The 72,089-nt window shown below is 41.9% G+C and overlaps 2 protein-coding genes across 14 annotated transcripts in view; both read left to right on the forward strand.

Annotated features, from left to right (window-relative positions):
* The first annotated feature begins 5,296 nt into the window (after positions 1–5,296).
* LOC129857767 (pleckstrin homology domain-containing family A member 1-like) lies at positions 5,297–36,482 on the forward strand. Of its 13 annotated transcripts, none has more exons than XM_055926361.1 (14): positions 5,297–5,403; positions 11,197–11,408; positions 20,191–20,247; positions 20,617–20,662; positions 26,658–26,755; positions 27,165–27,296; positions 27,560–27,700; positions 27,806–27,874; positions 28,296–28,360; positions 28,468–28,531; positions 30,059–30,148; positions 31,840–31,910; positions 32,588–32,662; positions 33,562–33,884. In XM_055926361.1, exons 2-14 carry the CDS (start codon positions 11,268–11,270, stop codon positions 33,785–33,787), a joined length of 1,275 nt encoding a protein of 424 aa, XP_055782336.1. In that variant the 5' UTR covers positions 5,297–5,403; positions 11,197–11,267; the 3' UTR covers positions 33,788–33,884. The 13 variants fall into 13 exon arrangements, 12 of the variants coding, with proteins under 12 accessions (XP_055782336.1, XP_055782292.1, XP_055782301.1 ...); XR_008759942.1 differs by lacking the exon at positions 5,297–5,403 and adding an exon at positions 9,566–9,650 and having other exon boundaries at positions 32,588–33,176; positions 33,292–33,655; XM_055926317.1 differs by lacking the exon at positions 5,297–5,403 and adding an exon at positions 9,566–9,650.
* A 9,346-nt stretch (positions 36,483–45,828) lies between these two features.
* LOC129857818 (serine protease HTRA1A-like) overlaps positions 45,829–72,089 on the forward strand; it is a 29,288-nt gene continuing 3,027 nt past the window's right edge. The window contains exons 1-6 of the mRNA XM_055926429.1: positions 45,829–46,450; positions 58,656–58,755; positions 59,058–59,262; positions 67,795–67,989; positions 68,070–68,102; positions 68,338–68,452. Coding sequence (XP_055782404.1) covers positions 45,991–46,450; positions 58,656–58,755; positions 59,058–59,262; positions 67,795–67,989; positions 68,070–68,102; positions 68,338–68,452 — 1,108 coding nt within the window. The 5' untranslated portion in view covers positions 45,829–45,990. The remainder of the gene's footprint in view (positions 46,451–58,655; positions 58,756–59,057; positions 59,263–67,794; positions 67,990–68,069; positions 68,103–68,337; positions 68,453–72,089) is intronic.

Genomic DNA, 72,089 nt, shown 5'->3' on the forward strand with positions numbered 1-72,089 from the left:
CCATGGACAAGCAGATTCTTCCTCAGCGTTGGGTTGTTGGTTTGTTTCACTATTACCCTTCCACCTGTTCACTGAACTACTACAGGCATGCAGTCATGAGCAGCATAGTAGTCTGAAAGATACAGTATAAGAAATGGTTCTAAACAAGACCCGAGCAAAGCAGGTATTGATCATAAATGCTTTACTGTGTTTTCCTTAGTGGTGTGCAACTGTTGATATTAAAATACCAGATAAATAAGCATGTGTGATTTGGTAGGCTCATAACATTCAAGAACTATTGGTGAGGGTTTAGCTGGGTCCATACATTTGTCAGGGCTCCCTCACCTTGTGTGTGCATCGAGGGTCTCCAGTATGCTGGTTTTAATCCCTAATATGCTAAAATGTCAGAAGTAGAGCATCTCTTTATTGGGCAGACCTCTCCCCATATTTACAACCATTGAATCAATATGTCTGACCATGACAGTTTAAATTCTAAGGTAATACCAAGTAATTTAGTCTCCTCAACTTGCTCAACAGTCGCGCCATTCATTACCAGATTCTAGAATTAGGGGAATGATTTGTACCAAATACAATGCTCTTACTTTTAGAGATGTTCAGAACCAGTTTATTACTGGCCACCCATTCTAAAACTGACACATATAGGGTTGATTCATCAGCATATATACAGTGTAGACAGACAGGCCTTGTTAAATGCCAGTGGCAGGTCATTGGTAAAAATAGAAAAGAGTAGAGGGCTAAGAGAGCTTCCCTGCGTACCGTACAATCACACTTTACATTTTTAACATTAGAGAAGCTTCCAATAAAGTAAACCCTCTGTGTTCTATTAGATAGATAGCTCTGAATCCATGATATGGCAGAGGTTGAAAAGCCATAACACACACGTTTTTTAAACAACAGGTTATGGTCAATAATATCAACGGCTGCACTCACAATCTTCTTATTATCAATTTCTTTCAACCAATCATCAGTCATTGTCACGCCCTGACCTTAGTTTTCTATGTTTTCTTTATTATTTTGGTTAGGTCAGGGTGTGACTAGGGTGGGTATGCTAGTTTTGTATGGTATGCTAGTTTTGTATTGTCTAGGGTTTTTGTATTGTCTAGGGGTTTTAGTAGGTATAGGTATTTGTAAGTCTATGGTGGCCTGATTATGGTTCCCAATCAGAGGCAGCTGTTTATCATTGTCTCTGATTGGGGACCATATTTAGGTAGACATTTTCCCTTAGGTATTTGTGGGTTCTTGTCTATGTGTAGTTGCCTGTTCAGCACTCATTTGTATAGCTTCACGGTTCGTTTTGTTATTTTGTTAGTTTTGTTCAGTGTTGATTCTTATTAATAAAGAAGAATGTACGCATACACGCTGCGCCTTGGTCTCCAACCTTTTGACGGCCGTGACAGTCATTTGTGTCAGTGCAGTATATGTTGAGAGCCCTTCTCTATAAGCATGCTGAAAGTCTGTTGTTAATTTGTTTACAGAGAAATACCCTTGTATCTGGTCAAACACAATTTCTTCCTCTAAAGTTTGCTAAGAGTTGGGAGCAAGCTGATTGGTCAGCTGTTAGAACCAGTAAAGGGTACTTTACCATTCTTGGGTTGCAGAACAACTTTGGCTTCCCTCCAGGTCTGAGGACAAACAGATTAAAGATATGACAAATAGGAGTGGTAATATAGTCTGTTACCATCCTCAGTAGCTTTCCATCTACGTTGTCAATACCAGGTGGTTTCTCATTACTGAGGACAACAATAATTTCCCCACGTCACCAACACTAACTTCACAAAATTTCACAACTCTAAGTACAAAACTCCAAACAGATCATCAAAAATACTTTTTTGTGTGTTTTTTATTTTTTTTATTTTTTACAATTGACTAAGTACAACACACAAAATCACACAGTAGCTTTTTCATCAAACATAATGAGTGTTTCATCTAGAAATACCTTTCAAATAAAGTAATAGCCTTTCACAATGCAACGCTCACAATACTTTTCATATGATTCACTCCTCATTTGTTTAAAAATATATTTGACCATCACTTAATCAAAGCATGGGCCCCATCAAAGAGGTAAAATAGGTGTGCATGGGCCCTATCAAAGAGGTCAAAAAGGTGGGCGTGGGCCCCCTCAAAGAGGTCAAAAAGGTGGGCGTGGGCCCCCTCAAAGAGGTGGACATCGGAGAATGGGAGGCAGACAGCAAGGAACTGTTGTCTCTCATGAAGTCCGGGCCATGATCTTGACAATGTGGTAAACAGAGGCCTTACCATTGCAGAGGCTGCCAGATTAGTTCAAATAATGACAATCTGAAAAGATTGTAGTGTCAATTCGATCATGACAACATTTCGCCAAAAGAATGTTATGTATGGGGTAAGTCTGCAGGATGTGCACTATGCTTTACCATTACATTAACAGTAAATGACATATTGTAATGCATGTAAATTCACAAAACATGTTACAGTATGACCGTTCAAGTGCCTGGACAACGTTGAGGAAACATCTCCATGTGCGCAGCTATCTCTGAAGATGGTGTGGTAGGACCTATACCATTACTTGGATCCTAAAACGCTGCACACATTGTGTTTCTCAATTAAATTGAGCAGGCCTGTCAAGGTGAAGGGGTCACCAATGTCATTGTGTGGGAAAATGTCAGGTTCCACCCTGCAGAGGTGTGTCAGGCATGATTTTGGGCCCATCCCTGATTTGTGACCATATACCTGCCCCTATAGTCTCCTTTCCTCAACCCTATTGAGTGTCACCCTCCTTCTGGCCATGGATGGGGCATGTGACGACATCAACGCAGACCAGTGTCAAGCTTGGATTCGCCATGCCAAATGGTATTTTCAGTGGTGCATGAACAATGAGGACATTCACTGTGATGTGAATGAGAATTTATGGCCAAATGCTCACGACAGGCTTGATGATTCATTTATTATATTTGATTACAGACAGTACACCTATGTTGCAATTATATCTGAAAAATACAGTTTTTATTTGTATGAATGATTGTAGATACAAATTGGATAGATATTATGGAAATTACAGATTTTCTTTCAATTTTGTTGGCTAATGTAAGTGTATTGCCTAATGTGAAAACTATGTAATCAACAGTCATTTACAGTACTGTATCATATTGCTTCAGCACTTCTAAGGGCGATTTAAAACACGTATCTTGCATTGTTTGCTATTGGATTAACTGGTAGTTAAAACAACTAAATTTAAAAGACATCATTATGTTGTGTTTTGGTGATTAAACCAATGTTCTCATTATATTTCACAATAAACTTATTTTGAATCAATGGTTGTGTTGTGAGAGATGTTTACAATCCAAATTAATCCAAATTAATGTTACAGATAGCCAGGGGCACACTACAACACGCACATCATTTACAAACTAAGCATTGTGTTTAGTCAGTCCTGCAGATCAGAGGCAGTAGGGGTGACCAGGGATGTTTTCTTGATAAGTGAGTAAATTGGACCACTTTTCTGTCCTGCTAAGCATTGAAAAGTACTTTTGGGTGTCAGGGAAAATGTATGGAAAGTGTACATTATTGTGTAAGAAGTTTATTTAGAAATGTAGTGAAGTAAAAGTAGCCAAAAATATAAATAGTAAAGTGCAGTACAAATACCCCCCCCAAAAAACTACTTAATTAAGTAGTACTTTAAAGTATTTTTACTTTAGTACTTTATACCACTGGTTAAAAATGTGACCAGTTTGGAGTTTTGTACTAAGAGTGATTTAAAAAAAAATGTAGTAGGTGCATGCTTATCAATAACTGGAAGAAACAATTTCATAAATGCATCAAGTGCAGCTTTTGGATGCTTCTCATTATACACATCAGACCAACAAGTATGATGTGTTGTTAGAATGAGGGGATTAGGAGTGTTGTGCAATGGCATTATGCTTTCTACAATTTACAATTTACACTAAGAGCAGGAGGCCTATAGATATGTCTGGAAATCATCAGCAGCATACCACCCTGCATACCACTGCTGGCTTGCTTCTGAAGCTAAGCAGGGTTGGTCCTGGTCAGTCCCTGGATGGGAGACCAGATGCTGCTGGAAGTGGTGTTGGAGGGCCAGTAGGAGGCACTCTTTCCTCTGGTCTAAAAAAAATATCCCAATGCCCCAGGGCAGTGATTGGGGACACTGCCCTGTGTAGGGTGCCGTCTTTCGGATGGGACGTTAAACGGGTGTCCTGACTCTCTGAGGTCATTAAAGATCCCAGGGCACTTATCGTAAGAGTAGGGGTGTTAACCCCGGTGTCCTGGCTAAATTCCCAATCTGGCCCTCAAACCATCATGGTCACCTAATAATCCCCAGTTTACAATTGGCTCATTCATCCCCCTCCTCTCCCCTGTAACTATTCCCCAGGTCATTGCTGCAAATGAGAACGTGTTCTCAGTCAACTTACCTGGTAAAATAATGGTAAAATAAAATAAAAAAATCCTGCTACTGCAGCTGTACAATGTTTCCACTATAGATGAGAACATCTTGCTTGTGCAGCCGTGTTGACTCAGGTGTCTAAAAAGGATTATTGGCATCAACTGAAAATGGTTGTCTAGCAATGACCAACAACCAACTTGACAGAGCTTGAAGATTCTTGAAAAGAATAATGGATAAATGTTGCACAATCCAAAAGACTCACAGCAGTAATCACTGCCAATGTGATTCTAACATATATTGACTCTAATCAGAATTTTTCTTACACTTTGACATTACAGAGTATTTTCTGTAGATCATTGACAAATAATGACAATTACATCCATTTTAATCCCACTTTGTAACACAACAAAATGGGGGAAAAGTGGTTTGAATACTTTCTGAAGGCACTGTACAGTACATCGAGTCCAACTAAACTGCATTATCCTGGTAAATTGTAGTATTACCCTATGCATTGGCCTAGGGTCAACTGCAAAGCAAAGCAGTGGGATACATTTCTCCTTGTATTTTCTTACTGCTATTTACATTAGATATGCCAATTAGATGAATTGTTGAAATAATATTTGTTAGATTGTTAAATTGTTGGAGGTATGTTTGAGCATCAATTTGAGAATACTGGGCCTAGCTCCTGCATATGATAGGGCAATGTGTGCTATGCCTGTGTTGTATACGACATGATATGACAGTAGGCTACTAGTGTCTCTAGTTGATGTGATAGCAATAAGATCCGGCAAGTTTGTCAAAGGAGCCATGACTAATAGCGGGCAACGGTGCTGGAGCTTTCTTTGACCAATATATCAAGTCTCTCACTTTGCATTTAAAAAAACGCAGTTCTTCTTTTGGACGCTAGATGGGGCATTAACGCATTATTTGACATAGTTAGCCTACGCTAAAGGCAGTCTGTTTGCCCCAGCACAGGACGAGGGAATGGGCTAGGCTGAATCAAGCACTCCTGCGTGAAGACAACTTGTGTAAGTTGCAAGCCGCCAAATACCAATGTAGAGTTTATTTGAGATTGACGTATTGGTAGCTAGCTAGTTACCAAGCTATAGTAAAAGCTTCGACGTAAACTGGCTAGCATTTGAAGTGCGTTTTGAACGTGCCATGCGTTGTTGGCTAATGTTATGCTTACCAGCTAACGTCATCTAGATGTCAGAGCTCATTCTGAGCCAGGTTAATAATAACAACTAACTACTGAGAAAAACGTCAATCAGCTGTGTTATTTGCTTAAGAAGTTAATGTTAGCTAGCTATATCCCGACTAACTTGGCTGGTTGTACTTAACGCGTTCGCTAGCTAGAACTGATAGCTACTAACTACATGTCAAGTGTTGTTTTTAGCTGTCAAGTTGGCGCTAGCCTTCTAACGTTAACTATTTCATAACGTGATTAAAAGCCACAATCTACAATTCGTTATAACTAACATTTGTTCAGCCAAATTAACGTTACTCCAGCCCCGTCATTTGCATTTAGTATGGGCCTCCTAGCTAACGTTAGCTAGTTACTTTACACCGTTGCTATATTTTAAGTTGTGATGGGGTTAATTAGCTATCTACCTAACTACCCAAGACGGTTGTACTAAATTTGCTCTCTTGATGCGTTTACACTTTTTATATATAAAAAACATTCATTCAAGTCATTCAGGTCCTGCACTCAGGTCCAAAGTTTGCCTCACGTGCTGACCAGATTAATTCACTACTTTGCACTACTAGCCTATAGGGCATTGGGTGCCATTTGGGATGCACAATCTCTCTGATCTACAGTCAGAAAAATACGTCGGTTACAAACATATTCCATGGGGTCTACTGCCAACTATGAAATGTGTTTCTTTACTCATCTGTTTTTTCGCGCTACTCGACAGCTGCATCTCCAGTTCATGGTGAGCAGCGATTTGGTCAGGAAGTGTAGTAAATCATGGTCATAATACCAGGGTTAAAAATAGTGGTGAACGCTCAACCTGACATTGTGGTTCTGTGCAACCTCTTGAGGTTTTTCACAAGTTATGTCATTCATTCAGTATGCTTCTGGTTGCTGCTAGGTCAGACTATTATTGTGGTTAATCAGTGTTGAATAGACACTCTACGCCTGGTTTTATCTCAGGCTTTGCTAGGAGGGCTTTCAGATATCCTATTACACTTGTTTTGTTGCCTTGCGTGAAAGCAGAATTGTATAGAGAACTTTAGTTGTTTTCGCTATAAAATGACAAAGGCAATATTTTCGTTAACACTAGCCAACCTGTTAGGCATGTGATGTAACCTACTATTGCATCATACAGTATTTTCTTGCTTCAAATACTGCCTATATGATGGACCACATCATCCAATTTACAGGACACTTTTTAGGACCAAGAGAGAAGGGGGTTCTGTGCCACTCTTGCCTCGAGTGTGTTTGAGTGCGTTTTTCAAGGCCAGGCCTTTTGTGAGACATTACAAGGTCCCTCTCAAAAATGTAATATGGACAAAAGCTAGCCTGCAAACAGAATTTAATTGACCTGTAAATGTAATTAACACAGTGGAGTGAGCAAGCCACATATATTACAGATGCTAATTGCCAAAACACAACACATGCACCTCTGTCTTGTCACATTAGCGCTCAGCAATTCATTTTCAAATGCGTTATCGCAGTGCATTGCTGTTGTAGTGTATTTTGAGACCCTCCAGCTATAGTTTTAACAAAGTTTGGTGGGTGGACTGCAGCGATTGACTTGGTCGTGATGCCTCCCCCTTGGCATCCCTGTGACCTACCTTTTCTTCTGCTTCTGCCTCTGCATTGCTTGCTTTTTGGAATTTTAGGCTGGGTGTCTGTAAAGCACTTTGTGACAACTGCAAATGTAAAAAGGGCTTTCTAAAATACATTTGATCTATATATTTTTTATTTTGGATATTACTCACAATGACACAGTAGGTAGCCATTGTTCCACAAGCCCTCCCCCAACCTCACTTTCTTACTGTTTCCATAATTCTCCTGTCTCTCACTTCCCCAATGATCTTTTTACTTTCTCCCTCCCTCCCTTCCTTCCCCTCTACTTTGGTGCTATTTTATTGCCCGACCACTTGGTTTCCAGTGGTGGACAAAGCGTTCTCTCACATACGAAGAATGAATGTGGACGCTGATGTTCGAGTTAGGACCAAGCCCAGAGTCTATGGTTCGGTTCACTCCCCCCTCTGACCTTCTCTTGTTTGACCTTTCTAACGTGGTGGCTCTGCAGTCTATAGCTTGCCCTCTTCCGTCTCTGTTTTTGAGCGCTCTTTCCCCCACACATCGAAAACCCCAGTTTTTCTGCACAAAACAGAGGCTGTTGCTTGTCATTTGTATTTATGGATCCACATTAGCTGCTGCCATGACAGCAGCTACTCTTTCTGGGGTCTGACAAAATTAAGGCAGTTATACAATTTTTAAATATTACAATACATTCATAACAGATTTCACAACACACTGTGTGTGTGCCCTCATGCCCCTACTCTACACCACATATCTACAATACAAAATCCATGTGTACGTGTGTGTATAGTGCGTATGTTATCATGTGTGTGTGCATGTATCTGTGCCTATGTTGGTGTTGCTTCACAGTCCCCGCTGTTCCATAAGGTGTCATAATAATCAATAATATTTCAACCGGACAAAAGCTTCGTCAATATAAAAGGAAAACAAGAAAGGCGCGCTCTTGGTCGTGCGCATGAAAAACCTCTGGGACACTGCTGTTTCCACTCATTCAGAGTGGTCTTACTCCCTCATTTTTCAGAATACAAGCCTGAAACAATTTCTAAAGACTGTTGACATTTAGTGGAATCAATAGGAAGTGCAATTTGAGTCCTAAGTCATTTGAATCTGTACAGGCAGTTGATGGAAAACTACAAACATAAAAAAATCCCACTTCCTGGATGGATTTTTCTCAGGTTTTTGCCTGTCATTTCAGTTCTGTTATACTCATAGACCTTATTTTAACAGTTTTAGAAACTTTTGAGTGTTTTCTATCCAAATCTACCAATTATATGCATATCCTAGCTTCTGGGCCTGAGTAGCAGGCAGTTTACTTTGGGCAATCTTTTTATCCAGAGGTGAAAATAGTGCCCCCTACCCTAGTGAGGTTAACAAGTTAGAAATGATTTAAACACACTTTTCTGTAGGCTACTATTTACTAGTTAACAAAAAATAATGTCATATAAAATATATTTACCCCACCCAGTATTGTAATCAAAACTTACCAGAAAGCACGTAGTCCTTGGCTCAGACAGTGTAGTAGTGTGGGCTCAATAGCATCTCATTAGTGTGCAAGATCTTGAGAATCAGCATGTGTTGGATGATTGCACTGCACATGTGATTGAAGAATGCACTGTGCATGCAGAGTGTTCCAATTCCATTGAATTGGGGATAGTTTAACCAAAATATGACATAAGACTGTTTTGATGAATATAAGCAAAATTCCCTATATTCTCGCACTTAACTTCCCTGGAAATTTACCGGAAAGTTTCCAACCCTAGTTGTTTGTAACTCCCCTGGTAGGCTGACTGAACCTGGACCAGGTTGCAGGCACTGGTTACAGTATGAAGTTTCCTTGAGTGGGCAGCTTGATGAAAGCAGCTTCCCACAAGAATGGGCTTTAGGTTAGGCAGATGAACCTGTAGCCATATTACTTCAACAGTATTACTTTAACATGAGATCCTCTCTAATTTTTACAGGCATGTGCTTCTGAATGCAACCACTGGCATTTGTATTTTCTGTAAATGTTATAACCTTGTGTTGCTTCCACTGTATCATCAAAGGTATTGTCTGTTTCAGAGATGGTCAGAATATGAATTGTATTTCCACCAACCCTCTATGATGCCTGACACAGTCAGTGTCAATTGGAGTTACAGGCATACATGTTGCAGCACCAATGAAATCTCCCCAAGAGGATATTACTGGAAGTGTGTGTGTGTGTGTGTGACTGTTGACCAATAAACATCTCAGGCTAGTCTGAACCTCACCTTCATACACTCTTTTTAAAGCCAATGTTTAGGATCAGTCCTGACAGGGTGTTTTGACAAGTGTGTGTGTGTGTCTATGGAATGACTCCAGTGGATGCAGAGGCTAGCCCTGACGTCACCCCTTTACACAATGCACAACACGCAGGCCTTTTGTCCCCCTTATCCTCCCACATACTGCTCATAATGTCCCGGACTCTTTCTCTGAATCAGAGGGAGGGAGAGAAAGAGGGTCCTTTATCGCCGACACCAAAAGGTCTGTTTCATGCCAATTCCTTCAATCAGAAATGATGACAGTAGGGGTGTTAATCGGTTAGCCAGCAGAAATACATTTGACCTGTCATGCATATCAGTCTGTAGGTTAATTTGCGCACCTCCCGTTCTTCATTCGGATGCATAGGCTATAGACTGCCTACCTTTGATTATCAGCGCGCCTCCCTCCACTTTGCAATGTGAGCTTGAGGCAGTATAATTGTTTGAAACTTGAACGTTTTACTTTACTTATAACGAGGTAAGTCTTACCTTGCTTCAAAGTAGCCTTGTGAAAATCCATAAAGAATTGCTCGTGCCGTTAACCAGAATTTTTGTCCTGTTTTATTGGTTTTCATATCAACTTTGTTATGTTGTCCAGAAGCCAAAAGCACAATCCTAGTCATATTAGCGACCCATCATAGTAGTTGCTATTAGATTCCACATCTTTCTAAGTTTCTAATTGAAATGTTCATCTGTCACGGGGAACTACTCACATTATTTGCGCAGTTTAGAACTGTGATTTCCGCAAATTGCTTTTGGGCAAGTGTTTGAAAATGTTTTATATTAGCTGCTTCATTACAGGAGTTCCATGTTCAATAATAGGCTATAGCCTTTTCACTGTTTCCATTAAGCTCTTAATAAAAAATGCTCGCTCCTTGTATGCATGCATAGTTTCAGAGAGGAAGAGGCGAAGCGAGAGGTTTCATATTCTGTCCAAAATAAGTCCAATGTATTTCTATGGCTTATTTTGGGCCTAAGCTTGTCACCTGCCTTCTCGTCTTGGTACGACTCCCTTTCGTTAGGGCGAAAACATAAGCATCTTGTCATTATATACAGATCTCTGATAGTATTTTCTGTTGGTCACTTCATTTTACTGTTTGGAAAACATGTAACCGTTTTGTTGACCAGTTAATGAGGGTCAGTTAGTCAGCAGCAAAATTGATAAATGTGCATCCCTAGATGACAGTTAAACCATGCTACAGCAATGTGTGCAGTATTATATCTAGTTTTACATTTACCTACATGTTGTAATCTTTCACTAGTCTTTTGAGTTGGAGAGTTGAAATCAATATTAGTAATTTGAACCACCAGGAGATGTCAGTCAGTTGGTTGGCTGGCTGCTCAGTCTTTGAGTTAATAAATATTGCTCACCCCAGCTCCTCAGAGTATCTGGTTGTTGAGATGTTGACTGAGATCCAGGTCTGTACTGTAAATGAAACTGTTCTCAGTCGAGTTACCGTCTATGAAATTATTTCTCATCTAATTCTCAGCTTTGAGTTTGTAGAGGCGAAAGAAAGGCTTGGGTAGACGACAGAGGCTTACCAGATGTGAAGGGAGGGAGGAGAAAAAAGGAGATAGAGGGGGATGGCAGAGTAGGTGACAGAAGGAAACTGATTACATGGAAAGGGGATAAATGAGATGGAGTTGAAGTTTGTCACACGATCCTAGTACCAGGTGGCAGAGAGGCTGCCAAGGCTTGCCAGAGAACACTGGACTACAACTCTTCATTACACCTTATTCACTCACTTCCCTCTCTCCCCTCCCTCCAGGCTCTCCTCCATCTAACCCCTTCCCCTCCTCTCTCCCGGCCCCTGGGTCAGGGAATGTGCCAGCCCCGGAGATGCCTTACGTGGATCGGCAGAACCGGATCTGTGGCTTCCTGGACATCGAGGAAAACGAGAGCAGTGGGAAGTTCCTGCGCCGCTACTTCATCCTGGACACCCAGCCGGGCAGCCTAGTGTGGTACATGGATAACCCTCAGGTAACATACAGTAGGACAGCTGGCGAGCATTAGCTATTAGCATTGTGGCTGTTACTGTTAGGGATGGGCATTTTGAAATATTATATATTACAGGTAACTGCCAAAATAATAGGGTGTTGGGCCACCACAAGCCGCCAGAACAGCTTCAATGCAATTTGGCATGGATTCTAAAAGTGTCTGGAACTCTATAGGAGGGATGCAACACTATTCTTCTACATGACATTCTATCATTTGGTGTTTTGTTGATGGTGGTGGAAAATGCTGTCTCAGGTGCCGCTGAAGAGTCTCTCACAAGTAGGGCCCTGTAAAAGTGTTATTTATTTTTTTACTTCCCCAAAGTCCTTTTTATTTTTTCCAGGTGTCTGTTTACCCACAGCTTTTTTTCTTGCAGAATCACACTTTTTTTAATAGAACATCCAATTGAGTTGTTTTTCTATGTTGACTACAATTCTTAAACCACATCAGGAGACCATGTTTTAGGTTTTGGATTTTTTTGTTGTAAATGTACTCATTAATTCCAATACGCACATAGCAAGAGGCTGTTGGTTAATGGTGTTTTTTTAGCGCACGTGATGGTATTCATGATATTATTCTGCTAGGTAAGCATAGGCTACTATGTAGTTAACATTGAACTGTTTTTGGGAAAGCCTTTCCATCCACCAGAAGATTTTTCATTAGCATCATCGCTAACGGCTACACAGTGGTAGCTGTGCACACCGTCCATACACAGAGGGGGACTCTCGTTGCCTCTTCAAAAAGTTGCAGGAAATCCAAGTCACTGATGCATTCTGTTCATGTCTTATTACAAACTTAGTTTTTTTTTATTGGTAAGTTAAATGTTTTAATATTGTTGTATTACGTTTTATTCTCTGGATTCCGTGATTCCGTCCGTGTTTTCCGTTTCGCAGATTTTATATGGGCCCACAAGTGTTAAATTGGGTTGAGATCTGGTGATTGACACACACCCTTTAAACCCCCTCCCCTATACTCCTTTTAAGAAGGAAGTGGTCCGATGAAGCAGATGCTAAGCTACAGGACTAGCACAGACTGGAATAACATTGAGGAGTTTAACACATCACTCATCGGCTTCATTAAACCCCTAGAGCAGTGGTCACCAACCGTTTTTGAGTAGAGATCACTTTCACAGTCAAAAAGCATTTTTTTGCATTTACCAAATAAAAACAGTTCTGTAGGAATGTAGTTTGTGCAGTAGGCAGGCCTAATACATTATCACAGTATATTGGCTATATGCTCGCCTGCCAATATTGTTTTTCTCAGATTTCAAAACTATATTTCAAAACTAGAGCTTTGATAACAAAATAGATCACTTCAGGTTCTGAAACTAACTTTTTTGTTTAAAAATCTACCAGCCGCTGAGATTTTTTACCAGCCAACGCGTTTGTGCCATTATTACACCAAAAACAAAAAACGGATGAGCATGCTTTGTAATGTTTCAAAAACAAAGGTATTACTTGTAAGCAGTTGTGACCCTTCATTCAGGGCAGGGTGGGGCAGAGCCACCTGTTTTGAGCCCCACCTGTTTAGCTAAAACAAATATATTTTTTGTTTTCCTGTTTTTGGATGTTATTTTTGGCATTAATACATGTCACATATCAGTTTGCAAACAATGTAAAAGTTAATAAGGCCACACACAACTATGGTCTCATATTTGCTTTCTTAAGGCGGCTTCAAAATGCAGGTGTTTCAGCCTCGCTCAGTGCTTTCTGTTGTGGTGGGGCTGTCAGCAGAAAATACACAGCGTAGGGGTTTTCTTATGTTCTCTAGTTGTGCCGGAATTGGCTCAGTGTTCTGTCACTCAGCGCAAAATCTACAGGGAGAGATAGAAAGTTCAAGCCCCTTGGGTGCTGCCATAGATTTATATTAGAAGTGCCCATCCAAGAAGGCTCAAGGTCATTGGCCACAGATAAAATGACGTCAAATCACGTTATATCTACCGTAGCTTTGATTGGACTGATCATGTCAACATCATACTTTCAAAAGCTTAGCTAGCAAGCTAGACAAGCAGTCATCTTCATGAATCAAGTCGACAATTTACTGGCAAATCTTTTTCAATCTTTGTCATATGAAGAGAAATTGAAGATATAACCTATCGGTGCTCATCGGCCATTTGACATAAACATTAGACAACAAGTTGGAAATCGCAAATTCAAAAATGAGTGGTTTGGAAGGAATCAGTGGCTAACTGCAAATGTTGCAAAGCAATCACTAGCCTGCTATTCGGTGGAGAGGGTATGTGGTCCAAGTCTGGGTTTAAGGGTGTTTTTCCCAAGCTTAAAAGGATAAACATGCAACACCATGGGCCAGAAAAGGTTGAATACATTGACAGTATGGCCAATCAAGCATGACTTCTGCCGCGCTCAAAACAAATGGAAACTTAGAACTGGGAAATCTCAGATTTCATTGAGTTCAAGACAACTGAGAACTCTGGGGAAAAAACTAGCTCCGACTGGGGAACTCGGGCCTCTTTCTAGAGCTCCGACCTGAAGATCAATGACATCATGATTCGACCGTGTTTTCTTCTGAGTTCCCAGTTGTCTTGAAAGCACCATAAATCCAGAGAATGCCAGACTTTGATGACAAAGTTTGACCACAAGAAGGACTGCTGCGCCATCTTGTTCAAGTGAGCACAGCACAACAAGGTGAGTCCAAAAATGTCTTGTATGCTGCTGCATAAATTATGTAATATGCCAGGGAGATATTTATACTGTAGCAAAGACAGTAATACTAAGTGTATGCTGTGTATTAAGCTGTTAATAGCCCATGTGCCTCAACCCAATAATTTGGTCCTTTTCCCCTATAGGCACATGTTATAGCCTGTTTTAGAAAAACTTCATCATTGAATATTGTAAGAACTTCAATTGTCTGCTTATATGCCCCCTTTATTTATCCTATGGTACTGACTTTGTGTACAGGAGAATACTGTAAGAATGGCCCATGTTCTGAATTCTGATCAGCTATGTTTTTAAAAAAAGGCAGTAAATGAGGCTGAATGAACTGTTGCGCTGACAGCCAGGTGTAGCAGTGGTAAGGATTCACGCCATGGTGCTGAAAAGAAAGCTCTGCTGTTGGGACAGCTTTATGTAGGTCATAACAGTTGTTGGGCACAGTTTGTCACCATTATAGTGCAATTATAATGTGTAGTGGCTTTGCTGGCTTTCAACAACAAATATTTTTGAGTTTGTCCCACCAAGATTTACATCACCACTGCTAGTAAGAAGTGATGTCGTAAATTGCTAAATGTTATAACATTTTGTGACCCGTGTCTTTTAACCAAAATATCACAGATGAGACTAATGTTCAGCTGCTGAAGCGTGCACTCCAAATATTGAAAAACAACCTAGCTTGTGAATAACAGTGTAAATAGCAAAGGCTCACTTTAGTAGACTTTTGAGTAAACTAGACCAACTTTTATGACTGTGCGCAGCACTTCAAAAAATGTATCTTCACTTCAACCACAGTTCACACAGCTCCCCACCAGGCAGTCTTGATGCGCAGTGCGTGAGGTGGGATACATAGGATTCGTAGGTCTTGGTGTGATTAGCTACCAGCTATGAAACAAAAAGACATAAACACTTACAAAAAAAGCTACTGCAGAATTGATTTATAAAGGTGTTCATACTTGACCTATTTTATTCGCAAATACGAGTGAAATGCTTGCACTGTGGAACCCTGGCTAACCTCCAATGTGGCTGGAGAAAGACATTTTACATGCCAATTCCAAAATCTATCCTACATTTGCGGTGTGGCAGGTGTTCTTTTTTTGGCCCTGGATTAGTTGGTGTAGCACTCACGATCGACTGGTTGGTGACCACTGCCCTAGAGTCTTGACGCACTGATGCTTCAATCTAAGTAACATACAAACAAAATCCCCATCAAAATCCACCAGTTCCAGCTAGAGATATCTGTTATTTTGCATTGGCTGCGTTTTATTCCACTGCATCCGCCTATAGTCGCCATTCCGCATCTGCGGTGGTTTGTGGCATAGCTACAGCTCTGTTTGTTAGGTCAGGAGACATCCCGAAAATTGGTCTTTTCTCAAAAACGTCTGTATCATCAGAACAGTTTGACCACATATGACCATTCTATAGAAAGGGGAGACTCTCACGAACATGATGGTGTTTGCTTGAGGCAGACCCGTTACTTGAAACGCATTCCTTGTGACTACCTCATGAAGCTGGTTGAGAGAATGCCAGGAGTGTGCAAATGTGTCAAGGCAAAGGGGGATACTTTGAAGAATCTCAAATATAAAATATATGTTGATTTGTTTAACAAAACCACATGTGTTATTTCATAATTTTGCGGTCTTCACTATTATTCTAAAACGTAGAAAAATTTAAAAAATCGAAAAATCTTTGAATGTGTAGGTGTGTGTAATATATATAAACTCAGCAAAAAAAAGAAACGTCCTTTCATTGTCAACTGCGTTTATTTTCAGCAAACTTATTTAACACGTGTAAATATTTGTATGAACAAAAAGGGACATTTCTTTTTTTTCCTGAGTTTATGTAGAAACACATTGAATAAATCATAAGGAATAAGGTTTTGAAGTGTCTTTCATATATCAAGGCGATAAGCTCAGGATATATATAACTCAGCAAAAAAAGAAATGTCCCTTTTTCACGACCCTGTCTTTCAAAGACAATTAGTAAAAATCCAAATGACTTCACAGATCTTCATTGTAAGGGTTTAAACACTGTTTCCCATGCTTGTTCAATGAACCATAAACAATTAATTAACATGCACCTGTGGAACAGTCGTTAAGAGATTAACAGCTTACAAACGGTAGGCAATTAAGGTCACAGTTATGAAAACTTAGGACACTAAAGAGGCCTTTCTACTGACTCTGAAGAACACTAAAAGAAAGATGCCCAGGGTCCCTGCTCATCTGCGTGAACTTGCCTTAGGCATGCTGCAAGGAGGCATGAGGACTGCAGACGTGGCCAGGGCAATAAATTGCAATGTCCGTACTGTGAGCGTACTAAGACACCGCTACTGGGAGACAGGACGGACAGCTGATCGTTCTCACAGTGGCACACTACGTGTAACAACATCAGCACAGGATCGGTACATCCGAACATCACACCTGCTGGACAGGTACAGGATGGCATCAACAACTGCCCGACTTACACCAGGAATGCACAATCCCTCCATCAGTGCTCAGACTGTCCGCAATGGGCTGAGAGAGGCTTGACTGAGGGCTTGTAGGCAACAAAGTTGCTGGACCAGACAGGACTGGCAAAAAGTGCTCTTCACTGACGAGTCGAGGTTTTGTCTCACCAGGGGTGATGATCGGATTCGCGTTTATCGCCGAAGGAATGAGCGTTACACAGAAGCCTATACACTGGAGTGGGATTGATTTGGAGGTGGAGGGTCCGTCATGGTCTGTGGCGGTGTGTCACAGTATCATCGCACTGAGCTTGTTGTCATTGCAGGCAATCTCAACGCTGTGGGTTGTAGGGAAGACATCCTCCTCCCTCACGTGGTACCCTTCCTGCAGGCTCATCCTGACATGACCCTCCATCATGACAATGCCACCAGCCATACTGTTTGTTCTGGAGTGATTTCCTGCTAGACAGGAATGTCAGTGTTCTGCCATGGCCAGAGAAGAGCCCGGATCTCAATCCCATTGAGCACGTTTGGGACCTGTTGGATCGGAGGGTGAGGGCTAGGGCCATTCCCCCCAGAAATGTCCGGGAACTTGCAGGTGCCTTGGTGGATGAGTGGGGTAACATCTCACAGCAAGAAATGGCAAATCTGGTGCAGTCCATGAGGAGATTCACTGTAGTACTTAATCCAGCTGGTGTCCACACCAGATACTGACTGTTACTTTTGATTTTGACCCCCCCCCCCCCCCCCTTTGTTCAGGGACACACTATTCCATTTCTGTTAGTCACATGTCTGTGGAACTTGTTCAGTTTGTCTCAGTTATTGAATCTTGTTATGTTCATAGAAGTATTTACACATGTTAAGTTTGCTGAAAATAAATGCAGTTGACAGTGCGAGGACGTAACTTTTTTACTGCGTTTATTAAAGTAGTAAAGGCCTAATTCAATATTTGATCAAATCATTTAAAAACAATTTTTTTATACTTAAATTGATCCTTAAATTCATAATCAAATATCCATATTATCCATGGTATGACCTTAAAACAATTCCAAATGTCAGTTTAGACTTTTAAGAATTAATAAGTGCATCAATGACGTTTTCCCCACAGTGACCATACAATAAGTACAGTGCCTTCAGAAAGCATTCACACCCCTTGCCTTTTCCACATTTTGTTGTGTTACAAAGTGGGATTGAAATGGATTTAATTGTTATTTTTTTTGTCAATGATCTACACAAAGTACTCTGTCAAAGAAGAACAATTCTAACATCTGCTTTTTCCTGAAGTCCACGATCATCTCCTTTGTTTTGTTGATGTTGAGTGAGAGGTTATTTTCCTGACACCATACCCCAAGAGCTCTCACCTCCTCCCTGTAGGCCGTCTCGTTGTTGTTAATCAAGCCTACCACTGTAGTGTCTTCTGCAAACTTGATGATTGAGTTGGAGGCGTGCATGGCCACGCAGTCATGGGTGAACAGGGAGTACAGGAAGGGGCTAAGCACGCACCCTTGTGGGGCCCCAGTGTTGGGGATCAGCGGGGTGGAGATGTTGTTTCCTACCTTCACCACCTGGAGGTGGCCCGTCAGGAAGTCCATGACCCAATTGCACAGGGTGGGGTTGAGACCCAGGGCCTCAAGCTTAATGATGAGCTTGGAGGGTACTATGGTGTTGAATGCTGAGCTATAGTCAATGAACAGCGTTCTTACATAGGTAGTTCTCTTGTCCAGATGGGATTGTGCAGTGTGATGGCGATTGCATCGTCTGTGGACCTATTGGGGCGGGAAGCAAATTGAAGAGGGTCTAGGGTGACAGGTAAGGTGGAGGTGATATGATCCTTGACTAGTCTCTCAAAGCACTTCATGATGACAAGTGAGTGCTATGGGGCGATTAGTTCAGTTATCTTTGCATTCTTGGGTACAGGGACAATGGTGGCCGTCTTGAAGCATGTGGGGACAGCAGACTGGGATAGGGAGAGATTGAATATGTCCGTAAACACACTAGCCAGCTGGTCTGGGCATTCTCTGAGGACGCAGCAAGGGTTGCCGTCTAGGCTGGCAGCTTGTGAGGGTTTTACTCACGTCGGCCACGGAGAAGGAGAGCCCACAGTCCTTGGTAGCGGGCTGTGTCGGTGGCACTATATTATCCTCATAGCGGGCAAAAAAGGTGTTTAGTTTGTCTGGAAGCAAGGTCAGGGTTCTGTGCAGGCCAGTTCATCTCGACAAACCTTTTCTGTGTGGACTTCACGGGGCGTTGTAATGCTGAAACAGGAAAGGGCCTTCCCCAAACTGTTGCCACAATGTTGGAAGCATGGAGTCGTCTAGAATGTCATTTTATGCTGTAGCGTCAAGATTTCCCTTCACTGGAACTAAGGGGCCTAGCCCGAACCATGAAAAACAGCCCCAGACCATTATTCCTCCTCCACTAAACTTTACAGCTGGCACTATGAATTCGGGCAGGTAGCGGTCTCCTGGCATCCGCCAAACCCAGATACTTCAGATTGTGAAGCGTAATGCATCACTCCAGGGAATGCGTTTCCACTGCTCCAGAGTCCAATGGCGGCGAGCTTTACACCACTCCAGCCGATGCTTGGCATTGCACGTGGTGATGTTAGGCTTGTGTGAGGCTGCTCAGCCATGGAAATCCTTTTCATGAAGCACCCGACAAACAGTTCATGTGCTGACTTTGCTTTCAGAGGCAGTTTGGAACTCGTTAGTGAGTGTTGCATCCGAGGACATGAATTTTACGCTCTTCAGCACTTGGCGGTCCTGTTTTGTGAACTTGTGTGGCCTACCTCTTCGCGGCTGAGCCGTTGTTGCCCCTAGACTTTCCACTTCACAATAACAGCACTTACAGTTGACCGGTGCAGTTCTAGCAGGGCAGAAATTTGACAAAATGACTAGTTGGTGTAATCCTATGATGGTGCCGCGTTGAATGTCACTGAGCCCTTGTTTGTTGATGGGGTTTGAAAGGCTGTGTAGTCGATTTTTATACACAAATAACCAAATCCACTAATTTGAAGTGGTGTCCACATACTTTTGTATATATTGTGTAGCTACCGCAATTACCTCATACCCCAGCACATTGACTCGGTACTGTTACTCCCTGTATATAGCCATGATATTTTTACGACTAATTGTTATGTGAAATGGCCCCGCTTAATGTCAAAATTGTCATTTTTGTTCAAATGTTTTGCGCTTGTAATGCATCATAATGCATCTTTGAAAAACAACTATGACATACCTAATGAATAATACACGGCTTTGGTGAAACCCCCCTGTGTATTTGGAACTTTTGGAAATGAATCTTATCCTCCCTGTGCCAGCCCTACAATCTTTACAGACTTAGCGAGTGTGCTAAAACATAAGTGATTCATGCCTTTTGCGGAGAGTGAATAATTCCCCCAGGTTCTTTTTATAGAGAGAAAATCTGTAAGTTCAATCAGAATCTTAATAACCAAACAATGTAGCCTAAATCCACTCATCCACTCATTTTTTGTTGAAGTTCCCCCGTAACCCACTCTGTTCTTTAGAATAGAGAACCCCAAATGCATAATATGAGAGCACCCAGCATATAAGGTCATGGTTTGCATCAGAGTTTATAACAATATGCAGTATTCAATGCTATATAATAGTTCCTCACCTAACTATTTCCCATATAGAACCTGCCCATTGGTGCGGTCTGTGTTGGCTCACTCAAACTCACATACATCTCCAAGGTAAGAGATCTGCTAATGAATTTGCACATCATTGATTTGATACTTTCTCGATAGGTGCTTGTTGAAAAAGGGATATTAATATACACTGAGTAAACCAAACATTAAGAACATCTTCCTAATATTGAGTTGCACCCCCCCCCCCCCCCCAAGACACAAACCAATGTGCCTGGCATCTGATAACCCTTTAACCTGGCTTCTTCCCTTCATCTACACTGATTTGAAGTGGATTTAACATCAGGAAGGGATCATAGTATTCACTTGGTCACTCTGTCATGGAAAGAACAGGTGTTCTAAATGTTTTAAATACTCTGTGTACGTTCACTGTGAGCAATCGTTAATTGTGGTTTTTGTACTTCTCTTGCCTTGTAGGTCAGCGACGCCACTAAGCAAAGACCAAAGGCGGAGTTTTGCTTTGGTAAGATTGTTTTGAGAATAACTATTCTCTTTCCTCTGCTCAATTCATATGGAAATGTTTGCAACTTGGCTGGGCTTTTTATGACCTTTTCAGTATTTATGAACCATAGCCACAGATACTGTATACAGAGTTCTGTAAACTTAGTTCTAGATTTAGAAGGTTAGTGGACATCTAAACTGTAGTGGACATCCCCATACTGTATTTATTTATCTTGCTCCTTTGCACCCCAGTATCTCTACTTGCACATTCATCTTCTACACATCTATAATTCCAGTGTTTAATTGCTATATTGTAATTACTTCGCCACCATGGCCTATTTAATGCCTTACCTCCCTTATCCTACCTCATTTGCACATACTGTATATAGACTTTTTCTACTGTATTATTGACTGTTTATTCCATGTGTAACTCTGTTTTGTTGTATGTGTCAAACTGCTTTGCTTTATCTTGGCCAGGTCGCAGTTGCAAATGAGAACTTGTTCTCAACTAGTCTACCTGGTTAAATAAAGGTGAAATAAAAAAAGTTTAAAATAAAGTCTATATGGCCATGGGCTCTTTTTCCCAAGTTGTGTGAGCTGAATTGGCCAAATGATGAAGTCATATGAGGGTAGCTGAGTCCATGTTTCTGTCCAGCAATACATTAATATATTTTCAGGAGTGACAATGACCATCTGTCTGCCCTGACAGATGCCACTATGTACACAAGGCTAGAGTGTTTAGATTAACTTGAACCTGAGGGAGGAATGCATACTTGCCCTTCTCTCACCTCTTTCACCTCTGCTTGCTTTCCCCTTGACATGCTAAGGACATCCCTGCTTAGCTTCAACAGAGGCATGCAGGGTAGCAGCTGACCAGGGTACTTACTGTATATGGTCCCTTCTTGCCCTCTTGGTTTATCTGGTTCAGAATGGTGTGTGTGTGTGTGTGTCAGCATTTAAAGCCGATTTTATGGTCATTCCGGCATCTGCATTGGCCGTACAGCATTTACTGCGATGCGGCCTCCCTAGAAGTCAGGGCATTCATACTACTTGTGCTTTGCGGTGCAGAGCTGTTGTCACGGATGTGATTTTGTGTTTATTCAGGACGTACAGCCCCACCTACCGTCAACCAATCATGTCAGTGTGCAGCTATACAGAGCCCTCCGTATTGCTAAAACATTTGGGAGGTGCACAGCCATGCAGTACAGAGCTTGATTTGGCCTTCACAAGCCTCCGGATGTTCCGCGGTTGCGTCGCACCCTCTGTACGGAGCCTCAGGACCGTATTGCCACATCAGGCATAAATTGGCTTTTAGGCTTGGGTGGTATACCTTATAGCGGCATATTTGGAAATAGCCACTGTATGTTTTTTTTCAATATTGTCAATACCGTTAACTATTTATTTTGACGTTTTTTTAACACATTTGAATATTTGTAACTACTTTTTAACCTCTTAAATGTGAAGTCCCACGTTTGGGGGACCTGCGTGGTTCTGGTACCGGTTCCGACCAACATCTTTGCTTATAAATTGATCTGTGGACACCATAGATCGAAATGAGCGATAGCCCTGGTTCCCAACGGACACAGTAGTGTAATTTCTTTTAGCCCGTGTGACGTAAGATGTGAGATCTGAAACCACTTGTATCTGGGATGTCCCTCCTACCATTTAATTTGCTCTTCCGACTTTCCATCAACTCTTGGCTGAACTCGCCACTGACAAAGCACATGCGTGCAATCCTTACATTGTAGTGCAGTAGGAGAGAGTGGTTTCATCACTGTAGCACATTCAGAGATTGATATATAGCCATTCATCTAAAATAATTCCGACTTTAAACCCCAAAAAAAGCACCTTTTTAGAAGGACAATATTAATGAGATGAAAGGCGAGTTCCTAGCAAGTTCAGGAAGACGGGGCAGACGTTTTGATCAAGAGAGAAAATATGCAATGTTTCTCTAACACTAAACATACAAATATGTATTTACAGTTATAAGGAAGGTGAAATCTTAGTAATTTGATGACACTATATTTATAAAGCATACAAGTCCGTTCAAGCCTTGTTCGTACAGTTTTGTTGAATAGGATATGCATCATAAAATATTTCATATTATACTTGAACTTGTGTCCTGAAAAGTGACTACACCTCAGCAGTTAACTTTTTTTTTTTACCAGAAAGATGAGATTTTAACCTTTTTATTTGAGTATGCAGCATTACTAGTTATTGTTGTTTATGGCCATCTCATGTTAAACAATAACTTTTTGGGGGTTACGTAGATTTACGTAAATAACTGCAGTCCTCTTGTGCAATACGTTAGGAGATACATTTTTCAATTTAAAGCTTACCGGTTGTCCCCAGTTAGGTGATGATTGTTAAAAAGCACACAACGACGAGAGAGCCTTGTGAGTCACTCACTGTTGTGCAGCACACGCCAGGGGATTTAGTTACAGTATGGAACTCACAACTAAATGTTTGCCAGCTAAATATTTTTTAACTATTAAGTTAAGTCTGAAATGTGCTAAATGCTTTGCAATAGGGCATTTGGTTCGATCATTTAGTAGCTAGTTGACTGTCTAGCGAAGGGGTTAGCTTCTTCCAAAATCAAGCTTCACTTGGTAACAGCAGAGAATCCCCTCCTGGATTATAATGTTTGTTTTGTGCATGCAACAAACTGTGAGTATAACAATTTGTTTTATTATTTGTATAGCTTTATAAGCTGGCATATATGTCCTTAAAATAGGTCAGTGGATCAGTGGGGTTTGAAAATAGTGCACCTTGTGTTGAGTTCCGGTATTTCCGAATATCCTGAGGTGGCACAAGGTTGGTATGACAATCTGGAAGTCCCCCCCCGTCCCCCCATCGTCCTCAATTGGAGGAAACACTACGTTTACTGTCCCTGTTTGGGTTTTGATAGGATGCTGGCATCCTAATCGAACCCATTCTAGATAGTCTGGGGCATTTTTAAAACCGCTGTTTGCGTGTTTTGTTGATTTCGACTATAATTACCACCGCGCCTCCCTACTGCACATGTGTTAATGGGTGTTTTCATTGAAAGCTGTTTGAGAAACGCAGTCATACTTCCCAGATGGACTTACAATAAAATGAGAGTCAGAGTGGCAAGTTCATGTCTGTGTGTTTGTGGCTCTGATGCTGCTGTGTGACTCAACCACACGATTGCAGCTGTGAGTCAGATCTTAGACGACCTCTCCCAGCTTGTTATTCACTTATATTGATAACCCCCACCACCTTTTTTACACACCTCTTCAGCCAGACTGTGTTGGTACAGCTTAAAGTGGGGTAAATTGTTTGTGGTAACATGGTATACACACCCCTGTCAGATGATACCATTTTAGTTTCATTTTTAGCACATTTAGATTAATTGCCTGATCTTATTTTTTTCCCATGGTCTACTTGTTTCAGTATGTTTAACGAAATGCCCATGCCATGTCTGCCTGTTACTGATTCTCTCCCACTCATTGAATCACTCATTTATTCCACAGCATTAATGTTCAATCAATGGTGATGATCTCTCTGCTTTCAGTTTCTATCACTGTGGGATTTGTGTGGACATAACAACTGGTGATGTGACTTGTGAGCAGGACTCTGAAGTGCAACCATTTTATTGTCAAATATTTTGCTGTGCCAGATAATTTTTGTAATGATTAGGCTTCGCTGTACTGCTGTTTCTGAGTGCCCTAGAGCACAGATTCGTAACCATGGTGGTTGCACCATTACTACAGAGAGCCACTTGTCTCAAAAGTTGTCACCCATATTACCGGCATAAAGTTTTTTTCCTTCTATTGCGCGTTGGCGCTGGTCTGGGTGCATCTCTGTTGGCATTTTACATTATTAAACGGTCGCAGGCTGCTCCAAAACCACTTGCGGGCCATTAACACCTTGTCAGTTATGTTATCTCTAGTCCAGCAGATGAAATAATTGTTCCATTTTTTTATGATGCAAGTATCAAGCTTGGTACACTAATACAAGATACCTTAAGGAACATTTTTAAGATTGGAGGCAGTCTGGGAAGCCTGTCAGTCAACCGGATTTCCTGTTGGAAGAAAATAGGGTAAAACATAGAGAAAGAGGCGAAGTTAGAGGATAATAAGAGCCCAAAATCTGTCTTCTCCAGCAGGTGCTGTTTTTTTCTTATTTCTTTGCTCACCAAGCAAGGAGTTTTTGTATTGGTGGTCAATGAGTGTCGAATTTGGATAAAACATTTTATGGCTTATTTGCTACGTGTGGCTTATTTGATCGAATAGAAGTTTTGTAATGCCTAGGTTGTTATGAGTGTACTGATTTAACTTTGAGAAAAAACACTATCGGAATTGTGCCTTTTGTTCACACGCGTGTAGCCCTCTCATTGGCCCACCTGATCTTGCCTCCACCCGACTGTTTTCCATTTTTGAAGAAATGTATTTTCATTGTTAGAGCGGCCACTAGAGTATCTGGTCAATATAATGGGTAATCTGTGGGTAAAATCATTCCAAACAATATTGAAATTAATTTTACAGTTGTATCTAGGCTTGTGCGGTATCCAGATTGTCATACACTACATATTCAAAAGTATGTGAACACCCCTTCAAATTAGTGGATTCGGCTATTTCAGCCGAACCAGTTGCTGACACGTAAAAAAGTTAGCAACCAGCCATGCATTCTCCATAGACAAACATAAAATGGGTTTCTATGGCCAAGCAGCTGCACACAAGCCTAAAATCATCATGTGCAATTACAAGTGTCGGCTGGAGTGGCGTAAAGCTCTCTGCCATTGGACTCTGGAGCAGTAGAAATGTGTTCTCTGGAGTGATGAATCACGCTGAGAGAGTGAGAGACTTAATGATGATGATGATGGTGTTGGAGTTGTGCTTGGCCACGCAGTCATGGGTGCACATGGAGTACAGGAGGGGACTTAGCACGCACCCCTGAGGGGCCCCCGTGTTGATGATCAGCATGGCATAGGTGTTGTTGTCTACCCTTACAAACTGGGGGTGGAGGGAGGTCTTTAGTACTGGGGTCCTTAGCTTAGTGATGCACTTTGTTGGCACTGATGTTGAACGCTGAGCTGTAGTCAATGAACAACATTCTCACATAGCTGTTCCTTTTGTCCAGGTGCGAAAGGGCAGTGTGGAGTGCGATTGAGATTGTGTCATCGGTGGATCTGTTGGGGCGGTATGCGAATTGGAGTGGGTCTAGGGTTTCCGGGATGATGGTGTTGATGACCAGCTTTTTAAAGCATTTCATGGCTACCGACATGAGTGCTACGGGCAGTAGCCATTTAGACAGGTTACCTTTGCTTTCTTGGGCACATGGACTATGGTGGTCTGCTTTAAACTTGTAGGTATTACAGACTCAGTCAGGGAGAGGTTGAAAATGTTGGTGAAGACTCTTGCCAGTTGGTCCGTGCATGCTCTGAGTACATGTCCTGGTAATCCGTCTGACCCCGTGGCCTTGTGAATGTTGAACTGTTTAAAGATCTTTCTCACATCGGCTACGGAGAGCGTGATCACAGAGTCGTCCGGAAGAGCTGGTGCTCTAAAAGGCATTTAGCCCGTCTGGTAGGCTCGGCTATAATGTAATTTAACACATTGATCAGAAGGGGAGAAGGTGAAGAGTAGAGGAAGTTAGGGATTAAATAATTACGAGAGAACGATGTATGGAGACAGGAGTGCTCTCTGTGCCAGAATCAAGAATTGACCTAAAACCCCTTTGTGATTGACAAGTGCGTGTGTGATTTGTGATGGCCTCGAGCCCTTTTTTGTTAACATTAGGTATGAACGGTCATTACAGCGGGGATGGGTAGGGCTGCTGATGACTTTTTCCACTCTCATATAATGGACCCAATGCTCCTGCTATGCCTCGTCTTATTAGTAACAGCAGACAATCCACTCTTCCCTCTCAACCAAGCTCTTATTAAGCTACAGTGTTTTATCTTGTTAAACAAACATTTTCATGTCAACTTTTGATTTGGGTCACTCACTATTGTCTTCCTTCTCTTTCTTGGCCTTTCCCTTCCTCTTTCTCAGTCATCAATGCTGGCATGAGGAAATTCTTCCTCCAGGCCAATGATCAGCAGGACCTGGTGGAATGGGTGAATGCTCTCAACAAGGCCACCAAAATCACTGTGAGTCTCACTCAATTCTGCACGGTCTTCTATTACTAAGGACCTGAAGACCCTGCCTCGTCCTCTTTAGAAAACAATGATTTCCTGTTCGTTACTGAATATTTCCTTAAAGTGAGTAAAATCTCAAGGTTTCACTTGTATGTGAGTCAGAGAGTGACTCAGGAGGGTGTATTCTTGGTAGAGACCTTTCTGCCCTTGAGTTGGGGGAGCTGTGCAGTACTCCCACTCTACTCTTGGAATCCCTCCAACCTCAAAAAGGGGCTAGGAACAGGAGCGGATGTCTGCGGAAGTAATTAACCAACATACACAGAAATATGGTTGTCCTAAGGTGTTATCCCCCTGAAACAGTCACAGAATTGAGGTCTACTGTACATGTTATGAATGCTTGTCACACTGTTTTCTCTTGCAGGTGCCAAAGTCATGTAATGCCCAACAGAATGTGGAGAACCAGAAAGCTCTTCTGGACATCCTGGGACCAAAGAAGCAGGTCTCCTACAGGACTGACATCATTGGGGGAGTTCCCATCATCACCCAGACGCAGGTAGCCAAGGCTAGCCGCCCTACCTATCCCTAACCCTAGCTAGATGCATGTCAATAGAGTTCAGTTGATAGTTTGAGCATCTGCAGTCTTTCTTTAGGGGACTATCCAAATAAAGTGGGACTGAATGTGCCATAATGACTTATGTCTACCCCCATAACTCAGCATCACTAGATATAGCCTTACCTAGTCAGCCTCTTATTAAGTTGTAAATTAACTGAGATGTTGTGGATGTAAATCACCTATGGTGTATTTCCCTCCAACAGCAGGAAGGGGGCGAGGGCCAGGAGGGTTCGGAGCGCGATTTGCTGCGGAGGTCGTACAGCCAGCTGCCATACTTTCTGGGAAGGCCGACCCAGGACCGGGCGGTCATCAAGTCTGGCTACTGTGTGAAGCAGGGAGCTGTGGTGAGTGTAGTGGGGTACAGTGAGGGGCTCTGAGTTTGGGGTATTTTATGTTAAAGTATGAGGCCATGAGTATGAGGAAGTAAATTGCTATTTTCTTTTCCCCAGATGAGAAATTGGAAAAGGAGATATTTCTTACTGGAGGATAACACCATGAGTTACTTCAAATCAGATCTGGTAAGCAATTTTCATTAACGCTGGAAAGCATACCAGAATGACTTTTTACTCACACTGGGTTTGTCCGCTCCACCTCAAGTCCCTGGAATCTTATGCCATTTCTACACATGTCCTAGCATGCCACTGTCTCTGTGCCCTACCCCCCACACACACACACCACAAAGCACTTCCATGCTTGCCCCTATTTTGCACCAGCATGTGTCTATTTGGCATCAACAGTGGACAGTCTTTCTCCCTTGTCTTCCAAATATACTGTATCAATAAGGTCTTGAAAGTTGGTTTTATACGACAAAGAGGATTCCCAAAGATTGTGGAGCAAGTGTCATAAGGATATAGCACACGTTATAGCACTATGTTATACATTTTGGGCTCTTAAAATGTTATTTTTCATTTTCTTGAACCACTCCCCCTCTCTCTTCAGGAGAAGGAGCCTCTGAGAATGATTCCATTGAAGGAGGTCCACAAAGTTCAGGAGTGCAAACAGAGGTACTGCACAACTCAACATTGTCATGGTAAAACGTAGACTCTACATCCACCTACATTTAGCATGTAGCCAACTTTGATTTTGATCACTGTTGGCTTTGTATTTCCAGTGACATCATGATGAGGGATAATCTCTTTGAGGTTGTCACCACTTCTAGGACTTTTTACATCCAGGTGAGAAGAGACCAAACATCTTTTTACCAACACACTATTACATAATGTCTAAATCAGGGATGGGCAACTTTGGTGGGGCTGGCGGCCACAAAAAATCTGAACTAATGATGAGGGGCTGGAGGGGCCGCTGGCGTACCATCCGGGGGGACCCACAGCCATACACTGGCTGAAATCAGTAGATGATAGGACATTGACAAGTTGTAAATACAACAACTACTGATATTTTATCATACAAAAATTGAGACATGTATGGTCTGTTTACATATATTTTAAAGGCTATTTATACAGAAAATGTGTATAAAACCTGTATAAACTGTATTTATGATTATATGACAATGTTTTAGGTTGACAATAATTATATTACGCAATTTCTGAGATCTCCTGCATAAATAAAATCAGGATTATGCCTGTACAGCCATTCATTCCAATTAGACTGGTTTGATATTCTCCCTAACTAATATGTCTGCCATTTTCACCCGATTCTGGAACTTTGAGGGTTTATGACATAGCCCCTCTGGTAATTTAATAGAATCTCTATGGTCGCCCCCCTTTGGGCCAATTGAGATATCACGTGTGCCCTAGTACATTTCTGTTAATCACGATAGCTCGTGCCTTGGGCCAATCAAGTGTATTTTTGTAAATGCTGGCTCTATGGTAAGACGCATAATTTACCCGTTTCATCAGAATCGGTCCAGTGCTGTCTGAGATATCACGTACAGCAGCCGGTCCACAGTCCCCTCCCCGATTTCACCTTGGGGGACAATTATCAGTTTTACAGCTAATTTCCTGCAATTTTACATATTTTAACATGTTAATATAATATCTGAGTGAGAGTGACTTTTAAAATCATTGGGGCCCCACCGGTCAGTAATTCGACCATGATTACTACAAGTTTATATAGCTAGCTAGACTAATTTACCAATCCCGCCCAAAAGATTTGCTGACATGGGCTAATTGAGTGATAATGAATCGTGTTCTAAAAGCAGCTCTTCAGTGGTCACTAGCTGGCACAGCCACAAAGTCATACAATCTGATTTTAAACCTAACCTTAACCACACTGCTAACCCTAATGCTTAACTTTAAATTAAGACCAAAAAGCTCATTTTTGTTCATGAATTTTTACAATATAGGTAATTCTGATTTAGCAGAAGGCCTATCTAAGGGGATATCGCTCACTTCTGCCTCCAGGACAAGACTTGTGACAAATGTCAACCTGTGACTGACATAACACATAAACAAACGCTGATGCACAACCACATTTCAAATTCGCACCTTGTGTATTCTACTATTGTAACTCAACCGTAAATTGAGAACCCCAAGAATGTTTTGAAATATATTTTTGGGAAATTGATCCACGGGCTGGCAGCCAGTTGCCAATCCCTGGTGTAGATTAATGTCAAGAATTTTACCCCTTCAGTGTATTTCTTTCCCTCATCCTTGACTTTCCCCACTTTACTATTTGCCCCTTATCCCCACACCCTTCCTCCATCCTCCTGCCTCATTCTCCCGTCTCCTCTTTCTTTGCAGGCTGACAGTCCAGAGGAGATGCACAGCTGGATCAAGGCTGTCTCTGGTGCCATCGTAGCCCAGCGGGGACCTGGGAGATCTGCAGCCACAGTATGTAACCACCCAGCAGGCCACTGTGGTTATAGGGCTACTGCATGCGCTGTCACTTCTGGCCAGTCTCCTGTCTGTCTGGTCCTTAGTAGCAACACAAACTGATCTGATCTCCATTTGTTTCACACGTTCATGGCAGCCCAAGCCAAGAGAGATGGCTCAGACACACACCACACACACACAAACAGTGAGGATGCAGGGAGGAGTGAAAAGTATGTCGCATTCTGTACTGACTGCAGAGGGTAGAGTTTGGCATCCTCACCCAGGTCCCCCTCCTACTGTAGGTATTTGCCCTCTTTGTGACAGTGGCATTGCATAGGCAATCGCCACATCAGGGTTTCCGTTAGAAAAATGTGGCACCGGACATTTGACCGGCAGCAGTTTAATTTACTGGACATTTGAGAAATGTACCAGACCCATATCCATTGGGTGCATAACCTGATAAGGGCGTCCACCCACTGTGCTCAAAATGACAGATCACATTTAGATTATGGTAATTCTTCTTAACAGAACATGCAAGTCAAGGATGCAACGACAAATTCTGATGTGCGTTTGAAGATGTTAGCGTAACTGTCCACGTGTACTTTTCCTCAGCCAACAAGACGAGTAACGAACAGCAACATCACTAGTCTATGTCAATCTACTATCCCCCGTAGTAGAAAAGTGTACCTATTCTATTGTTCAGCTTGTCGTTCTGTGCGAGGAAGAAATAGCGTATTCCAAACAGACTCTGGGACAGTTGTGGGAGGATACATTACAATTTCATACGCACCTTGTGCCAGTAGCCTAGAATACATCAAAAACATTTTAAAAAGCAATGAGGCTGATGCAACAGAGCAGACCGTTTAGCATAAAATGTTGATCAACTATTATTTATTCACATTATAGGCGCAGCAATGTGCACAATGCGGTAGACTACTTGCTGATGTTCGTTGCATAATATAGTTAGCAGTAAAACACTGTAGTCAAAAGTGCACTGCACATGCGAGCGATTTCATGAGACTGAGATGAAAATATCTGTCAGAAAAAGGGGAGGTCTGTTTTCAAACAATGAAGTATAGGTAAAAAAAAAATAAAATGCATACTGTTTCCAGATCATTGCATAGTGGTGTGTGACGCGCTGAAGCTTGCCTACCGTTATATGCACTTGAATGGTGAATGGGAAGTGAGCTTCAATTATCAGTTGAGAAATAAAAATATCAGCTCTTTTTAAATGGTGGCAATCAAAGCAGTTAACACACAATTTTATTAAGAATTGTTTCACAGTGATTAGGCTTATAAAAGCTCATTTCACTCCAGGAGTTGTAGCAGCAGCTCTCGCACTGTCAGAGATTTTTCACTTAAACTAGGCTCTGTATATTTATGCTGTGCCAATTTAATTCCACAAAGTTATGCAAATGAACCCATCGACCGATAAGCATGGCATCGACTGGTATTTCCATTAATGGATAGGCTAGAAAGCATTTTGCAATGGGATTTTTCTTATTCTCCCGGACAGTTGGCTGGCGCCAATTTTATTTATCAGCTTTTAATTTTTTTTATCGGCCAAAAGCAGGCTATTACCGACTAACGGAAACCCTGCTCCACATGTATACTTCTCTTTCTACCACTCCCTCTCTTCCCCCTGTACTGTGGGCTAGGCTGGCCCTCCCCAGCCTGCTCTAATCCAGCTGTCCACTGTGTTGTTGCAGATGCGGCAGGCCAGACGGCTGTCAAACCCCTGTATACAGAGGTATACGGCCCGAATCGGGGAGTGCAGCACGTATGTCAGCTCCTGTACCCCAAAGTGCCTTCTATATACTGTTGGTTTTCACTCACTTTTTGTTTTTTTATGTCATGGTGTGGACTGGAGAGTCACCCATCTGCCTCCCTAAAAACCAAACTGTACATGTCCCTCCCTGTGCAGGCTTTAACCCCTCCATCCCGCTGCCCATTCCATAACTCCAACTCAAAGTCCTCCTCTCCTCTACCTCTGCTTTTTTGCTTTTCCTGTCTTCCTCTTCATGCTCTATGTCAGCCCTGGGGTTAGTCCCATAAACTCATTCCCTTGACTTACTGTATCTTAACCTCCCTGGACCTCTGCAGCTAGTCACTACCTCCCATTCACTCCCACTTCCACACCCCACTCACTTCCACTTCTTGCTATTGATAGGCCCTGTTGTCACCATTGTTGAAGAGGACAAAACTTTTTAAACATCCCTCTAACTTTGAAACCCTTACCACACACACACACACACACACACACACACACACACACACACACACACACACACACACACACACACACACACACACACACACACACACACACACACACACACAACTAATGCCTCTCTGGTACAGTGATGAAAGCTGTTGCACGACCTGTTTCCTGTCTCTGTCCTGTCATGTCACTTCATATGTCTCTAACTCTCCTTGTCTTTCTTTCTCTCTCTGCAGTCTCCTGCAGCTGTGTACCTGTCTTAGATGTCTCACATCCTGCCTGTCTCTAGTTCTACCTCCTGTCCGCTGCCTGTATGTGTGTTTACTCTCTCAAACTGTTGACTTGCATAACCCAGTTAACTTCTCATTTTCTAAGCCAAGACAACTTGAAGTCTGAATTAATGTTGTCTTTGGGAACTAAAACCTAGTCTTCTTAACATCAATAACAGTTTAGCTGTTGGTGTGTTTTGTGTTCTGCATGTTTGTATGATGACGACTTCTGTATAAGCACATGTACTCTGAAGCTCTTAAACTAACCGCCCTGGCATACTTGAAGAATCACTCAGCCCTTTGTTTACTCACATATAAGCCGTTGCGGTGTAGGTGTTTCCGTTGCATGGTCTGCTTCAAGTCATGCACATATGTTTTGGCAAATGTTCTGTGCCCGGCTGCATGTTTGAATGCATGATACAGAATTATGATGACTTTGGTGATGCTTTACACAACATAGATTTGTGAGAAAATATATTTTTGAATAGCCAGCAAAGGCAATCGGGAGTTATTTAAGTATCCATCACTAACTCTTTTCGCTGGGTAAATGGATTGGGTAAGTAGGTGCTACTGCGTATGTTCCCTCCCAATAACAACACCAACTGGTCACTGACATGTTTTTCTTTTTTACTTACTTTATTCCCCACCCCCTCTTGTTTTGTTTTTTACAGAGATTGAAATCTGACAGTGAAATACTAACTTTAAAAAAATGAGCACTACCACTTCTTCTGCTTTTCACTACCACTGCACTCCTCCCTGTACCCGTCACTGCTCTGCTAGCACTTCTACGGTCTGCAACTGCGGCTACCACTACTTCTACTACTACCACTGCTGCTGCATCAGCCGCTACACCAAAAGTCTGGCACTGGCTCTATTCACAACTCACCATGTTTCCCATCTGACTGTGATTCTGTGGGACACACGCCTGCCTCCTCTCTCAGCAGGAGCACTGTGGCCGTTCCTCCCCTTCCACATTCTACCGCAGCCAACCGGGGCCCCCCGTCCCTCGCTCGCCCATATCTGCAGTGCCACCCTACCCAGGGTGCCCTTCTGTCGCGGGCGGTGTACGCTCGGAGCCTTGCGTGGGACAGCGAGCACTTCATGAGCCTCTTGCCGCGACCCAACCACGCCCGACTGTCCCTGCAGGAGACACACCTGTCCAAGTGACCGCCGACACTGCCCTCGAGTCACCATGGAGACGGCGCAGCAGCTTCGAGCCCTACCCACCTGAACCCCCCCTTGACCTGGACGCTGACGACCTGCCGGTCAGCGAAGTCTGACCCATGAACTACCCCCACACTACCCCGTAACCTGGCAGAGGGGGTGGGCTACAGAGGAGAGGCTGTATGACAACAGTGATAATGGGGGAAATGAGAAGAATGCTTTTGAATATCCGAGAGCAGCTGAACAGTGGGCCGCTTGTCTCATCTCCACCAAACTGAACAGAAGTCATTTGGATGGAAATGACAAAAAGCAGGCACTGGATTCCAAGCCAAAGTTAGTCTGTATAATGTGTCTGACTTCCAACCATCTCGACCCCCTGTTTGTGAAGCTGTTAATCTTCCCCAGCTAGTCAACCCTAGTCACATTAGAGTTGGAGGTCACTCAGACAAAGAGACAGGGGGGTTACGTTCTCTCCTTGTTTTCATTGTTTGGCATCTACTCAGTGGTCAAGGCCTGTGGACACTCACATGAAGTCCTGGAATCAGCTGTCCCTGTGGGCTGGGAGGGTGAGATTTACACTGAACTCTACACCAAAGATTATGCGCTATTTGCCATTGTCTCCCACCTGCTTGCTCTCTTCTTATTTATTTAATAGGGTTAATTCAGTTTAGAAAACTTTTTTTTAAATATTTTTTTTATGTTGATTTAAAATATACACACTGAGTGTACGAAACATGAGGAACATCTTCCTGATATTGAGTTTCATCCCCTTTTGCCCTCAAAACAGCCTCAATTTGTCAGTGCATGGAGTCGAAGGTGTCGAAAGTGTTCCACGCGGATTCTAGCCCATGTTGACTCCAATGCTTCCCACAGTTGTCCAGTTGGCTGGATGTCCTTTGGGTGGTGGACCATTCTTGATACACACGGGAAACCCAACAGCGTTGTAGTTCTTACACACTAAAACTGGTGCACCTGGCACCGACCATACTCCATTCAAAGGCACTTCAATCTTTTGTCTTGCCCATTCTCCCTCGGATTGTGTATGTGTGCCATTCAATGTCTCAATTGTCTCAAGGCTTAAACATCCATTCATCTCCACTGATGAAGTCGATTTAACATGTGACATCAATAAGGGATCATAGCTTTTACCTGGATTCACCTGGTCAGTCTGTCATGTAAAGAGCAGGTGTTCCTAATGTTTTGTGCACTCAGTGTATACCTGCAGCTCATGACTATGTGGACTCACACAGATTAATTCAGCAATTTGTGAGGATAATATTTTATACCACTCTGTGCCAAGCAAGCAAGTAAGTGGATATTTTAAAGGTCCAATGCAACATTTATCTCAATATCAAATAATTTCTGGGTAACAATTAAGTACATTACTGTTAAAAAAAAATACGAAAATAGCTTCTTAGCAAAGAGCAATTTCTCAATCAAGATTTTTGCTTGGTCTTTCTGGGAGTGATCTGAGTGAGGGGCATAATTGGAAGACCCTAATGGGAGGGATATGTAACCTGAAAACCATCTGTTCCTGGCAGAGGTTTGAAACTCCTTTTTGTTTGTGGTTTATTCATTTATACCATCACCAGGCAAGCCAAACTCATCCCACCAAAACAAACAACATTTTCAGGCAGTATTTTCAAACAGCTCTTACACAAAAATGGCATTATCTTAATCTTCACAATTTCTAAGTATTATTCCAACCTCATAGTGTGGAAATATATATAAAACACAGAAAAATCATGTTTTTGACTGCAATGCGCCAAGCTATATTATCCAATGACTGAATAGTTGTCAAGTAACATAGAACTAATCAGACCTGTTCATTTCATGCATGCACTGTTGTTTTTATTGAACTAATGTTGTCTTTAGTTATTTACTTGAATTTATAGTGTATGACCAAATTATTCCAACATACATTTTCTTTATCTGACTTTAAAACCTACAACAATCCCACTCTACCCACACTATAGTATCACAGTTAGAAAGTTGTTGGTACACACTGTGGACTGGTACGAGAGGACTGTGCAGTTCTTAACCAAGCCATGTACATTTGCTTAATCCTGCAGGGTATTGTAATGGGGTTTGGATTTGTACCAATAGGACTTCGGTGAGAGAGTGAGTTATGCGACAGAGCGAGGTGGCTTCATTAAGGGACCAAAGTGAAAAGCAATTACTTCTAGGGTAGGGATGGTCATTGTCTTGCAGAGATGTTTAAATTAATACTCCTACTGGCCACCAACATGCTTTACCCCTGACCTCTTCATACCTGTATACTGTACAGTGGCTTTAACCATTTTTCTAGTGACTGGTACCTGATTTGTTAAGTTATGACAAAATTGACACTGACTGCTTTGTTCTGCGTGTGTGAAAACATGGTTTTCTTTGGTGACAGTTTGTCGGGATTGTTTTATTTAGTTATGTTGTAATATAATGTGTTTAGATGTATATTTCCGTTTGAACTTCCCTGTGCCTGTATTGCAAGGTAGTGAAGGTTAACCCAACCATGCTACTCAATTGTCTTTTTTCAATAGATCTCATTAGTGGTTCTGCAAAACCATACAGCTGCTCAAGTGCCTGCATAAATTCTATTAAAAAACAAAGCTTTTCTAATCCATTTTGCCTTGTGTACTAGATTTTAATTGTCGCTATTTATTACGGTGATGACTTGAAAGAAATAAACACTTCGAAAATGCTCGTGTTGATTTGAATTATTGCAATTCCGTTCAACCTAGATGAGCAGTGGCTCATGATCTGCTCATCCAACTTTCCCACTGGCCATTTACACATTTTGAAATAAAATCAAGGACTAAATCCAGATGACCCAGACAATTCTAAGAAATCATAAACCGTGAAATAAACTATGCTAAATACTAAGAAATGGTTCAACCTCTGTTACTCAGCCTAATAGTTAACTGTATGACTACTCTGCCCCCTGGTGGTGAAGTTTTAACATTTTGCTTTCTTCCCAGAATAGAAATGTCACACTACATTTGACTCACTCCTATACAGACTGACCTTTTGTAATAGTCAGTTAGCAGTCAACAATGTTTGGGTGTTCTGTGTGTGATATAAGTTGTGTGTGTGGTTGAATGGAGGCCCACGGTGACCAATGATGTCATACAGTTGCTTGTGGACAACAAAAACAACATCTGGATAGACTGTGGGCCAGTACGGCTCTCAGCGCCTGGGGTAGCCCAGTCTCTCTGCCTTTATTGGCCTACAACGGGCTTTTGTGGGGCTTCTGAGAGACAAATAAAGCTGCAGTTGGCCCTAAGAGACCTTTGCATGTACTCATGCAGAATGATACATATCACACCAACAATGTGTCCAAGTTGAGATTTGTCTTGCTTTATTTTCCTTATTAGGGTGTAACCTAAAGTCGTTTTCAATTGGGTTGATATTGTCCCTATAGGTTGCCATGTCATTTTTACAAAATACATTCAAAGGGCAAGAGTGTTTACAACACCAAACGTCATGAACTCCAATGTCAGTTCACTCCCCTCTTAGCAAGGCAAGACAAAGTGAACCATTATGAAAACAGGACCCTCTCCATTGGGATGGAGGAGGATGTTAGACAAGCCCCATAGCCCCACAGGGGGCCCTAGGCAACCTCCATCCCAGTGCCTGGGCCATGAGTATTGGTCCAACCACCTCATTAAACCATAGTCATTAAAATATCCCTGGCCCATAACCAATCATAGTATGTGAGAGTGGTTTATGACCGTGATTCATTGGTCCATTGTTTGCTGGATCTTTTACAGCCCACCACAGGCATCTAACATAACAGAGATGTGTTGTTCACTACACTATATAAGCCACTAGCTATAACATTGGAATTTCCGCTTCTCACACATGCAATTGGCCAATATTTCCTCCAATAACAACAATTTGTTTAATCTTCAATATGTGCAACTTCAGAAAACTGTTTGGATTTCTGTTAGAATACCACAAAGAGCAGTTAGCTAATTATCATAGGATCATTGTTTGTTGAAATAAAAACCTTTGAATGTTAGCTTTCCTTACAAAATTGATTATGATTCATCCCCATCCAAGTTCCCCTCATATTGGTTTCTGTTTTGTTTCATTCATTTCTGACCACACATATGGCATAATTAATTAAGAAATTGTGTATTTTTTTTATAAGATTGAGCAATAATTATTTTATAAATGGCTTATAACCCACAGCCACCATAAAACCCCTCACACCATCCCTCGCTGTTGTTTTTGTAGCCTAATTACATGAGTTGAGTAAGTTGCTAAAAGTGACTAGTTCGTATAGGGAACAGTAAAAAACTGGATTTTAGGAAAATCCATTATCTCCCTGGCAGAATTATACATGCTTCATGACTTGGGGTGTAAAGTATTTTTACTTAAGTCGTTTTTTGGGGTATCAGTACTTTACAATTTAGATTTCTTTATTTTTTTTACTTCACTACATTCCTAAAGAAAATAATGTACTTTTTACTCCATACATTTTCCCTGAAACCCAAAAGTACTCATTACATTTTGAATGCTTAGCAGGACAGGAAAATCATCCAATTCACACACTTATCCCTGGCCATCCCTACTGCCGCTGATCTGGTGGACTCACTAAACAAACATTCTTTGTTTATTAGTAATGTCTGAGTGTACCCCTGGCTATCCGAAAAAAAGAAAAGAAAATGTTGCCGTCTGGTTTTTAAATAAGGAATCTGAAATGATTGATACTTTCACTTTTGATACTTAAGTATATTTGAGCAATTACATTTACTTTTGATACTTAAGTATATTTAAAACCAAATACATATAGACTTTTACTTGTAGTATTTTACTGGGTGACTTTCACTTTTACTTGAGACATTTTACCCGGTCACAACTAATAGACTTGTTTACGTGCTGCTGTGCGGTTTGTTGCTAACGTTTCTTTGCTACCTGCCAACTACAGTTTTTACTTTTCAATTACCGTTTTATATTGAACATTTTTCCCTCGCTTGACTTTTCATTCAAGTTTTTCACCCTGTACGCTTTATCTGTACATGGTTCTACACGACCTCCACCAGCCGAAGTTAAGTAGTAACATTAACATTATGCCTTCTAATTGCAGTCGCTGTACTCATCATACACAAGAGAACGGTCACCTTATGGCGAGGATAGCCGTGCTGCAAGCCCAGCTTCAGACGCTGAAACAGAGTCTGTGCCACCAATAAGTACAGATAGCAGTATAAATCCCCTCGCACAGTCACCGCAACCGTACAATTTTCTCATGGCTTCTGGAAGGAAATGGTGTAGGAATGCTCAACCGGTGTCGCTCATTCAGCCGACAGAAACTTTCAACCGGTTCGCCCCATTAAGCAACGAGTCCGAGTCGTCTCTAGTCTCTCCTCCACACGTTACGGGGTCAGACGCCGAAGCGTCCCACCATTAGCTCTGACAAATTGAACACCCTAGTCATTGGCGACTCCATTACCCGTAGTATTAAAGAATCAAAGAATTAAAGAATCATCCAGCGATCATACACTGTTTACCAGGGGGCAGGGCTACCGACGTTAAGGCTAATCTGAAGATGGTGCTGGCGAAGGCTAAAACTGGCAAGTGTAGAGAGTATAGGGATATTGTTATCCCGTCGGCACCAACGACGTTAGGATGAAACAGTCAGAGGTCACCAAGCACAACATAGCTTCAGCGTGTAAATCATCTAGAAAGATGTGTCGGCATCGAGTAATTGTCTCTTGCCCTCTCCCAGTTAGGAGGGTGATGAGCTCTACAGCAGAGTCTCACAACTCAATCGCTGGTTGAAAACTGTTTTCTGCCCCTCTCAAAAGATTGAATTTGTAGATAATTTCTGGGACTCACACACAAACAGGACCAAGCCTGGCCTGCTGTGGAGTGACGGACTCCATCCTAGCTGGAGGGGTGCTCTCATCTTATCTATGAACATAGGGCTCTAGCTCCACAATGAAATAGGATGCAGGCCAGGCAGCACGCTGTTAGCGTGTGGAGTCTGCCACTAGCGTAGTCAGCTCAGCTATCACCCATTGAGACTGTCTGTGCCTCGATCTAGGTTGGGAAAAACTAAGCATGGCGGTGTTTGCCTTAGCAATCTCACTGTAATAAAGACCTCCTCCATTCCTGTCATTATTGAAAGAGATTATATCTCACATCTCAAAATAGGGCTACTTAATGTTAGATCCCTCACTTCCAAGGCAGTTATAGTCAATTAACTAATCACTGATCATAATCTTGATGTGATTGGCCTGACTGAAACATCAATCAATCAATCAAGTTTATTTTATATAGCCCTTCGTACATCAGCTAATATCTCGAAGTGCTGTACAGAGACCCAGCCTAAAACCCCAAACAGCTAGAATGCAGGTGTAGAAGCACGAAAAACATGGCTTAAGCCTGATGAATTTACTGTGTTAAATGAGGCCTCTCCTCCTGGTTACACTAGTGACCATATTACCACAGTTACCATAGTTACCATAGTGACCACAAAGGCAGAGGTGTTGCTAACAATAGCAAATTTCAATTTACAAAAAAGAAAATGACTGCGTTTTTGTCTTTTGAGCTTCTAGTCATGAAATCTATGCAGCCTACTCAATCACTTTTTATAGCTACTGTTTATACGCCTCCTGGGCCGTTTAAAGCATTCCTCACCGAGTTCCCTGAATTCCTATCGGATCTTGTAGTAATGGCAGATAATATTCAAATTTTTGGTGACTTTAATATTCACGTGGAAAGTCCACAATCGCACTTAAAAGGCTTTCGGGGCCATCATCGACTAAGTGGGTTTTGTCCAACATGTTCCCGGAATAAATAAGATCCACAATAAAGTTTTTCCTCATAATCCTGGACTATCGGACCACCATTTTATTACGTTTGCAATCGCAACAAATAATCTGCTCAGACCCCAACCAAGGATCATCAAAAGCAGTGCAATAAATTCTTGGACAACCCAAAGATTCCTAGATGCCCTTCCAGACTCCCTCCACCTATGCAAGGAAGTCAGAGTACAAAAATCAGTTAACCTAACTGAGAAACTAAATTTAACCTTGCGTAATACCCTAGATGAAGTCGCACCCCTAAAAACAAAAAACATTTGTCATAAGAAACTAGCTCCCTGGTATACAGAAAATACCCAAGCCCTGAAGCAAGCTTCCAGAAAATTGGAACGGAAATGGCACTACACCAAACTGGAAGTCTTCCGACTAGCTTGGAAAGACAGTACCGTGTAGTATCGAAGAGCCCCCACTGCTGCTCGATCATCCTATTTTTCCAACTTAATTGAGGAGAATAAGCACAATCCAAAATGTATTTTTGATACTGTCGCAAAGTTAACTAAAAAGCAGCATTCCCCAAGAGAGGATGGCTTTCACTTCAGCAGTGATAAATTCATGAACAACTTTGACGAAAAGATCATAATCATTAGAAAGCAAATTACCGACTCCTCTTTAAATCTGCATATTTCTCCAAAGCTCAGTTGTCCCGAGTCTGCATAACACTGCCAGGACTTAGGATCAAGGGAGACACTCAGGTTTTTTAATACTATATCTCTTGACACATTGATGAAAGTAGTCTTGGCCTCTATACCTTCAAGCTGCACACGGAACCCTATTCCAACTAAACTACGGAAAGAGCTGCTTCCTGTGCTTGGCCCTCTTATGTTGAATATAATAAACTGCTCCCTATCCACCGGATGTGTACCAAACTCACTAAAAGTGGCAGTAATAAAGCCTCTCTTGAAAAAGCCAAACCTTGACCCAGAAAATATAAAAAACTATCGGCCTATATCGAATCTCCCATTCCTCTCAAAAAAGCTGTTGTGCAGCAACTCACTGCCTTCCTGAAGACAAACAATGTATATGAAACACTTCAGTCTGGTTTTAGACCCAATCATAGCCCTGAGACTGCACTCGTGAAGGTGGTAAATTACCTTTTAATGGCGTCAGACCAAGGCTCTGCATCTGTCCTCGTGCTCCTAGACCTTCAACCCAAATTGGTCTACACGGACAAATTCTGGCCTGGTTTAGATCTTATCTGTCGGAAAGATATCAGTTTGTCTCTGGGGATGGTTTGTCTTCTGAGAAATCAACTGTAAATTTCGGTGTTCCTCAAGGTTCCGTTTTAGGACCACTTGTTTTCTTTTCACTATATATTTTACCGCTTGGTGATGTCATTCGGAAACATAATGTCAACTTTCACTGCTATGCGGACGATACACAGCTGTACATTTCGATGAAACATGGTGAAGCCCCAAAATTGCCCTCCCTGGAAGCCTGTGTTTCAGACATAAGGAAGTGGATGGCGGCAAATGTTTTACTTTTAAACTCAGACAAAACAGAGATGCTAGTTCTAGATCAAAAGAAACAAAGAGATCTTCTTGGATCTGACAATTAATCTTGATGGTTGTACAGTCATCTCAAATAAAAGGACCTCAGCATTACTCAGGACCCTGATCTCTCTTTTGACGAACATATCAAGAATATTTCAAGGACAGCTTTTTTCTATCTTCATAACATTGCAAAAATCTGGAACTTGAAAAAATGCAGAAAAAGTCCTCCATGGTTTTGTCACTTCTACATTAGACTACTGCAATGCTCTACTGTCCAGCAACCCGGATAAAGCACTAAATAAACTTCAGTTAGTGCTAAACACGGCTGCTAGAATCTTGACTAGAACCCAAAAATGTGATCATATTACTCCAGAGCTAGCCTCTTTACACTGGCTTCCTGTTAAGGCTAGTGCTGATATCAAGGTTTTACTGCTAACCTACAAAGCATTACATGAGCTTGCTCCTACCTATCTTTACGATTTGGTCCTACCGTACATACTTACAAGTACGCTACGGTCACAAGACGCAGGCCTCCTTACTGTCCCTAGAATTTCTAAGCCATCAGCTGGAGGCAGGGCTTTCTCCTATAGAGCTCCATATTTATGGAATGGTCTGCCTATCCATCTGAGAGATGCAGACTCGGTCTCGAACTTTAAGTCTTTATTGAAGACTCATCTCTTCAGTAGGTCCTATGATTGAGTGTAGTCTGCCCCAGGGGTGTGAGGGTGAACGGAAAGGCGAACCGCCCTTGCTGTCTCCCGTGGGGGGAGGTCTTCGTGGGCTATACTCAGCCTTGTCTCAGGGTAGTAGGTTGGTGGTTGAAGATATCCCTCTAGTGGTGTGGGGGCTGTGCCTTGGCAAAGTGGGTGGGGTTATATCCTGCCTGTTTCGCCCTGTCTGTGGGTATCGTCGGACAGGGCCACAGTGTCTCCCGACCCCTCCTGTCTCAGCCTCCAGTATCTGTGCTGCAATAGTTTGTTTTGGGGGGCTAGGGTCAGTCTGTTATATCTGGAGTATTTCTCATGTCTTATCCGGTGTCCTGTGTGAATTTAAGTATGCTCCCTCTAATTCTCTTTTTCTCTCTTTCTCTCTCTCTCTTCTCTCGGAGGACCTGAGCCCAAGGACCATGCCTCAGACTACCTGGCCTGATGACTCCTTGCTCTCCCCAGTCCACCTGGTCATGCTGCTGCTCCACTTTCAACTGTTCTGCCTGCGGCTATGGAACCCTGACCTATTCACTGGACGTGCTACCTTGTCCCGGACCTTCTGTTTTGGACTCTCTCTCTACCGCACCTGTTGTCTCTAACTCTGAATGATCGGCTATGAAAAGACAACTGACATTTACTCCTGAGGTTCTGACCTGTTGCACCCTCTACAACCACTGTGATTATTATTATCTGACCCTCCTGGTCATCAATGAACATTTGAACATCTTGGCCATGTTCTGTTATAATCTCCACCAGGCAGCCAGAAGAGGACTGGCCACCCCTCAGAGCCTGGTTCCTCTTTAGGTTTCTTCCTAGGTTCTGGCCTTTCTAGGGAGTTTTCCTAGCCACTGTGCTTCTACATCTGCTTTGCTTGCTGTTTGGGGTTTTAGGCTGGGTTTCTGTACAGCACTTTGTGACATCGGCTGATGTAAAAAGGGCTTTATAAATACATTTGATAGATTTTCTATTAAGGTATCTTTACTTTTACTCAAGTATTACAATTGAGTACTTTTTTCACCACTGTTTATGACATCTCATCTCTCCTGTTGTAAGGCAGTCTGTGTATAGCTTCCTATTGATTGCAGAATTATCATATCAATTTAATCAATGTTATGATGGCCCACACACATGAATGGGAATATATTATTCACTCTTTAATTTTCTAAACAGCTAAATTAAAATGTTTATCTAAAGGCACATACGGAAAGTATTCAGACCACTTCCCTTTTTCCACATTCTGTTACGTTACAGCCTTATTTTAGAATGGATGAAATAAAACATGTACACACAATACCCCACAATGACAAAGCGAAAACAGGTTTTTTGATTTTTTTGCAAATGTATTCAAAATAAAAAAACAGATACCTTATTTACATAATACAGACCCTGCTATGAGACTCAAAATTGAGCTCAGGTGCATCCTATTTCCATTGATCATCCTTGAGACGTTTCTATAGCTTAATTGGTGTCCACCTGTAGTAAATTCAATTGATTGGACATGATTTGGAAAGGCACACACCTGTCTATATAAGGTCACTCAGTTGACAGTGCATATCATAGCAAAAACCTAGTCATGACGTCAAAGGAATTGTTTGTAGAGCGCCAAGACAGGACTTTGTTGAGGCATAGATCTGGGGAAGAGTACCAAAACTTTTCTGCAGCATTGAAGGTCCCCCAAAACACAGTGGCCTCCATCATTCTTAAATGGAAGAAGTTTGAAACCACAAAGACTCTTCCATTGAACTGGCATCCCGGCCAAACTGATCAATCAGGGGAGAAGGTCCAGAGTTCCTCTATGGAGATGGGAGAACCTTCCAGAAGGACAACCTTCTCTGCAGTACTCCACCAATCAGGCCTTTATGCTAGAGTGGCTAGACTGAAGCCATTCCTCAGTGAAAGGCACATGACAGTCCGCTTGGAGTTTGCCAAAAGGCACCTAAAGGATTCTCAGACCATGAGAAACAAGATTCTCTAGTCTGATGAAACCAAGATTTAACACTGTCCTAAATGCCAAGCGTCACGTCTGGAGGAAATCTGTCACCATCCCTACGGTGAAGCATGGTGGTGGCAGCGTCATGCTGTGGAGCTGTTTTTTAGCGGCAGGGACTAGGACACTAGTCAGGATTGAGATGATCAGAGCAAAGTACAGAGAGATCCTTGATGAAAACCTGCTCCAGAGCGCTCAGGACCTCAGACTGGGATGAAGATTCACTTTCCAACAGGACAACAACCCTAAGCACACAGCCAAGCCAATGCAGGAGTGGCTTCGGGACAAGTCTCTGAATGTCCTTGAGTGGCCCAACCAGAGCCCGGCCATGAACCCGATCGAACATCTCTGGAGAGACCTGAAAATAGCTGTGCAGTGATGCTCCCCATCCAAACTGACAGAGCTTGATAGGATCTGCATAGAAGAATGGGAGAAACCCCAAATACAGGTGTACCAAGCTTGTAGCATCATACCCAAGAAGACTCTAGGCTGTAATCGCTGCCAAAAGTGCTTCAACAAAGTACTGAGGTATACTTATGTAAATGTGACATGAGTTTAAAAAAATTATAGATTTGCCAAAATATCTAAACCTGTTTTTGCTTTGTCATTATGGAGTATCGTGTGTAGATGGGGGGGGGCTATTTAATCCATTTTGAGTAAGGCTGTAAAGTAACAAAATGTGTTAAAAGTCAAGGGGTTTGAATACTTTCCGAATGCACTGTATCTAACTACCATCGTGGGTTCGTCCAGCCTGTTCAAAGGGTCTAGTCATTCAGGCCAGTCCTGCACTTCGATCCACTGTATATTCCAAAGGTGTAGCATATTCCAAGTTAAGCCTATATTCCAAAATGGAATTAATTCAAATAGGCCTAAATGCTAAATAAATAAATATCGAAGTCTTAGGGCGTCATACTCATACACCAATTGCAATGCGTGTTATTGTCTGGAAAGTGTGCCGGGTCATGTGGAATTGAATAGGCTTTTATAAATGCAGTGCCAGCAAAAAAACGTTAAATCGCCTATTGGTGCGCAGTGGAAGTGGAGCTTTTCCAAATCCCGCTGTATCTACAGTGACTGTTCTGCTCTACACTTTTCAGTCAACATATTCAAAAGTAATGCAAGTTTTAGAGTAGCCCGGACACTTTTTGTTTACTTCACAATCTTGGGGCAACAGTCCGTTTCACAGTAAACCACCATGTTTTGGTCACTATTGTGCGTAACCGTTTGCTTGGCATCCCTACCTGCCGAAGCACAGATATCTAATAGGTACGTTATCGGCTGTCCCAGTCGTTGTGACAAGGCGATGTGTCCACGTATGCCAGCTGAGTGCTTAGCAGGAAAAATCCTCGACCACTGCAACTGCTGCCCGGTGTGCGCCTCTGGAGAGGGCGAAGCGTGCGGCGGCAATGGGAAACTTGGAGACCCGGTGTGTGCAGATGGGTTGGAGTGTTCGGTATCGGGCGGAGTGAGCTACTCTGCCACGGTCAGAAGAAGAGGGAAGAGCGGCGTTTGCGCCTGCAAAACTACCGACCCTGTATGTGGCAGCGACGGTGTATCCTACCGTAACATCTGCGAGCTCAAGAGAGTCAGCAACCGAGCGCTGAAACTTCAGCAGCCACCTGTGTTGTTCATTCAACGGGGAGCTTGTGGAAAAGGTAACTTATTTATTAGGCATATTCTTTCATTCCACCACTTGAATGTGCTAATTGTTTTATCATTCCTTCTGGTGGCTTCCTAAATCAGTGCTAGTGTTACTCAACTTTAGGCGCAAATACAATACCTTCAGAAAGTATTTATACCCCTTGACTTATTCCACATTTTGTTGTTACAGCCTGAATTGAAAATATATATATATTTTCATCCATCTACACACAATACCCCACAATTACAAAGTGAAAACACGTTTTTAGAAATGTTTGCAAATGTATTGAAATACATAAATATCACATTTACATTAGTATTCACCCCCCCGAGTTAATACTTTGTAGAAGCACTTTTGGCGGTGAATACAGCTGTGAGTCTCTTTGGGTACGTTTCTAAGAGCTTTGCACACCAGGATAGTACAATATTTGCCCATCATTTTCTAAATTCTTTAAGCTCTGTCAAGTTGATCACAGCCACTTTCAAGTCTTGCCATATATTTTCAATCCAATTTAAGTCAACTGTAACTCGGCCACTCAGGAACATTCAATGTCATCTTGGTAAGAAACTCCCGTGTAGATTTGGACTTGTGTTTTAGGTTATTGTCCTGCTGAAAAGTGAATTTGTCAACCCAGTGTCTGCTGGAAATCAGGTGAATAAGGTTTTCCTCTAGGATTTTGTCTGTGCTTATAGCTGTATTTGGTTTATTTTTATCCTAAAAAAAACTCCCTACTCCTTGCAGATGATAATCATACCCATAACATGATGCAGCCACCACTATGCTTGAAAATATGAAGTCATACTCAGTGATGTGGTGGATTTGTCCGAAACATAACATTTTATATTCAGGACAAAAAGTTAATTTCTTTGCCAAAGTTTTTGCAGTATTACTTAAGTGCCTTGTTGCAAACAGGATGCATATTTTGCAATATTTTATTCTATACATGCTTCCTTATATTCACTCTGCCATTTAGGTTAGTGTTGTGGAGTAACGACGATGTTGTTGACCATCCTCTGTTTTCTTATATCACAACCATTGAACTCTGTAACTGTTTTAAAATCACAATTGTCCTTACGGTGAAATCCATGAGCAGTGTCCTTCCTCTCCGGCAACAGAGTTGGGAAGGACGCCTGTATCGTTGTAGTGACTGGGTGTATTGATACACCATCTAAAGCCTAATTAATAACTTCACCATGCTCAATGGGATATTCAGCATCTGCTTTTTTTTATTTTTACATACTGTATCTAGCATCCGGTGTCTCTTTGAGGCATTGAAAAACCTCCCTGGTCTTTGGTGTAATCTGTGCTTGAAATTCACTATTCGATTGAAGGACCATACAGATAATTGTACTGTATGTGTGGGGTACAAAGATAGTGGTTAACATGATTTATTAATGACACCCTATTATTGAACACCAAATGAGTCCATGCAATTTGTTAAGCACATTTTTACTCCTGAACTTATTTAGGCTTGCCATAACAAAGGGGTTGAGTACTTACATTGAAAGTATATAGTGCAAGTGATCAATGCTGTTCAAGATTCTTCACAGATTATTAAAGCAATTGAGAAGTTCTCCACGGACCTGCAACCTTTGCATGCAATCTTGAACATGCACACTTTCTATTATTAGACTACAGTTAGACTACAGTAGGCTAGCCTCAGAATGTGTCAATGGATGTTACTCAATTGAAGGTTGGATAAATACTGTTAGGCCTAGTTTGTAAGAGGGCCTTAGCTTCAGGCTATTAACTATATTACAAAGTAATATTGAATTGTTTGGTTGACAACACAAACATATCAACATTTAATGCTTGGATAGTTACATCTGAGCCACTGGCTTAATCTTATTTTTTTACTTTTATTTTTTATTTCGATGAAGACATGAATCAAACATATAATTTGTTAACTTGTCGACAAGTTAATAGGCTATTTACTGTATTGCAAAAGTGATATTGAATTGTGTCAACGCAATCAAATATCAACATTTGAAGATGTATATTTTATGTCACTGACTTATTCTTGCTTTGATTCCAGTTTGTCTACAAATGAATGATTCATACTTACTGTATGTTGGATTTACGTCTCCATCTCAACCAAACATCTACAGTTGAAGTCGGAAGTTTACATACACTTAGGTTGGAGTCATTAAAACTCGTTTTTTTCAACAACTCCACAAATTTCTTGTTAACAAACTATAGTTTTGGCAAGTCGGTTAGGACATCTACTTTGTGCATGACACAAGTAATTTTTCCAAAAATTGTTTACAGACAGATTATTTCACTTATTCACTGTATCACAATTCCAGTGGGTCAGAAGTTTACATATACGAAGTTGACTGTGCCTTTAAACAGCTTGGAAAATTCCAGAAAATTATGTAATGGCTTTAGAATCTTCTGATAGGCTAATTGACATCATTTGAGTCAATTGGAGGTGTACCTGTGGCTGTATATCAAGGCCTACCTTCAAACTCAGTGCGTTTTTGCTTGACATCATGGGGAAATCAGCCAAGACCTCAGAAAAACAATTGTAGACCACAAGTCTGGTTCATCCCTGGGAGCAATTTCCAAATGCCTGAATGTTACCACGTTCATCTGTACAAACAATAGTATGCAAGTATAAACACCATGGGACCACGCAGCCATCATACCACTCAGGATGAAGACGCGTTCTGTCTCCTAGAGATCAATGTACTTTGGTGCACTTCATAAAATAGATGGCATCATGAGGCAAGAAAATTATGTGGATATATTGAAGCAACATCTCAAGACATCAGTCAGGAAGGTAAAGCTGGGTTGCAAATGGGTCTTCCAAATGGACAATGACCCCAAGCATACTTCCAAAGTTGTGGCAAAATGGCTTAAGGACAACAAAGTCAAGGTATTGGATTGGCCATCACAAAGCCCTGACCTCAATCCTATAGAACATTTGAGCAGAACTGAAAAAGTGTGTGAGAGAGCAAGGAGGCCTACAAACCTGACTCAGTTACACCAGCTCTGTCAGGATGAATGGGCCGAAATTCACCCAACTTATTGTGGGAAGCTTGTGGAAGGCTACCCAAAACGTTTGACCCAAGTTAAATAATTTAAAGGCAACGCTACCAAATACTAATTGAGTGTATGTAAACTTCTGACCCACCGGGAATGTGAGGAAAGAAATAAAAGGTGAAATAAATCATTCTCTCCAATATTATTCTGACATTTCACATTCTTAAAATGAAGTGGTGATCCTAACTGACCTTAAACAGGGAATGTTTACTGGGATTAAATGTCAGGAATTGTGAAAAACTGAGTTTTTAAATGTATTTGGCTAAGGTGTATGTAAACTTCCGACTTCAACTGTGTGTTAAAGAATAGGACTAAATCTAATCAAACTTGAAATGCACTTTAAATAAAGTTTGATTTATTTCTATTCTTTGACTTTTTTTTGGTTGAGATGGAGACGTGAATCCAACACAATGATTAAGTTGCAGATTACTTTTGAAATCAACCTCTAGGCCGCCTATATGTATTGTCTATTTTAAGTTGAACCCTGGGTTGAATTGAAACACCAGCTGTTGATGACGTTACAAATGCTATATAGGCCTAAATAGTATCGTTGTTATACTGTATGATTTATCAAGTATGGTTACACTTAATTTTCTCTGTTAAACCTACACTATGGAATGACTGATAGCTAAATATATTCACTAATGCTATTAAAAGAACTGTCAATAATCGTTCCCATGATACGACATTGATGGTCGTATCATTACAAGGTTTGTCTGTGCATAAGCAACATTAGAATACACAAGGTGCAATTTCAAAATTTGGTTGTGCATCAGCAGTTTTTCTCTTGTAATGTCAATCACTGACAGTCACTCAATTAGCCATGTCAGCTAACAATTTTTAGCGATCTAAACTTGTAGTAATACAGGGGGCCCCCATTGATTTTCAATTTTTATTTGTCATATACACATGTTTAGCAGTTGTTATTGCGGGTGTAGCGAAATGCTTGTGTTCCTTTCTCCAACAGTACAGTAAGTCACTCTCACTCAGATATCATTAAAGAGCAACAGCCCCTAAAAAGCAACTTCTCATTTTGAAAATGGTCAATGTGGCATCGATATGAGTCAGAATATTCTAGTCTCAAAATTGACTACTAAGTGTAAATAGGATAATTTTGGTCATAAAGTCAGCCTAGTCCAAAACCGAGATTTGCGAGCTGATAGGAAAAAATGATATGTCAAGGAATGAAGGTTACCATATCAGTTTTCTGTGGGTTGGGATTATTTTAATCCTGCCCACAGCTGGCAGCACCCAAGTAATCATCAATTCGGAGCACAGCTGCACGCGACCCAATCATAATGCGGTGGTCAGTTTGTGTTGACATTCAATATCTCTATGGGGCTAGTTAGGTCCCATTTACATTACATAATGTAAATGGGACAATATTTTTAAATGTCAAAGGCACAAAATATTAATGACTTAACGTCATACCAACTATAAGTTGTAGAAATTCATATACAAATATTGGCACTGCATCTGTTTCTAACATTTTCAAAATGTGAATGACGCTGAGGAGGAGGATGCAGAGACGACCTTTACGCTCACACCATACTGTACAGTATGTGCATGACAGAAGGCTATCTGAAGCTTTTTGAAGGTCTCCATGTGTATACCTTTTCCAACATGAGGACACACAAGGCAGGCCGAAGTGATGTCTGAGCAAACATTTGGGATGCAAATACTTGATCCAGCTCTTCTCCAGCTCCAGTCAGCCTAAGAAAGCAAAGTGCAGCTCTGCGCCAAGCTACATGAAGGCCCCTGGCCAAGTAAAGAGAGGCTCCAGACTACTGGCCTCACTTAAAGCAAACACATGAAATTACACTTGGTACATGATGTCATTTTCATCTAGTTTCTGAAGTTGTCGATTATGCAAGTTGTTTGAAGTGGCAGAGTATTTAGGTAAAATGTTGCTGTCCCATGGGCCCCTCTTGTGTTTTCTCAACTCAATTAGTCACAGAAGGGCATATATGACCTGCAAAAACTAGTTTTAGATTTATTGGTATTTTACAAAAGGGTAAGATAATACAAATGTTGACTTTAGGATGTTGAGAACAACCCTTTCATTAATTTAAATTCACACCCAAAGGAAAGGCAACATTATGCATATCTCTGGTGATTGATTGGTGCTTGCTGCTTTTACAATGGCAAGCTGTGTTGATGTGCTTTCAAATCAAATCAAAGTTCATTGGTCGCGTACAATGGAGAATGTGAATTGTCTTTGATTATGCTTGGTGGCTCATGTACAGTATGCTGATCGTGCACATATTTCCTCCCAGCCTTCTGGTCTCTGCCTCCCTTTTGCCACTCTTCCTGTTTCTCTCTCTATAACCATGTTTCCATCCACAGTTTTTCAGCGAGTCAAGTCATATTGTATTAAAAACAAAATCACGACAGCTGTGATGGAAACAGGAGGTTTCGGTGTAATTTTATAAATGCCGACAGATAATGTGTTCGTCCTATATGGTGGGATCGTTTTGTGTTGGTAAAATGAATTATGCAGGAAATGGCATTGGAAACCCCTTTATGCGCAAATATTGATATAATAACTATCATATCGAAGTACATTTGGAGTCATGCGATGATATGGTGTTTGGTCCTCCCACTAAAATTTGGGAAACCATGCAGTTTTTAGGCTATAGATTAAATAAATGGTGATGAACTTCACAAGTTGGTGTATGAGTATGATGCTCCTTTCCAATAAATGTTGAAGGTACTATTCTGGTGACAGGATGATCGATGCTTGACTGCCGTTTGACAAATACGAATATTCTTGCTGTTATCCATAATAGGCGAATCTGTGCAGGTAGACTAGCCAACCTGCACAGCCTACCCGTACTGTCTGCGAGCTGTTGGCTAGAGCGCAGGTACCAAGACCGAAGGAGGCCATTTGGTATTTAACACAACAGTTTTTGTGACAAAACTATCGGTAGAGTTGAAAATGCTATGGAAACACTTTGCACTTTAGATTTGTATTCGGTACATGAGAATTTAAGTGAAAAAATATATTTTGTGTTCACTACGTCATCACGCAGTGATTTTTATCTGCAACAAGTCCATTTGGTGGAAACATGCTGTACCACTGGTGGAAAAATGTGCATATTTTCTTTATGTGGAGTCTAGAATATTCTCATGAAAATATGTCGTCAATTTGAAGAGAACCTAGTTTACTCCTTCCTCTGCTTTATCATTCTCCATATTTCTTTTCCCATTCCTTTCCCAGTCTCTGATCCCAAATATAAGGCACATTCCTAGACCGTAGTTCACTACCCAGTCCTCTAGACTATACCCTTTCTAGCTTCACACTTTCAGTTCATCAGCAAGGGTCTAGGCCCTAGGGACAGTGACCAGGGATTGAAGTGGGATTGTGCTTTTCTGTGTATGTTCACAGAGCTCAGTGACTATGTTTCCTTTGACTTAGGGACTCTCTCAAAGGCTTAGTGAGTGTGTATTCAGTGCAGCCAATGCATTTGCTGCATCACAGCCTCGCAGCAAGGGACGTGAATTACAGTAATACTGCAGAAGGAATGCAATCCCACTGACACTGCAACCCAATCCCTCTGCATGTAGGATGGGGATAAGGAAGAGCAGCTTCCTTAGGGAAAAACTCAAACTACTAACAGTGTGTACAGGCACGCAGACTGGTGTGTGTTGGGGAGTGCTTGATACAAGAATTAAGTTTGATTTCTTGATGAGGTCAGTGAGTTGGAGTGTGTCTAATTAGAGGGAGAGATACATACCTGGGTGGAATGTCTCTGAGAGGAGGTTACTGAGCTGGCCCTTGGAGATCATGACTTTCTAAAGAAGCTCATTGTTTCATGAGCATTTGAGTGGTTTTGTGTGTTGCTACATGTTGCATAGACATAACAAGACATGTAGAGAGAAAATGTGGCTCCATCCTCCTCTACTCTTTCCCCCACTTCTGAGGAGGTAAAGTTGAGGGCACAAAGTTGAGGGCACGGCCACTCTGCCAGACAGCCAGGCCAGACGAAGGTAACTGATAAGACAACGTGGACTACCTTTCAGGGAGCCAGAATAGACACGACTACCATGTAGCCTGCAGGGTAGGAGTGTTTTGCCAGTAACCGAAAGGTAAAAATCTGTTGTTCTGTCTCCGAGCAAGGCATTTAACCCAATGTTTCCCGGGTTCCATGGATGCTGATTAAGACATCTCCCCACACCTCTGATTCAGAGGTTGGGTTCAATGCGGAAGACACATTTCAGTTGAATGCATTCAGTTGTACAACTGACTAGGTATCCCCCCTTTCAACCTTAGATGACGATAGGCTTTGCTTTGCTTCTGATGGTACCCCTCTCTCTTCCTCTGTCTCGGTCTGTAGTAAAGCATGCCTGCCTGGAGATTGAGCACTCAAATCAAAAAGCCATCTATCTCAGTTTAACTGTTTGTTTGTAGGACTTTTTAAGTATATTTTATTTGACACAATTCAACATTGAAATAAATATTGCCAGTGAAAGTGGGTCGACTAAACATATACAGTATATAATTCTGTAAGGAAGCTTATGTAGATGTCCTCTATTTCAGAACAGAAAAACTGATAGTTAATAAAAACACTCATTTTTCAAAGGCATTCCAATGATATTCACGATTTTGGAGGGAGTTTAGTTTTTCTTTTTACCTTTATTTAACTATGCAAGTCAGTTAAGAACAAATTGTCATTTACAATGACAGCCGAGGAACAGTGGGTTAACTGCCTTGTTCAGGGGCAGAATGACAGATTTTGACCGTGGCAGCTCGGGGATTCGATTCAACCTTTTGGTTACTGGCCCAATGCTCCAACCACTTGGCTACCTGCCGCCCAGGTTTAAGTAGAGGCTCTCCATCCTTGGTCCATATGCTTTGTCTCGTGGTCGACTTCATTCCATCCGGCGTTAACCTGATCTGAACCCCAGCTCCTCCGACAGTGTCTCATTAATAAATAACCTGTCACGGTCTATGTACAAGGCAATAGTACCTTACACTGTTATGGAAGGAGCGCACACTGACAACATCTGGTCGGTGATTTTCCCAAGTCCGCAAGAAAGGTTTCGTCATCAACTGGCACAAACCTACTCTCCTTCATTTCCACTGCAGTGATGTGTCTGTGGAAACAAATCAGGCATGTCTGTGTCAAGAGGGAGAGCCAGGTATCATCATAACGTTGAGAAGTGAAGAAGACAGGTTGTAAATTATGACCTCTCTAGAGTCTTCAGACTGATCTTAGGTCTAGATGTGAGACTTATCCCTACTGTCCAATCCCATTGTGTTTGAGCAATATTCTTTTCCATTCTGTGATTTTCTTGTCTTAAACTTTAAGGAGAATACTTTAGACCCTGACCTTCATTGCAGATCTACTCGAATCGTACTACACCAGCTCTGACGCTCGTCGGATGTGGCAGGGCTTGCAAACCATTACAGACTACAAAGGGAAGCACAGCCGAGAGCTGCCCAGTGACACAAGCCTACCAGATGAGCTAAACTACTTCTATGCTCGCTTCGAGGCAAATAACACTGAAACATTCATGAGAGCACCAGCTGTTCCGGAAGACTGTGTGATCACGCTCTCCGCAGCCGATGTGAGTAAGACCTTTAAACAGGTCAACATTCACAAGGCCTCAGGGCCAGATGGATTACCAGAACGTGTACCGCAAGCATGCGCTGACCAACTGGCAAGTGTCTTCACTGACATTTTCAACCTCTCCCTGTCCGAGTCTGTAATACCAACATGTTTCAAGCAGACCACCATAGTGCCTGTGCCCAAGAACATTAAGGTAACCTGCCTAAATGACTACCGATCCGTAGCACTCACGTCTATAGCCATGAAGGACTTTGAAAGGCTGGTCATGGCTCACATCAACACCATTATCCCAGAAACCCTATACCCACTCCAATTTGTATGCCGCCCCAACAGATCCACAGATGATACAATCTCTATTGTACTCCACACTGCACTTTCCCACCTGGACAAAATGAACACCTATGTGAGAATACTATTCATTGACTACAGCTCAGCGTTCAACACCATAGTGCCCTCAAAGCTCATCAATGAGCTAAGGACCCTGGGACTAAACACCTCCCTCTGCAACTGGATCCTGGACTTCCTAATGGGCCGCCCCCAGGTGGTAAGGGTAGGTAACAACACATCCGCTGTGCTGATCCTCAACACGGGCCCCTCAGGGGTGTGTGCTCAGTCTCCTACTGTACTACCTGTTCTCTCATGACTGCATGGCCAGGCACGACTCCAACACCATCAATACATTTTCCGATGACACAACAGTGGTGGGCCTGATCAACGACGAGACAGCCTATAGGGAGGAGGTCAGAGACCTGGCCATGTAGTGCTAGGACAACAACCTCTCCCTCAACGTGATCAAGACAAAGGAGATGATTGTGGACTACAGGAAAAAGAGGACCAAGCAAGACCCCATTCTCATCGACAGGGCTGCAATGGAGCAGGTTGAGAGCTTCAAGTTCCTTGGTGTCGACATCACCAACAACTAACATGATCCAAGAAACACCAAGACAGTCGTGAAGAGGGCTCGACGAAACATATTCCCCCTCAGGAGACTGAAAAGATTTGGCATGGGTCCTCGTATCCTCAAAAGGTTCTACAGCTGCACCATCGATAGCATCCTGACTGGTTGCATCACTGCCTGGTATGGCAACTGCTCGGCCTCCGTCCGCAAGACACTACAGAGCTACAGCACAGCAAGCGTTACCAGAGTGCCAAGTCTAAGTCCAAGAGGCTTCTAAACAGCTTCTACCCCAAGCCATAAGACTCCTGAACATCTAATCAAATGGCTACCCAGACTATTTGCATTGCCCCCCTCCATCTTTACACCGCTGCTACTCTCTCAGTTGTCGTCTATGCATGGTCACTTCAATAACTCTACCTACATGTACATACTACCTCAACTAAGCGGTGCCCCTGCACATTGACTCTGTACCAGTACCCCCCTGTATGTAGTCACGCTATTGTTTTACTGCTGCTCTTTAATTACTTGTTATTTTATCTCTTACTCTTGTATTTTCTTGTATTCTTTGAAACTGCATTGTTGGTTGGGGGCTCGTAAGTAAGCATTTCACTGTAAGATCGACACCTGTATTCGGCGCATGTGGCTAATAAAATTTGATTTGATTTGAGATGCTATAGGGTGTAACAAACCCAGTCATTCATGGATGAAGTTTTAACATTAGCTTTTGTTAGACTAAAATGAAACAAGTTGCCTAAAGCCATCATGCCATATGACCCCCTTATTTTGGGGGGAAATTACAGCTATGCTGACGATATGAAATATGAATTCCATTTAGGAATTTCCCCTCTTGAACAGGAAAGAAATGGGGTATTCTGAACGTATAATTAAGAGCAGTATGTCAGGCTAGTGCTCATTCTACACCTGTGTTGGGCCTCAAGCAGAACGTTCTTATTTTCATAACACATCACAGTAACGTTAAAGTTAGACTAAAGAGATTTCGGAATAACTTCTAATCATTGGTAGACCTATTCTTCTAGGTTTATGGATGCCACTTTGCATTGGATGGCGTGTAATATAATTGAACTTAACAACCTTTATAAGTCCACTACAGCAAGGTGTAGAATTGTACGACAAAACATATTTTGTGCTCTCTTTCTATGTTTTTAACATGATTATTTGAGGAGGATGTGGAAAGGTAAAACAGAGTTGTTAAAAGCATGATTGTTGTATTTACTTAAATGGGCAATCTGCAGTTCAAATAATAACAAAGCGGCCACCCCACCTCGGTTTTGGTGAACAGCTCAGGAATTGGGTTGGAGAAATGTAATCACTCTCACATTCATAAACAGAGCTATGGATGCAAGGAATGACCGTCCCTGATATCAACATTATAGTTTTTAACCATGTTTTGAAGTTACATAGTCAATGTTTGTTTACAATTACATTATTTACAAACTGTGGAGTAAAACAATCTTATATTTGGGGTTTCTGATCGGGTACAACAGTTGAACTAAGCTCATGAGGCATTTTTAAGTGATATTCTTCAAGAATCAATTAATATATAAAATCAGTGACCACCCCATTTACGAAAAAGGTTTGCGTGGTCGTGGCTTTCTAGGTAAAGCAGGCAGACAGGCATTCAGTTACTGATCATTGGTGCCAGGCGCGCCGGTTCCAGTATCTCAGAAACGGCCGGCCTCCTGGGCTTTTCACGCACGACAGTGTCTAGGATTTACAGAGAATGGTGCGACAAACAAAAACATCCAGTCAGCGGCAGTCCTGTGGGCGAAAACAGCTCATTAATGAGAGGTCGAAGGAGAACGGCAAGAATCGTGCACGCTAAAAGGCGAACCACAAAGAAGCAAATAACGGCGCAGTACAACAGTAATGTTCAGAGCGGCATCTCGGAACGCACAACTAGTCAGTCCTTGTCATGGATGGGCTATTGCAGCAGACGACCACACCGGGTTCCACTTCTATCAGCTAAAAACAAGAAGTGGCTCCAGTGGGCACACGATCACCAACACTGGACAATTGAGGAGTGAAAAAACATTGCCTGTTCCGATGAATCCCGCTTCCTGTTACGTCATGCTGATGGCAGAGTCAGGATTTGGCGTAAGCAGCATGAGTCCATGGCCCCATCCTGCCTGGTGTCAATGGTACAGGCTGGTGGTGTAAGGTTGTGAGAAAGGTTTTCCCGGCACACCTTACATCTCTTAATACCCATTGAGCAATGTTTCCATGCCACAAAGAATTCTGGCTGTTCTGTAGGTAAAGGGGTGTCCAACCCGGTACTAGATGGGTTTACCTAATAAACTGGCCACAGAGTGTATATTAATTCAAAAGAAAAAATTATGTATGTTACAATCACAGATTGCCGATTTTTAAAAAGCAAATTGTCTATGATAATCTTCAGAAAAAGCTTAATTCACAACCTGGAAAAAGACAGCATGATATAATTACATGGTATATCATCAACATTTCCTGACTTGTCTTCTTACAGAAGACTTCAAAAGGCACTTACAGACACAAACACAGGATAGTGTCTATGCCACAAACTGTCATCGTTCCCTTTCTCTTCAGATAATTACCAGTTTCATATACTGGACTTATTCTTGCACTGCTGTTACATTTTGTCATTGTATTTGTGTTTCTGATGAGTAAATTCTTATTGCAACATCCTGTCTCTGTTGTATTTCTAGCCCAGGACAACCCTAACAGTCTGAGACACAAATACAACTTCATCGCTGACGTGGTGGAGAGGATCGCTCCGGCCGTGGTTCACATTGAACTCTACCGCAAGTAGGAGCTGTGTGTGTGCGTGTGTGTGTGTGTGTGTGTGTGTTGGTCCTTGAATATCTGTAGACAAATACCAGAGTTTTCTTTACGACCCACCTGGATGTAAGAATACACTAGTTGGGACAACACTTAAGTACTTATCCTTTTTCATTATCCCTGCCTCTCTTTCTCCATATCCCCTGTCTCTCCATCCCCCTTCTCCCTATTTCTATTCACCCCTCCCTTTCTCTATAAATGTATCTCTATCTCTCCGCATCTCTCTTTCCCTTTCTACCTCTCTCTATCTTCCCCTCCCTCTCGCTCAGGATGGCATATTCTAAGAGGGAGGTGGCGGTGGCCAGTGGCTCAGGGTTCGTGGTGTCAGAGGATGGACAGATCGTGACCAACGCCCACGTTGTGGCCAATAAGCATAGAGTAAAGGTGGAGCTGAAGAGCGGCGCCACCTACGACGCCAAGATCAAAGACGTGGATGAGAAGTCCGACATCGCACTCCTCAAGATCGACTCACCAGTAAGAGTGGTCACTAGAGGTCACGGTCATAGTTCCAAATCAAATTGAAATAATTTTATTCAAACAACTTACCACATCAATAATTAACATAGGAGCCAAACAGAGGCATAAGGAACGGGTTTGCAGTTAGAAACATTTGCAACATGTTAGTTTGCTTGTGTGTGCCACCCACTCCTTCACAAAGATTGTCACATTATTCCTTCAAATGGAAACTTTATGGAATATTATAAGTGGCATAAATAGTGGGTTTGAGGAGTGTGGCTTTACACAGTAGCTCCCACGCTTCAGTCCTTTTAAATTCCTGCCTATGAGAGTGTGTGGGAATGACATTGACAGTTTCAACACTCGGGAAGCAGATTGGATTTTAAGTACAGCCTTCCAGGCCAACAGCAGCCATCTTGGTGCAGTACTTTATTTTACAACTGCATATCTAGACACCATTGGCAAAGTGATCAACAATTGAACAACAACAATTACTGAATATTATTCCCTATAAAACAGCAGGGGAGTCGGAATTGCAAGATGTTATTGATAGAAAAGTGTTGTTCAGCTTGATAACATAGAGAGGTGATTGTTTGAGTGGTTCAACAAGTGCAAACAAATCGTCCTTGTAAATGCTGTTGGCAATGGCATTCAGAAAAAACTACTTCATAAAACAACAGTCATTACGCAACGATTCTCAGGAATATACTTGGTAGATATTCTGCAAAGACTCATTAACAGGAGATGAAAACCCACGTTATGCTCCAATGAGAAAATAGTTTTGATTGCAAAAGTTTTGCTCATAAATGGCATGGAGGCAGGCCATGTAAGGTTTTTGCCACGGGAAAGTACAGTAACATTGAGAGGCTGTTGCTTTGTGGACCAGCGGGATACACATCCCACATGAATCATAGTCGACAACCATATGAAGGAATGCCTGGCACCTAGTCAAAGCCACGGGCTATGAGTAACTGCACAGCAGAATGCCTCACCGAGCTTTCCCTCGATGCACAGCTGAAAAGACACTCACGACAAGGACAGGGCTACACACTGCATCGGGCCAAAACGGCAAGGCAAGCACAAGGTTGCTTTCTTTTATGCGGCCTACATTGGTTCCCCATACTGGCCCTGGAAGACCACTGTGCTATATTCTCTGGTCTACATTCAAGACCTATACTAGACAGTAAGGTGATATCAGACCCAAAGCAGTGATCCATCAATGTCTGAAGAAAAGATTATGGATGGAAATAGTTGTTGTAATGAAAACCAGCATGAATCTTATAGTTCTCAAAACAGGACCAGTTTCAAGACACTGAAAAGTAAAATGCTTTGTGCCATGGTGGTAAAGACTACCACCCAACTACTGGTGGACCATGACAGCCCAGCGCTGATTGTGGATTGACCATACACCCGGGGCCCCATTGTGGCTCCATAGCTAAGACTTCTTTATATTTAGTTTATTTGGATCCCCATTAGCTTTTGCATAAGTAGCAGCTACTCTTCCTGGGGTCCACAAAGAGTAACAAAACACTGATAGTCAAGGACAGTCACACCATTGATATACAAACAATACAACAAAAAGAATACAAACAATACATATATATATATATATATTTGTGTGTTAGTGTCTCTGTGTGTATTTGTTTGTGTCCCCTCACAGTCCCAGCTGTTCCAGGAGTTATTATTTAATCCGTTTTTAAAGGTCATTTTGCTGTTTGCTTGAGTAATTGGAGGTGAAAGGGAGTTCCATGCGATGATAGCTCTGTATCATGCCATGAACTCGTTTTGAACATGGGGACTGTGAAGAGACCCCTGATGGCATGTTTTGTGGGGTATGTACGGGTGTTTGAGCTGAATGTTGTTTGATTATGCAGACAATCTGGAATTTAAGTCACAGTAATATTTATCATAAAAACTAGAAGAGAAGCCGTTAATCTCTCGTCAACCCTCAACCAGGAAAGACTTGCATGCATGTTGTTGATGTTAGTTTTGTATGTGCAGTTAATGGAAAGGCCTGCTGCTCTGTTTTGAGCCAGCTGCAGCTTTGCAATGTCTTTCTTTGCTGCACTGGATCATATTACCAGCCAGCAATCAAGATGGTACCAGAGCCTTAATAACTAGTACAGTTGATTTGTGTCAAAAACACAGGACTTATTTTTTATAACAGACATATCCCTCCCCTTCTTCAGATCAACTTTGTCAATATGACTTTAACATGATAATTTGGGCTCCTGAGTGGCGCAGCAGTCTAAGGCACGGTATCTCAGTGCTAGAGGCGTCACTACAGACACCCTGGTTTGAATCCAGGCTGTATCACAACCGGCCGTGATTGGGAGTCCCATAGGGCGGCGCACAATTTTCCTCCCTACTTAAATAAAGGTTCAATTTTTAAAAATGTAACAATTGACAATCCAATGTTATACCTAGGAGTTTAGCTTCCTCAACTTGCTCAATGGTTACACACTTTATGTACAACTCCAGCTGAGGTTTAGGTGTTAGAGAATGTTTTGAACCCAATACAATGCTTTTAGTTTTAGATGTATTTACAACCAGTTTACCTATTCTGATACTGACTGTAGCTCCTTATTAGAATCTCAGTGAGCTCACTGGCTTTGGCTACTGACATGTAGAGTGTGGAATCATCAACATACATAGTCATTCTAGCTTCATGTAAGATCAGTCGCAAATCATTTGTAAAAATAGAGAAAAGTAACGGCCCAAGGCAACTGTCCTGAGGGATATGGCACTGTAGATATCTGATGTTAGAGAAGCTTCCGTTGAGGAACGCTCTGTGGGTTCTATTGAATAAATAACTATCCAAACATGTGATGGCAGGTGATTTAGCAAGGGAGTTTTTTTCAATAACAATTTAGGATCAATAACATCAGAGGCTGCACTGAAATCTAACAATACAGCTCCAACTATCATCTTAATATCCATTTATTTTAACCAATCATCTGTCATCTGAGTCGGTGCAGTACAAGTTGAATCCTCTTCTCTGTATGCATGCTGAAAGTCAGTATTTAACTTGTTCTCTGAGAAATATAGTTCTATTTGGTCAAACAATCCTCTCCATCAGTTTACTAAGAACTGGCAGAAAACTGACTGGCCAGTAGTTAGAGCCAGCAAAGGGTGCATTATTATTTTTAGGCAGTGAATTACTTTCGCTTCCTTCCATGCCTGTGGGCACCCACACTCCTTTAGGCTTTGGTTAAAGATTTAGCAAATAGGAATGGCACATACAGTCTGCTACCATTCTCAATAGTTCCCATACCTGGTGGCTTATCATTATTGATGGATAACAATAGTTTTTCCACCTCTCCCACACTAACTTGACCAAATTCAAAACAGTCATCCTTCTCGTTCATTACTAGATATTTTATACAAAAATATGATTTTTCACTGTTCAATGTTGTCATTTCACTTCTGAGTTTTTCCACTTTACTAGTGAAATAATCATTAAAATGATTGGCAATATCAAAAGGTTTGTTATCGATAACCCATTACCTTCAATGGAGATTAATTGGGTTTTCTGCCCATGACATCATTTAAGGTACTCCAAAGTATTTTTCCATTGTGTTGTATGTCATTTATCTTTGTTTGAGAATATAATTTATTTACTTTTTTTTGTCACAAAATGGCTCAATTTGTTGAGCCCGCTGTTGAACTCTTTGCCCCAGTTGTCCCTTCAATGTGAAACAGTGTCTACCCAGTTCCATGGGGGACAGCACATCCCAGCTAATGTTACAGGGAGGGTGTTTGTGAGGGAAAAAGTCGAATAGAGACGGAGAGAGTGAGTGAAAGAGAAATTAGAGGATGAGAGAGGGAGGGAGATAATTAGACAGGAAAATAAAGGGAAAGTTGGAATTTCTTAATTTGAAATGTAAGGGAAAATAGTCAGTCGTCATAGTTTTGTCCTCGGTGCTTCAGGTCTGTACTCTTTTAAGTATTCATCTCTTTCCCTCACTCTCCCTCCTTCTCTGTATCTCTCTTGCTTCAAGTGGGAGTCATTATGAGTAGGGGTTACTATTGTCAAACTTTGTAGTGCATATAAGCCCACTGACAAAGAATCAATCACACGTGAGCTTTGAAAATATACTTTTTGGATGTAGAAAACCCTCTCTTCCCCCTCAGTGCTCCATGAGAAACAGAGTTTATTGGTGGCTGGGTTGGTCCGTTCCTGGGTTGTGGTGTGGTGTACCCCCGTCTCTGGGGAAGACATTAGTCTGTCTGCAGCAGCTGGGACTTCAGAGGATGGGAAGGAGAAAGGGAAAAAGTGCTACACTCCTTTCTGACAGAAAGAGAGTGGGATAGAGAGAAAGGAAGAGAGGGAAACAGTTCCATATGTCTGGAAAGCTAAGTGTGCTAATAGGCTAAGGAGTTCTCTGTGTGATGTAGCGCTGGGACGATATTGAGAGAGGTCATCGTGTAGGGGAAGGAGCAGCTTGTTAACCCTATCGACTCACTGCCTAACTTGTCTCTCATACACAATAGTTCACTGACGATGTCCTCAATTTGGGCAGTGCCAATAAAAACTGAGGAAGTCATGTCAACAGACTGATTGCGGTTAAACATACCTAGCCAAAAGAGGTCGCCACATCATCATCACTAAATGCATTGTTTCTCAATCCCCTACCACAATGTTAGTCTGTAAGCTCGCCATGTAGTCCACCTCCCAGACGTCTGCTAGGATGACTGGCGTTGGCTAGACCAGGGCTCTTATTGTTTTAGGAGACATCCAGGACATGCTCTGCTCCTCATCTTGTGGAAAAAGTGGTGTTCTTCTGGAAAGAAGCAGAGGGTAAATGAATCACATCCTCGTCTCATCCTCCATTTCACTCGCTCTCCCATAATCGTTCTCATCCATTTGGATGCAGCGTGTGCGGACGAGGGCCAAGGAAAGCCGACTGGCCTTGCTCTTCTATTCCATGCTGCAGACTTGGCCTAGTTTGTAGGTGGTTGTTCCCAGCGATGCAGGGAAGAGAGACCCAAACATCCCAACCGCATCTTGTCAAGTCTGCATGGCCCAGAGATCAAAAGTGTGTGGCGTCTAGCTGCCCGTCAGTGAGATGCCATCCAGTCAACCAGGGTGTCTGTAAACCAAGCTGAAGGAAACACAGAGGTAGCTTTTGGTCACGTGTTTGCTGTTATGTTGGCTGTGATATTTACAACAATGTGCGCACCATATTGTTTTTCTGTCCGATATCAGGGAAGGTTAGGTTAGCCATCATGGTTGAAATGTGTTTATATCAACTAGCCTATGCTATTAAATATTGTTCAGTTGGCTAGCAATCAATGAGGGAAGGGACATTTATTTTTCTCATGACATAAGACTTTTCCCAGCTCCTGTGATATACTTGGGTGTGTGCGTAACTCTTTCCCTGAAACTAGCTGTTATGTTGAGCTCACACACATACGTTTCTGCCACCCGTCAGCCAATGCTGATCCCCAGAGCTGATGGTTCTACAGGTGTGAGCATGTCGTATCACGCTCCTCTTTATTCATTGTGGCACAACCCTTGGGCTAAAAGTGAATGTGTAGCCAAAGTACTGTACACCCACCAACAGTCACACCACTTGCTAGTCCTCCCCATGATATCTACAGTATGATCTCGGCATGGTAGCACAGTGCTACAAAGATAACATAATATCTACTGGCTTGAATTCCCCTTTAGGAAGAACACAGTAGTGACCACAGTAAAGACCGTAGAAGTTGTAATAGGTTTAATCACCAAACAAAGGGTGTGTGTATTTCACTGGCATGTCTCTTTGAACTAACGGGTGCCAGCTGTGTTGGTGTCAGTTTACAGTTGTGAATTTGTTGGGTTAAGTCAAATTAACCCGTTTTCATATATTTACGTGCGCCTTTTAAACTATTAGCCACAGTCCATCACAGCATGAAGCTTGACAAAAGAAGTTTGCACCTAGGCTCAAGTCATAAAATAGGAGTAAATGTAGTAGGTTTTAAAAGCGATTCCAAACTGCCAAAGCTGTAATATGAAACAAAGGCTTGTCTATGGCAACAAAGGAGACATTTTCCCTGTCGGTCCTTCCACCCCCTGCCATAGCAGACACTCTAGATGTACTGTACAATTTTCTACAGATGGTTGAGATGATGAATATATGAATATCTGGAATGATACCACCACTTCTACGTGCCCCTGTCATGCAATAGTTTTTCTGGATGGCTACTAGTGAATACTGGCTTTTCTGTTGAAGTATACTGTCTCTGTCACTATCTCAGCCTCTATTCAAATCTGAAATTGTGTCATTCTCAGTTATGTATGAAGCAATCGAGAGCTTGGAAAACATTCATTTTTCAAGAATAGAGTGGTTGAAATTTCAATTAAAATTTTTAACTTGAGATTGAGGACCAGGTATTAGTGCATTTAACTGAAAGCATCTCGCATGATGTTAGGGACGGCCAATGCAGGAGAGGGTTTCCTGCTCCTCGTCTTCTACCTTCAACCACCTCTTCTTAATGTGTAAAAACTGTTGGTAGATAAATCCGGCAAGAACTAGGACCATGAAAAAAACTGTCTGTGCAATTGGCTTCTGCGCCCTCACCCGCTAGTGACTGAATGCTGATATACTTGGTTCTGACTCACTCAGCTCACTCAGCTTCTCAGTCCAGGACTTTTATTATCTTCATCACCACACACTGTAGTGTTGTAAATGTTGGGGATGAGTGTTAAGGCATTAAGACCAGCCCATGGTTCAAAATAACCTGGTGAGTCACTTATGGTCAAGAGAAAGTCAGAACCATCAAAATGACATATAAAGTATACGACACGGAATCCACAAGGACAAAAAGTAGCTGCAAGTGGTTAGTAGGTGATAGCTAGACTAACAGTCCTCACACATGAAGAGTCACTGCATTTAATGTTTCCTTTATGCCTATTCACACACAGACACTCCCACTCTCGAAGGGCTCATATCAGCTAGTCTAGGCATTCAGTTTATGAGTGAATGTGTGTAAGCATGACTGTACCGCCCTCAAGACAGAGGCAGCATTGTGTGTAAGCAGATGAATATGTACAGGTGTGTGTCAAGATGTGTTTCATTCACTGGGCTGAGACATTTCAATAAGCACCAGTCGATTGTATAACAATCACGCTGTTATTACCACTATCACCATAGCAAGCGGCTGGCGGACAACCAGTCCTGACTGTCTCAGTGACTAAGACTCACCTGACGTCCTCTTGTGTGTGTGTGCGTGTGTGTGTGTGTGTGTGTGTGTATTTCCTCACAAGGATAACAAAACAAGGAAAATTCAGACAAGTGGGGACATTTCGCCGGTCCCCACAAGGAAAAATGCTATTTTAGGTTTAGGGGTTAGGTTTAGGGTTACAATTAGGGTAAGGGTTCGAATTATGGTTCGTTTGAGGTTTGAGGTTAAGCTTAGGGTTATGTTAAAGGTTAGGGTTAGGTTTAGGCAAAATAGGATTTTGAATGGGAATCAATTGTTTGGTCCCCACAAGGATATTAAAACAAACGTGTGTGTTTGTTCGTGTGTGTGTGTATGTGAGAGTGAATGTGAGGGTGGGGAGGCACAGACTGAATAGCAGTTCAGACTGCTATTATGGTGTCATGTCTGGATGAAGGGAATGACAGGGGGAGGAAGAGAAGGTGGGATTGGGGGATGTGAAAAGTTCCCCTCAGTTACGCACTCTCATCTTCTCACTGTCATCTTCTATTAATACTTACGCTACAACTCAGGGGCCAAGTTCACATTGAGTTCCCGCAAGCTCAAATGGCGTCTTATAATTGACATCCATTTTTATGGATTAATACTATTTGTAGACCTATTCAGCTATTGTAGGCAACGGTCAGCAGTAAAAAGTGGCTCTAATGTTGTGTAGGGATGCCAATCAACATGTAATAACCTAGTGTGTACACTATATTGGAAAGGGAAATGTAGTGTTATCATATTTCAGGATGGCAATATGAATATGCCTGGGTAGTTGACTACAGGGCGTGTTTTGGTGTTTGCATACAGAGACTTTTGGCTGTGTAGATCTTTGGCTTGTTGGCCAGTCAGTCTCAGTTACCTTAGCTTCCCACACTGTGACTCTATTTATAACCCAGGGTAAACAAAATGGATACAGGGACCAAATGGGAAAGGTCTCAATATGGTGCTGTTGTCAGGGAATTCATGGTGGGCACTATCGGCTCAACATGATGTAGTAACGCTTCGGCTAGGACCATACACTCATTGGCTATGACTGGACAGAATGGAAATTATTTCATGCAGAGAGAAACTGTGGCTGGATAAATATATCCTCTGCCTGTCTGTCTAGGCACTGTCTCTGGCTTGTCATGGTTGCCTAGCCATGGAGTCTGTGGTTCCTGAGTTTAACATAAATGGATTTGTACTGTTTCATGATGGCCAGTGGTCACTTATAAAATAGATGCACTGTTGAGGGGGTGGACTGACCATACAATGAGAAGAATTGGAAGGGTCTATGGAATTGTGCTTGAAGGACTTTAGCTTCACTGTAAATATTAATGCTGTAAATAAATACGCCCTCCCTAACTTGTCCCCCTACAGATCAAGCTTCCTGTGCTGATGTTGGGACTTTCGTCAGACCTGAGGCCTGGGGAGTTTGTGGTGGCCATTGGAAGCCCCTTCTCACTCCAGAACACAGTTACCACAGGAATAGTCAGCACAACCCAACGAGGGGGCAAGGAGTTGGGCCTACGCAACTCTGAAATGGAATACATTCAGACAGACGCTATTATCAATGTGAGTCTGTGAACACATTCACACACATCCCAAAGGATTGTGAACTGAGAACTGAAGTGATGTCCTTTTTTTGTTGACAGTATGGTAATTCAGGAGGCCCTCTGGTGAATCTGGTGAGAATACTCTTTGTTTATTGACAGTTAAACAGTAGTTCTACATGTCTAATAGAAGGCAGACACTGTGTCTGCATGATGGCACATTGTAGTTTGAAACTGTATGCAAATGTGTGATTGTGTTAGAGTGTTATTAGTGTGTCACTATGTGTGGTTTTCAGACACTAAATTGACTATTGTATATTGTTGTTGAATGATTGTATTATTGACTTCATTATTGACGGTATTATTGTAGGATGGTGAGGTGATCGGGATCAACACTCTGAAAGTGACAGCTGGTATTTCTTTCGCCATTCCCTCCGATAAGATCAGAGAGTTCCTGACAGAATCCTACGTCAGACAGTTCCGAGGTAGGACGTTGTATCCCTATAATCATCCTGGGTGTAACATCTAAATATGTCCCCCTAGTGTATGGTCCTGTTTACACGGAACCTAAACCGGCTGCGCGCATGCGCCATCGTGCATAAATGTATTTTGTCCCCCTACACCAAGAGATGAGAGAGGCAGGACTTGCAGCGCGATCTGCGTCAGAAATTATAATTGCTCGCGCTTGTTATTGAATTATTATTGAATTACATGGATTTCTAAATTTATTTTGCGATGCTCGCGCACCCGATGTGTCAGGTCAGCATGTTAGCCATGTTTTGAGGATAACCATAAACACTTACAGACATTTTGATTCAGACCCCATTATAACTTAGCATATCCCATGGCTCACATCAACACCATCATCCCAGACACCCTGGACCCAATCCAATTTGCAAAAAAAGATCCACAGATCACCAATCTCTATTGCACTCTACACCAGGGGCATTTCTTGGATTTGAAGACATTCGGGGCTTAGCCCAAAGCCAGTAGGGGCGTCCCGGGGCATTCTTCCCTGGCCCCCAAAGAAAGGAATTTCAACAGCTAAATGCATGAATTTGGCACATTTTGACACGAACACTGAGAGATTAGAACATTGAGAGCTTAGGAAATGTTCAGGTAAATTGTACCTTCCTACCTGCCACAGCAGACACTGCCAGTACTCAATTACAGTTGCTACTGTGGGGGTCTCTACTCTGGAACACATACGTCTACAGTGTATTGGCAAAAACCACTCAACAACTTCAAACAAACTGAGAGGGAGACACACACACACACACTGTGTCGTAATTAGAGTGATACTGTGTGCTCACCCCTCCTCTGCCTCTCTACATCGCTTTCTTTACATTGCTTTTTTTTCTTGTCTGCCTCATCAGAAAGGTCTCACGGTAGAGGTGTAGCATGTCATTAGTTAGTTTTAAAGGGCGACTGCATTATAGATTTTGTTTATTAAGAAATGCTAGCGTCCATGACTGAATTCAAATGTGAGTTGGTTTCGGGGTGTGGTTTGATGTGGGTGTCTCCTGTGTGTGTTCGCTGGTGGGAAGAGTTAGCCAAATTATTTTGCCAATTAGCTTCAGCCGGCTGGTGTACAACTTGACTGAATTTGGATAGCCTATCTCTCAGGCAAGTTAGGGACCATCAATAAATGACAATGTAAATGAGACAATATTTTCATGTTGCACACCTTTTCATTTGTTCTCATTTCCATATTTATGTATGCATTTCTGAAATGTATAGTTGGTTTGAGGTTTTTAAGCAATTGATATTTGGAGCTATTGGAATTTTAACATGTTGTCCCATTACATTTTGTAATTAACCGATTGTCCCTAACTAGCCCCATAGGGATATCCAAAGTCAACCCAAATTTACCACAGGCATTAAGATTAGGCCGCGTGCAGCTGCACTCCGAATCGATGATTACTTGTGTGCTGCCAGCTGTGGGCATGTAGGAGGGATTGAAACAAACCCAACCATCATTTATGCAGTCACGACCACAAGTCTCACAAAACTCTGTTTTGGATGAGACTGACTTTATTCCCAAAATGATCCTATTTACAGTTTTTAGTCAATTTTGACATTAGAATAAATGTTTCTGACTCATATCAATGCCACATAAGCTGTTTTTTAAATGAGAAGTTGGTTTATAGGGGCAGTTGTCTTTAAGGTTACTGTATACTGACAGGACCAGTGGAACTCAACTGTAAAGAAAAATTTAAGTGTCTTCATAACTGCACAAAGAACTCCAATGTGGGTATGCAGACCCGCGAGCAACTGTAGCCCCATATGATTTTTTTGTGGCCCCACCACCATCAAAGTTGCCCATCCCTGCCCTACGGTATATGAATATAAAGAGACATGAGCCCCAAAAAATACCTGTAGAATGGAATAAGTTATAAGACCTTGTCAGTTCTACTAGTTAATGTAAGATTTTTAGTAGATTGTGTAACATTTGAGGACACAACTTAAGGGCCTATGTATTTTCAATGTTTTGTTCACCTACAATCTAACCACAAAGCTGGTCATCTTTCCCCCTCTCTTTCTGGCTGCCCTCCTCTTTCCCTTTCAAGTTCAAGTTAGTTTTTTTGTCACATACATGTGGAGTACAATGCTTTCTTGCAGGTTAACCTCTCGGCAATGCAGCAACAATAGAAAAAGTAAGTGGCTAAATGAATAAAAAAAGTAATACAAATAAAAGCTAAATGAAATAATTTCACCAATTTAATAATGGGCAGGTTTTTGTTTTTTTTTACAAATAGTTACATAGCCTATATGGAAATAACAGACATGAGCCAAGCATGTTTACCTTTAGAATGGAATAGGTTATAAGACCTCTGTGATTCATTTAATTTTGTCAGTTCTACCAACTCAACATTGCTCATTTTCAACATGGGTAGTCTTTCCTGCAGTCGAATAACCAAAGTGCCCTCTAGTGGCCTCATGAGTGGGATGTTATTAATATTTTTCATAACATGGGTAGACCCCAAAAAAACATCATTAATAAACATATATTTTTTTTAACAGCCCAAAATCCGGTGTTTCTATGTCAAATGGTTTTGTTATATTTCATTCTTCTGCTATGTGTATAAAGTGTAATATTAGGATGCAAACTCAAAATTGAATACATTTAAATTCTATATCTTCTTTTTTGAATCCTATAACCATGTGTGTGAGGTATATACTTTTGTTTCAAAGTAGATTAGTTTAAGACTACCAAGAAACACTGTGCGACCCTGATTTAGCCCACTGCAATAAAAGGTTAAATATAATGTTGTAGTAAAGTTGAGCTTCAGTCCACAGATACTGTATGTGCTTCAGTCAGAAAAATGTTCTCTCATCGCTTCGGTCTCCGCTAGCTAGCCAGCCAGTAGCTACCGAAGTGGCTAGCCAGCCAAGCTAGCTACAGATACGAAACCCATCAAATACACTCGCAGTAAATAAACACTTGTCCTAATACGACTTATATCGACATCCTTTGCTTGCCCATTCACTAAATATACTGTTAAATAACTCTAAATGACATCCAATAGCTTTAGGATGCTGAGCGCTAACGCTAGCTTATTAGCATTAGCCAACCCTTACGCTAAAGGAGACTAGCTAGTTAGCTACCACCAACCCTGTACAAACATGTGGCTAAATCTGCTGCTGCTTGGCTGCAGTTTGACAGTCTGGCTGTTCTGTACGCTCCACCTCATTCATTGCTGATTTCAACCGGCTCACCTTTTTTGCCTCTCTTTCGGGAAGAAGTTCAAAATATCCATATTCGTTCTGTGCTATGCTGAAAACTCTGAGTGACATGCATTTTGCTGAGTGATGACATTGACATCTAACCAGTGCTGTACGGGTGGGCAAGGGGTCAAGGGACATGAGCAGCCCACTGTGTTGTGAAATCTTGACCAATCACAGCAGGCACTGTGACACAAAAGGCTTATTGCAGTGCCTTCTATTGCCTAGTGCAGTATATTGTATTGTTTATTTTTGTCATAAAACAATGCCAGTATACTGCATCTCACAAGTAATGTGTAGTTATAGAAACTCATATCAGACTGAAATGTGGAAAAAAGAAATTGGTTGTTGGACCAAAACCATCTGGGGCTGAAGCCCCAGCAGTCCAGGCCTAAT

The sequence above is a fragment of the Salvelinus fontinalis genome, chromosome 1 (genome assembly GCF_029448725.1).
Source record: "Salvelinus fontinalis isolate EN_2023a chromosome 1, ASM2944872v1, whole genome shotgun sequence".
Lineage (NCBI taxonomy): Eukaryota > Metazoa > Chordata > Actinopteri > Salmoniformes > Salmonidae > Salvelinus > Salvelinus fontinalis.

Bases quoted from the DNA above. Each gene is read 5' to 3' on its own strand.
- LOC129857767 (XM_055926317.1), top strand. From the start codon at position 9,581: ATGTCCCGGACTCTTTCTCTGAATCAGAGGGAGGGAGAGAAAGAGGGT. The intron at 9,651-11,196 runs GTCTGTTTCATG...CCCTCCCTCCAG, and splicing joins TTTATCGCCGACACCAAAAG to GCTCTCCTCCATCTAACCCC. The intron at 27,701-27,805 runs GTGAGTGTAGTG...TCTTTTCCCCAG, and splicing joins GTGTGAAGCAGGGAGCTGTG to ATGAGAAATTGGAAAAGGAG.